Source organism: Psammomys obesus, unplaced genomic scaffold (genome assembly GCF_907164565.1).
Source record: "Psammomys obesus unplaced genomic scaffold, mPsaObe1.curated_primary_1811, whole genome shotgun sequence".
NCBI lineage: Eukaryota > Metazoa > Chordata > Mammalia > Rodentia > Muridae > Psammomys > Psammomys obesus.
Genome location: NW_026593947.1, coordinates 3,794,775 through 3,863,922, shown reverse-complemented (window position 1 = coordinate 3,863,922; position 69,148 = coordinate 3,794,775). Strand labels below are relative to the sequence as shown.

The following is a 69,148-nucleotide window of genomic DNA, read 5'->3' as shown; positions in this document are numbered from 1 at the left end:
ACTCTCTTCCTGCTCTTTGCCAACCCGCACATAGAACTCTCAGCTACCTCTCCAGCACCATGTCTGCCTGTGTCCTGTCATACCATCTGCCACGATAACAAAGGACCAAACCTCCGAACTGGATGCCAGCCCCAATTAAATGCTTTCCTTTATTAGAGTTGCCTGCCGTGGTCACAGAGTCTTTCCACAGCAATGGAACACTACCTAGGACACCCAGCAGCAGCCTGGCCTGTGGCTGAGCCACCTGGTGTGTGTGTGTCGAGGGACTGAAGTCTTCCAGCTGCTCTGGTTTCTAGCTCAGCATGGTCCCCACTGTCTTGTGCGGTCCATTGAATTACCACCCCGCACCTCACAGGCTTGGCTCCCACATCAGGCTCCCAGGGGGTTAAGTTTGAAGCTTAAATTGAAACAGGTGGAACTCATGATGTCAGATATGCCAGAACTGTTGGGCAGTCTCTGACAGAAACTGCAAATAGCCTGGCTCAGTGCAGAGGCAGCATGTGCCACAGGCGGTGGGCCTGGAGAGGCCAGCTGCAGATGATGTCATTAGGAGCTCCTGGTGCCAGGAACAATCTGTGTGGCTTGGGTCTCTCCTGCTGGGCGACAGCCTCACTTTTGGCTGCTCTTGCTGGCCTGTGCTTCCTTCCTGTCAGAACGGGGATGCTTGCTCTGTGCCGTTCGATATTGGAAGGATATGCCTTGTTTGAAAGATTTATTTTTCTAAATGAGTTCTGTATCTATGTTTCTGTCGTGTGTGTATGAACACATGTGAATGCAGGTCCCTCAAACATGCAGAGTGGGGCGTTGAACCCCCTGAAGCTGGAGTTATAGGCAATTGTGGGCTGCTTGCCCTGGGTACTGGCAACTGAGTGTAGGCCCTCTGCAGAGCAGAAAGAATGCTTAGCCACAGCCATCTCTCCCATGTCTGAAAGTGCCTTGGTTTTCCCTAAGTCAGACTTACAGTTAAGAGTTTGCCTTGAGTCACAGAAGAGACTTTGGGATTTTGAACAGGGTGGCCCTATAAAAACCTGAGGAACTTTTAAAGGCTGGCTCAATGCATTTTATGTAATAATGATAATAATAATAATAATAATAATAATAATAATAATAATAATAATAATAATAAAAGACCAGAAGTGGAATGCTATAATTCGGAGACAGTTGATATGGATAAGGGCTGGAGTTTGTGATGGTGGCTTTCCACTGTCAATTTACTTGGATTAAGAAATTCCTAGCAGAGCAACAGAACCAGAAAATTTGAACACAGGGAACTTCCCAGAGACTCATACTCCAACTAAAGACTATTCATGGAGATAACCTAGAACCCCTGCACAGATGTAGCACATGATAGTTCAGTGTCCAAGTGGGTTACACAGTAATGGGAAGAGGGACTGCCTCTGACATAATCTGATTGGCCTGCTCTTTGATCACCTCCCCCTGAGGGGGGAGCAGCCTTACCAGGCCACAGAAGATGACAAAGCAGCCACTCCTGATGTGATCTGATAGACTAAGATCAGAAGGAAGGAGAAGAGGACCTCCCCTATCAGTGGACTTGGAGAGGGGCATGTGTGAAGAAGGGAGAGGGAGGGTGGGACTGGGAGGGGAGGAGGGAGGGGCTTATGGGGGGATACAAAATGAATAAAGTGTAATTAATAGTAAAAAAATAAATAATATATATAATATATAATTATATATAAATTATATATATATTCCAGGGTACCATATTTTCGGGTACTTTCTAAACCCCAATAAATGATCTTAGAAATACAAACAAACAAACAAACAAACAAAAAAAAAAAGAAAAAAAAAAAAGAAATTCCTGGGGCCAGGCAGTGGTGGCACACACCTTTAGTCCCAGCGCACAGGCAGAGGCAGTTGGAGTTCAGGATCTCTGAGTTCAAGGCTAGCCTGGTCTACAAAGTGAGTCCCAGGACAGCCAGAGCTACACAGAGAAAACTGTCTTGAGGGAAGAACACAAACAATGAAAGGGAACAAGAAAAAGAGAGAGGGGGGGCAAGGAAAAAAAGGAAAAAGAAATTCAAAACTGCCAGCCATGAAAGCACTGTTGGGGCTCTGAGTTTGGATCCCCAACATCCACGCAGGTGTGCTAAGACACAGCTGTGAGGGTACAGAAACAAACAGGCGGCTCATTGGCCAGCCAGTCCAGCCAGTCAGTGATCGCCCAGTTCATAGAGAGGTCCCATCACAAAAACAACCTGGAGTGAGGAAACCAGCCATTATCAACCTCAGGCTTCCACATCACACACACACATTCATGCTTACCCAGTCGAATGTCTGCACAAATGCACACACACACACATTTCCACAAATGCACTAAAAGAAGACATGCCTATGACATTAATGAGGCACGTGTTTGGGTGTGTCTATGAGGGCACCTACAGAGCGGAAGTGGTGCTATCCCATACGATTCCGGACTCAATAAAGGGGGAGTGTCCTTCAGCTCTTTCACCCACTCGCATCGTCAAGAACGTTTTCTTTTTCTTAAACTATTCTGAGAGGTGGCATGGTGGGGGTGGGGGCGGGGCACAGAGATGGTGGGGCGGGGACAGGGGCAGGGTGGGGCGCTGAGTAGCCTGGTTGATGGCAGTCTCGGGGTGGGCGAGCATCCTCCCACTTCCCCCACCACAGCTGAGAGCCGCACTGTCTCAGCCAGGACTGACTGTCTCCTCAAACTCTGAGCCAAAATAAACTCTCCCTTCCGTGCTCCTCATCAGGGACTTGGCCACAGCCGCAAGAAAAACAGCCAGTCCTCAGCTACAGCAAGTGCCGACGGTTTTCCTGTTTGTGTTTTTGAAGGTTCTTCCTCGGAGACATGGGCACCTTAGGAGGAGCTGAGTGCCTTTAGGCAGAAGGACAGCGAAGGACATGTATTCTAGGATCGTCTCGTGGAGTCTGCGTGGGGAATGGATTGATGCAGGGAGAGGCAATGGAGGCAGATGGCTGGAGGCGGGAGGCAAATCGCAAGTGCGGAGTCATTTGGCAGAGGTGGTGCTTGCCTGAACAGAAGGGGAGAGTGAAGGGCTAGAAACCATTAGGCTAATGGCTAGGCTTCTCTGTGCACTTATTTTAGAGTTTAACATAAAAAAAAGTGTAAAAACTAAAAACAGTTTCATCTGGGGGCGATGACAGTGCCATGGGGAATGGGGGAGGGGGCTTTGGGGTGGGACTAGTGGGACCTGGCTGGCAAACAGGCAACTGAAGAACAAGAAAAGGACATCAGACTATTCTCACTGTGTAGGCAAGAGCTTCTTTCGTTCCTTTTAAAAGGTCAGTTTGGCTGCTTTGTGAGGATACATGGGGTGGAGGCAGAGCAGGAGCAAGGAGGCTGGCCACTGGGCAGCACTGCTGGGCACCTAACGGGCACCAGCTGTCATGCAGACCACAGAGGAGGACAGGCTGGCGAGGGTCAAGGTGCCATCTGGCAGAGCTTTTATTCTATGGAGGTGTCAGACAATTGGTAAACAAACACCCATCTTTCTGTCTGGCAATCACTTACCTGTCCATCCGTCCATCCATTATCTGTCTATCCCATTCATCTATCTATCCATGCATTTATCTGTCTGTGCATCTGTCTGCCTACTTATTTATCCTCTCTCTATCCATCTGTCCATCCATCTATCTATCCATCCACTCACCTATCAATCATCCCATCTACCTATCATCTGTCTACCATATTTTCTGTTTTGTGTGGCAGTGTTGGAGATTAAACAGAAGGCCTTAAGCAGGTACTTCTGAATGATGCCTCCAGCCCCATCTGACATCTATCTACCTTTTATGTCGCTATCTGTATATCTTTGTCTATGTGTGTATGTACCTGTCTGTCTCTCTGTCTATTTCCTATCTATCCCCTCTTCAGGAGTTGAAAGGAAAGGAAAGCAGAACTCAGAGGCAGCGAGGGTGGAACACAGGGAGCAAATAGAATGGAGTTGGAAGTTTCCTTATGTGCTCCTCAAACAAGGTCCTAGGGTTAAGTCATGATGGCATCTGGAGGAGCACATCCCAGAGCGAGTGGCAGAGACAGGCCCGGGAAAGCCTGCACATTTGATGGAAGCCACAGAGGCCACTGTAGCAGAGACAAGGGAGCCAGAGAGATGGTCTGGGAGCAGGAAAGAGAGGGAAGAAATGCCGTGGAGGACACTGTACTGATTAATCCCCAAGGGTGACAGGTGAATGGGGTGAAGGCTGCCGTAAGGGGTTAGAGCATCCTTCAGGCTTCTGTGGAGTGCTGGCCTCCAGGGCAGGAGCCATTCGGAGTTTACCCATCTGCTATGCTATGGGAATTATGGGTCAGGCATTTTTTTCCTCAGGGGGCCTGAGCCAGGATCCCCGGCCTCTGACCTCCCAGCTGTGCTGATTCTAAACGTCTCCAGTCTTTGCCCAAACTGTGGGGTAGGGTAAGCTCCCTTTCCACTGAACACCACTGATCCGAGCAGCACAGAGCAGGGGCAGGAGCCACAGTGTGTATGTGTGGGGGGAGGGGGGCGTAGATAAACAGGTTGGTGAGACTCTGGCTGTGTGCCGAAGGGACAACACAGAATCTGTGGACCTGTAACTAGAGGAACCTGTGGGTGAACAGGGCTGGGATAGTTTTAAGGTCTCGAGCCCTGAGACACTAGAGAAATGCAGTTTGTTTACCAAGAAGGGAAGGCCTAAGGAAGGAGCAACTACAAGGAGAGGCTGGGGCTCTGTGCTGGTGACAGTTTAAGCTGGTCTTTTAAATATTTTTATTCTTTTTATCTTAAATTGTGAGTCTGTTTGGGTGGGCGTACACAGAAGTGCAGTATCTGGAGAGGGAGTCTGGTCCCTGAGAGCTGGGGTTACAGGCAGTTGTGAGCCACAGGCTAGTTCTGTCTGTTTCTGAGCCATCTCTCCACCCAGTAAGATGAGAGGGCTACAGCTTTAGACGTGAGCTGGACCCTAGGGTTTGCTTCTGGAATGTGCAAGGTGAGGGTGATTTTACCGCCCCGGCTCAGCCTGAGAATGCCAGGATGTAATTCTGATCACCCGAGGGTGTGTGGGGTCACAGTCTTTCTTGGCTGGACCTGCAGATGAGGACATGTCTGCCTCTCAGGAGCTCCTGAGCGGCTCCATTAAGCTGTGTCAAGATTCAGGAGATGCAGAAACTGGGACAAGAGGTGAGTGCCAGTTCAGGCGGTGTACACAGCGGCGCAGGGGGGTCTGGGCACCCCGGGCTGAAGGGGAGTCTCAAGGGCAGCCCACAGGCAGCACCCAGGGTGGAGCCAGAAGCTAAGGAGTGTTGCTAGGAAGACGCAGTTGTTGCCGAGTCGCTGAGCATAACCGGAACGCTGGCATTCATGCCACCCATCATCACAGACATGGGAACTGAATCCTTAAGCTGCATTTCAGAGAGCCAGAGATCCCAGAAGCCAGTGCACCAACACCCTACCAGGTGCCTTTCAGCTCAGCCCCGGCCAGCGGGCTTTGTATGGGCGGGAACAAAGGCTGTCAATCATCTCAAAGTTTAGTCCCGCCCCCTGGTCAGGCGGCCAGCCACGGCTCTGAGGTTCAAGAGCAGGAGCGTCTCTGCTCTGTGTCTTCACTACTGCCTCTCAGTTTGTGTGTAGATGGATTTGCACGGATTTGCACAGTCCTAATTTGCAAAGTCCAACGCCACCTAGCCTTGGACACCACCCCCCACACACGCAGTGCCACCAGGGGTTAATACAGAGGCGTTAACCCAGGACAAACGGAACTGTTTAGGTGGTTCATGTGCTGGTTCCCTCCGATATGAAGAACGAGAGTGTTCTAATAGCACAGAATATGAAATATACCCCTTGTCCCCCATGCTTAAGAAGGGTGATTTAGGTTCTGATACAACCACGCAGAAGGCTGTACACGGCCCTTGCAGTGTACACCAGATTGGTAGCTGCGTGGCCCCAGGAGCATGAGGCAGCCACAGTCAGGAAGCAGACAGAGACGATGCCGGGGCTCAGCTCGCCTTGTCCGTTGTTTTCAGTCAAAGCCTAGCCCATAGGATGGTACCCGCACATTCAGGTTAACCCCACCTCAGTCAGCCTTGTCTAGACGCTCCTCACATGCCAGGGCTTTGTCTCCAAGGTGAGTCTAGATCCTGTCAATCAACGTTGACAATATTGACTAACATAGAGTGAAACTATTATTTTAGCAAGATGATAGGAAAAAAAAATAACTTCATTGGAATAAAATGTTCCTAATATCAACCTGTATTTCAATTATTTCATTTGCTGTACCACACTGACTTTGAAAAATATAAATAGAAATTTATAAGTGAGTTTTTTTTCTACTGTATCTGAAAATACAAAATAACTCAGTAGTCCCTCAAAGCAAACAAAACAATTCATTTTCATTTTGAAAGGCCGCTATCTATGACCTGAATCAGAGCTCTGAATTTGCCTCTGAACTTTCAACCTGAACAAATCAGAGATGCAGAATTAGGAGCCACCGGAGCCACTACCACCCTCCAGAGCCATTTACCTCAAATGCACCTCCCTTCATCCTTTGTATCAGCCCAAGGAATGAGTTGGAATGACCATGATTCTGGAAAGAGGGAGGATGATCAAGGCTTGTTCTCTGGCAAATCACTTTGTTGTTTCTGGATTCCTTTTTTCCTTCTTTTTTTGAGACAAGGTCTTTCTCTGCAGTACAGGATGACCTTCAGATTCACCATGTAACTCAGTCTGGAACTCCCCATTTTCCTGCCTCATCCTCCTGAACAACTACAGGTGTGTGCCACACACACACACCACACACACCCAGCCTTGTTGCTGTCAGTTTTCCTGACAACCACACCTAGGCTCTCAAGTGCGGCTCATGAAGTTTGTCTGCACACTGGATCCTTCTGGGAGCTTGTCAAGCCCAGCTTGGCAAGGACAGCCTAGATGCCTGTTTTAACAGTTGCCCTGTGAGGAAAGGGGGCAGAGGGAAATGCAGGAGTTACTGGGAAAACCGGAGGCGGGGCGGGAAGATCACAAGTTCTAGGCGGCCTGTGCTACACAGTGAGTTCAGGCTGGCCTTGGGAACTAGTGCAACTTTGTCTCAAATAGAGAGTCAGAGGAAGTTGTCGGAGTTGGAGAGACAGATCAGTAGTTAAGAATGCAAACTTCTCTTGCGGAGGACCTGTGCTCAGTTCCCAGTGCTCAGTTCCCGGCACCCATGGCAGAGAGCTCTCAACTGCCTGTAACTCCAGCTCCAAGGGGGCCCGATGTCTCTAGCTTCCTTGTACCCTTCCTCTAGCCTCAGTGAGTAACTGTACTCATGTGTACCTACACCACAATTAAAAATAAGTTACTTTAAAAAATAGAGGTAAGACTGACAATATAGATACAGTGTAGTGACAGAACACATAAATTCACCAGGGCCTGATTTAATCCCTAGGGCTGGAATGGGGTGAAGACCTGGAAGGATCAAAGAAAGGCTTTTAAAATATTGATTGGATACATCCTCCTGCTTAGCCAGTCTTTGAAGACCTGGGAGCTGGGAGTGATTCTTCCTCCCCTAACAGCCCCATGTGGTGGTTTGGATAGGAATGGCCTCCATAGATTCACCTGTCTAAATGCTTGGTCAAAGGGACCATCACTATTAGGGGTGTGGCTTTATTAGGAAGTGTGTCACTGTGGAGGCGGGGCTTTGAGGTCTTAAATGCTCAAGCTATGCTCTGGTGAAACGCACCTGGTCGCCTTCCAGTCAAGACTGGAACTCGTGGCTCCTCCAGCACCATGTCCGCCTGGACGCTGCCATGCTTCCCCTCACGATGATAATGGACTAAACCTCTGAAACTGTGAGCCAGCCCCACCAAATGTTTGGCTTGGTCAATGGTGTCTCTTCACAGCAAGAAAACCCTAACTAGGACACTCCATTTTGTCTCCTTTCTTCTAAGGACACTGAGGTCAGGCTACACACTCAGTCTTCAGGGTAGGTGTGTGACCCCTTTAAAACTGGAAAGTCCTTGGTCGTCAGCAATAGGTGGACCTCCCAGTTCTGTGTGGTGGCGACTAAAGAAAACGCTTACACGAGTTTCCTGAGTGTGATATTTCTCTTTGCAATTCCTGAGAGTTCTGTGGCACACATGCCAAAAAAACGGGAAACCTATAAATAGGGCAGAGTGGGAAGAAAGAAACGGGACTTGTCACGATGCCACTGGAAGTAGGGAACAAGGAATTTTCCAGAGACGGCAAGTGGAAGCAGGGTGACTGTTTACTTAGAAATGAAGTAGCAGGTGCATGTTCCATAAGAAAGGAGGACAGAGCAGAAGAGACTTCATAAGACAGGAAAATGTGCCATCACAAAGTCTTCCGAGAAAAATGTGGATCAGAGAGGGACAGGAAACAAGGCATGTCGACCACCCGCCCAGTCTGGCACTATTTGGTTTCCTTCGTGGTCGTGTCACATTTACTCTCTCTTCAGGTTCCATGAGGGGGGCATCATTACTGGACATAGTCCCTGCAGCCATTAATTTTCTCATTGCTGTGACCAAGTATGTAATAACAAGTAACTAAAGAAGGAAGTCTGAGTGTTCGCTCCATCTTGGCAGGGAAGGTGTGGTGGCTGGACCACAAGGCCCCGGTCACGCCCCATCCACAGGCAGAAGGCAGAGACGAATGCCGGCACTCAGCTTGCCTTCTCTTTAGTCGGTTTGGGAGCCTCACCTGTGGAATGCTGAACTAGACTTCAGGGTGGGTCTTCCCTCCTCAGCCAACCCTCTGTGGAAAGACCGTGACAGACATGCCTGGGGTGTATCTTGTAGGTGACTGCAGATCCAGTCAGGTTGACAATGAAGAATTAACTTAAATATGAAGCAGGAGATGAATACCTAAAGCACCAGATAGTGGGAGGCGGGCTTGACCCCCAAGCAGCTGCTCACAACAGGAAGAAGGACAGACAGCAGGTACGCAGCCAGCTCGGAGAGAGGCTGTTCCCTGACCTCTGAGGAGGGGCCATACGCACTGTGTGACAGGGCAGAGAATGGTCAGCTCTGAGTGGATGCCAACACCCCACTCTCTGGACAGGTCTTGTCTCCACCCTCTCCCACTGTCACACGGGCTCCATCAGCACCAAAGTTGATCTGCTGCTCTGGCTGGGGTGTGTTGAGATGGAATGGCAGTCCGTATGACCAGCTCCAGGATACTCCCTACCAAATCCTGGGTGGAGAACACACACCAGGACCCTTGTCCATTCTCCGGTGCCGCTTGTCTTAGTCAGGATTCTCTCTTGCTGCAGCAGAACACCATGACTGAAGAGCAAACTGTGAAGAAAAGGGCTTATTTGATTTACAATTCCAGACCATAGTCCATTATTGGAGGAAGTCAGGACAGGACCTCAAGCAGGGCAGGAACCTGGAGGCAGGAGCTGCTGCAGAGGCATGGGGGGATGTTGCTTACTGGCTTGCTCCCCAGGGATTGCTCAGCCTGCTTATAGCATCCAGGACCACCTGACCAGGATGGCACCACCCACCATGGGCTGGGCCCTCCCCCATGGATCACTAATTGAGAAAACACCTTACAGCTGGAGCTCATGGAGGCATTTCCTCACCTGAGGCTCCCTCCTTTCTGATGACCGTAGCTTGTGTCAAGTTGACACACAGAACCAGCCAGTCACCACCGAATCCCTTGAGCAATCCCAGGCTTATCGCACCAGGCTGCACCTTTCCAGGTTACTTTCTTTGGTAAAGCGTGGGGAACAATGTCAGAAGGGAATACAAGTTCCAGCTTCAGGCTTCTAAGGATCAGGCAGTTTTCCCAGGAGTCTTTGTTTCTTCCTCTGCCAGCATCTGGGGCCCTCACTTGGTGCTTCCAGTTTGGCACTCGGGAATTACAGCAGCCAGGGCCTGAAGGCCGCACCGCTCAGTCCAGCAGCAGCAGAGAGCTCTTCATTTTGTTAGGTGTGAGGATGGTACTTTGGGTTGGCAAGAATGGTTTTGTTCTTTTACATGAGCACTCCCCCATATCTCCAGAGTGTTCCAGCAATATCTCCCAATGACAGCTAAGATGGTGGTGGCACCCAGGGTAAAGAGGACCTGGAGATAGGCCGGGGTTACTGGAGCCTGGTGGGTGCATGGAGAGTTCACGGTGCCTGACATGTGTGGGCAAAAGACTTCGTGATAAGAATAAAATATTAAAAAGAAAACGAGGATTACCCCCCCCCCAAACATGTTAGGGACACAGGCTGCAGCCCACTCAAGTCTTCTCTAGGCAATTGGAGTCCCTTTTGTAAGGCCTGCCTGTCACTGCAGGCTCTGGCGATGGGTTCTCTGAAATTCCCCCCCACATTCAGTTAGAGGGATGGTTTCAAGTTTGGGGTAACCTGAAACGCAGAGGGATTACCTTTGATTATCTTCACTGCCCATCTTTAAGGGCGGTGACGTTTTCTCCTCGGAGGAGGCGGCTCTGGGACTCTACCTAGCAGAAAGAAGGCTGTTGTGGTTCTTGACCTTGCTGCAGGGCGAGCAGCCTCGGAGCGTGCGTGAGGCTGCAGTACCGCCTTCGGCCACCGGAGGCAGTGGCGCCGGGCCGCGAGTGTCTGGCCTGGTGCTCGCCGCTCTTGCCGCCAGCTGTGCGCAGCCGCCCGCAGCGCTCGCCTATTGGCTGCCGCTCGTGTCCGCCATCTTGGCGGAAGTGGGGTGGACGCGGCGCAGGGGCTGGGCTGCCGCGTCCCTCGGTGCAGCCTGCGTCCTCTCCTGCCCCTGGCGGAGTAGCGGCTTGGGGCTGAGGGCCGGCGGCCGGCGTGATGGAGAGCCGCAGAATGAACCTGCCCACCGGGCCGGACACGCTGTGCTTCGACAAGGACGAGTTCATGAAGGTGAGGGGCACCCGGCAGGTCGGAGGCTCGGACGGGTCGCGGGTGGAAGGTGGCGCGGGGTATCCACGCTGAACCTCACTCTGACAGCCTCGCCGCCCTGCAGTAACCCGGCTTACAAATCCAAACCGAAAACGCTTCGCTGATAGCATTTCACCAAGCTGCACAGCCTCGGAGAGGCGCAGGCTTTGCGCCGGACCCGGAGGAGCTTGGCCTGTTAGTGGTGTTCCCTCCGCTGTTGTCACTTACAGCATCCCCGAACATGTTTGCACACAGTTCTTTTCTCTTTTGAGATCTCGATCCTCCCGTCTCAAGCCTCCCAAGGGCCGAGATTACAAATGTGAGCCAAGAGGTTGTGCCATTTAATCTCTTAAAGTTAAGCTTTGCGGGACCACTTCAAAGCTGGCTTCAAGGTTCGGAAGTTAGAAATTTTGTCTCTTCGGCACGTAAAATATTGAGCAAATGAATGGAAGGCTTACGGGATAGTGTGTGTGTTCGCGTGTTTGCGTGCACGCACTTGGGCTCCAGACTCTCCTTTCACGTGGTAATTTTTTCCCCATGACTTAATTGGCGTATCTCTGTTTTGGTGTTTGCATTCAGATTATATGGCCAAAGCTCCGGGTTTGGTGTCTGGTTTTAATGTACCTGTGTCTTCTTTATGGTGCCCACATACTTTTCCATGCATGGAAGGCTCCCCTACAGCAGGGATGAAGCACTCTTAGTAGTGGCATTGCTAAGACACTGCTGACGTGTAATTTGAAGATTTATTATTTTATGTGTCTGTCTTTGCCTTCCTGAGTTTCTGTGCACAGCGCATGCAGAAGCCCTCAGAGGCCAGAAGGCTGTCAGATCCCCAGGAACCAGGATTACAAGTGCTTGTGAGCTGTCATGTGGGTGCTGGGAGCAAACTCTGGTCCTCACAAGAGTAGCAAGTGAGTTCAAATGCGATGATGCCTGAAAGAGGGTAGAAAGAGCCAAAGGTACAGGTGACTGGAGGAAGAAAGTTCTCCCAGGGGTCATGGCCTGTTTTGACTTGAGGTGAGAAAACTTAATGTGGTCACCTTTTAACTCGGGCCTCCTGCAGGCCCAGTGCCAGCAGCCTTCCTGCCTTATTACCTCCTATGGCTTTCTCACTCACCCTGACAGGGTGCCTCTGCTAAACGCAGTGGCAGAAAGTAGATGGCACAAAAATGTGAGTAGTGAGACAGCATACAGCAAGCTGGGGGAGTGAAACAGCATGGAGTGGCTGCTGGCACTTCCATGCTGTTTCATGCAGTCAGATCTGAGAACGCCAAGCAGTTCATACTTCTGCTCATGTGGCCGGTTCAATAGTAGAGGAAAGCACACAATACAGCCGTTGTGTGTGCAACGTTGGTTTTTCTAGGTGGAGTCGGTAGTTAAGGTTCTTTGTTTTGTGTGCTTCCTGTAAAGAAACATGAGTTAGTTTGGTAGCAGAAAGGGCAGGAGGAGTGCCTGCTATCCAGACTGCTGTATGTATACATTCGTATCTTGTTCAACATGTTTTTCAGTGGCATAGATTTTTTTTTTTTTTTACAGGGTTAGGATATCAGACACGTGTTAGGAGAGTTGAGGCTACATGAATTAGTCATTTGGGTCAAGACTGTTGTTATTTGGCCAGGATGGCGACACCCCCTGATACAACGGTTCCAAATGTTCACTCACCTGTAGGCATTGACTGGCCACTGGACCACACGTCTGCAAATCTAGACTTGAAGAGATAAGGACGGAAAGGTGTGGTTTGGCCGCTGAGCATGGCCAGAGGAAGAACGTGCCCAATTCAGACACTGCTTGGTTAGCGGTGGTTGGAGTGTGGAGGAATGTCATGTCAGGATCCAGACTGGAAAGATAGATGGGGTGGGGTGGGAGTTGAAATGTGCCCCGGGTGTCGTCTGAGGGGTTTGTGTTCCATGCAGTGTTCATCGTGAATTTGAGGTCAGCTTTAAACAGGCTATTACAGGATTGTGTCACTATATTAGAACTGCTGGTGGAGGAAATGGGTGAACTGTGATAGAAGATGTGGGCGGTAGTGCTCTGACAGATAAGTCAGAGCACACACTTGGGCATGTTGAGATCACATCCTTCCCTTCTGTCCAGCATGTGACTTCATTCCTGTTCAGAACATGCTCACCTTGCTAATGACTGCCTCGGTCCTGCATCTGTGCCTTCGCTCCCCTCCTAGCCTGCTGTGGCCTGACCTTCTGTGTGCTGTCAGCTGCCCTCAGACTCCACACCGCTGCATTTGCAGGCTTGATTAGCCCTTCCCATTGGTTTGCAGACTCTCTGACTCCAGTCATCTTTCCACTCACGTCTCTACTTAGTAACCCCATCACACAGCTTTTGGGTATTAGTGCTCTCATTCCTGCGACCACAGACCTGTCAGAAAGCAACTTAGGGAAGGGTTTTTTTCAGCTTACAGCTGGAGAAGATACAGGCAGTCCCTCATGGCAGAAAGGAATGGGGCAGAGCGTGAGGCAGCTGCTTGGTCACTTTGCCCTGTGCTTGAAGACAGGAGTGATGACCCCTCACGGACTGCCCAGAGATTTGTCACAAAGTGAGTCTTGATCCTCAGGGTGACAGTGTCAGCCACTTACTCACTTTCGGTCTTAAAGTCACAGCGCGTGGTCATTGGTCCATCGTCCCCCTGCCCGGCTCCAGTACAGGCAGCGAGATACTTCTTTTTGCAGACCAGATGCTCTCTTTCTCTGCTTTCTTTTTCTTTTCCTTTTTAAACAGTGGTTTGCTGCTTAGCCCAAACTGGCCTGAACTCTTGATCCTGCTGCCTTAGCAAACTAAGTTACTATTGATTTTTTAGCCTTTGGCTAAGATCAAGGGTAGAGCCAAGCTACCTGGAATATCTTTGATTTTCCATCTCATAGCTTTGCTGTGACAACAAGCAACCCTAAGTAAAAGTCACCTAGAATAAGACATGTAATTCACTTATCTTGTCCATGGTCATATTCCTGCTAATACAGCATGGGGTTGTGGGCCGTGTTCTGCCACAAGCATCCAGGCTGGTTGTGACTGCAGAAGGAGAAGCAGATGGCTTTTCCATAGGTGGCTGTGATGCTTTCGTTTGGAGGAAGTCTTCTCTAGATGATCATGGCAGGTATTTGGTTGGTTGACTAGAGTGTTAACTGGTACGTGAAGAAATGCTGGGTGCAGACCTTAGTATTTCGTGTTAAGATAATGCGCACGCATTTGTTCCTCCCTGGCGTGAGTCTGGGTTACTCTGCTGGTTCTATTTCAGGATGGTCTCTTCTGTGTTCACTTTGTGTCTCAGTAGAGTGAGGGCCTGTGGCTTTTTGCAAGGATCTGCTGCAGTCTTCTGGATCTGTGACTTTCCCATCCCCACCCTCCTGGGTTTACATCACCCATGTGTAACTCAATAAAATTTTGTCTTAGCAAATTGCCTATTTCCAGTCTTTCCAAAGCGCCTATTTCACTCCTCATGGAAATGATCTCCTCTTTTCAGTCATAGTTCTCTGATTTATACAGTCTTTAATGGAATTATATGACTATAACAGTGTGTTCTCAACAAGTTTGGGGACCTGTTAGACCTGAATCGTGGAGAAGGAGCAGTTCCGTGAGGGTGAAGCTCAGTCGCCATGAAATAGACGGTACCATGCTGGCTGTGGTGCATCAACCGACCAAGAGCTTCTGGTGCCGGGAGGAGGAACTTAGCCTGGGAGACTGAAAGGGGAAGTGCTGGCCTCCACCTGTTCCATGGAAGCCCACAGTGTAGACGTGTCAGTGAGCACTCAAGTGTGTCATGAAACACAGCAGAGGTGGTGTTGTCTGGGAGAAGTGTTAGGTGCCTGTGTGCAGGAGCAGGTGTGCATTAAAAGCAGCACATGAGACACGCCGTTGAGTACTACACATTTATGAAGAAGGGGTGTTCCATTGTCTTCTTCCCTCTTTGCTGCTTTTCATGGTCTGTTGGCTTGAAGTTTTACCCTGAACATATAACACTTGTAAAGTTAAGGGAATAAAGCTGTTTCTGTTCTTAGAGGAGCCTTCACTGAACTGTGTCCCTGTAGAGTAGGACCACAGGAGACTGCCTGTGCCCTTGTGGGCACCTGTGTGAGTCCACAGGCACCTGTGTCACTGCACATGACCAGGACAGGCTCTGGAGCGCACAGGCTGGGTGAGGGTGAGCGTCCCGTCCTCCTCCTTCCTGTCATAATGGGGCTCCCACCATTGCAGGAGGATTTTGACGTGGACCACTTCGTGTCTGACTGCAGGAAGCGGGTGCAGCTGGAGGAGCTGAGAGCCGACCTAGAGCTGTACTACAAGCTGCTCAAGACAGCCATGGTGGAGCTCATCAACAGGGACTACGCGGACTTCGTCAACCTGTCCACAAACCTGGTGAGCCTCCCAGCCCTGCCTCGATGGGACACGGCCCTCGTGGGGGCTGGTTCTCAGAAGTGCAGTATTGTAGAAACATGGAGTTTCCGGGTTCAGGCCCTCATTGTCAGTCACAGAAGAACTGAACTTGTGCCCTGTTTTTTATTTAATTCTTGCTCACATAAAACTGGTGTGCTCTTATTATTTGCTTTGTATTTTTGGTTTTCCTGAGATGAGAGTTTGTCGTCGTTTTGAGGCAGAGTCTCTCTATGTGGGCCTGGCTGTCCTGGCACTCTATATGTAGACTACACTGGCCAAAAACTCAGAGATGCACCCGCCTCTACCCCTAAGTGTGAATTAAAGGTGTGTGCTACCATGCCTGACTTTTGAAACAGGGTCAACTCTGTCGTCCTGGCTGTCCTGGAACTTACTGAGCGGCCTAGGCTGTCTACAAGCTTGCAGCCGTCCTCTGCCTCTGCCCTGCTGGGCTATAGGTATGCATCACCATGCCCAGGGTGGCCTGGTTATCCCTGTCAGTATTGGCATTAGCTGTGAGTGCGGTGAACGAAGGGGCAGCAGGAGGCTGTCTTTGTTAGGCACTGACAGGTTCACGGAAGTCCCTTTGGTTAGGCTAGTCTACACTAGTGTAGAGCCAGAGCTCATGACGGCCACTCTTGAGGAGAGCCTGCTTGCTGGCATGACACACGTGCACATGTCAGCAGGGAGCAGGGCCAGCACCGATGTGCAAGAGGCTGGTCACCATGAATGCTGAGGAGCTTGCCGCTCCGTGTCAGAGCAGTGTAGGAATGCAGGCTTGGAGAGCTTCTTCCTTCCTTCCTTCCTTCCTTCCTTCCTTCCTTCCTTCCTTCCTTCCTTCCTTCCTTCTTCCTTGCTTCCTTCCCTCCCTCTCTCCTTTCTTTCTTTCTTTCTTTCTTTCCTTGCTTCCTTTCTTCCTTTTCTCCTTCCTTCCTTCCTTCCTTCCTTCCTTCCTTCCTTCCTTCCTTTCTTTCTTTCTTTTTATTTTTAAAATTTTGTTTGTATTTTATTTTGCTTTTAAATATCTGTCCAAAGAAATATAGAAAGTACCACCTCTGGGAACTTTGACGAACGTGAAAAAGAACTGCTTTGTGAATGTGCTGCCGTTACTAAGGTGTGACTGTTCGGTAGACACAGAAACTCAGAAATGGTCATGTCTTTGTGTTTAATTTGTGTTTTCCCGAAGAGTTATCAGATTGAGGTGAGATGGTCTTTCTCAGATTGCCACCAGCCAGCTGTGAAGCATCATTTTCAGATGACAGATTAAAACCTGTGCTCATTAAACTTGCAGGGGGCCAGGCTCAGTGGTGGGCACTTGCCCTCAGTTCACCCCAGCGCCACAAAAACCCAAGTCGTCCAAAGATAATTGTATGTAAGGAGGTTTTCTGGACTGACATCCTTTTTCTCACATGTAGCCACAGACGTTTCTGTACTCTGACAACAGTCATCAAGGACGCTTCCATCATTACACTGGGTTAGGGCTGATGATTTTGAGCTGTCATGGTTTTTCCTCTAGGTCGGCATGGACAGAGCCCTCAATCAGCTTTCTGTGCCTTTGGGACAATTAAGAGAAGAGGTTCTGGTAAGTTCCCCAACTCCTAGTAAGTGGTCTGATGTAAAAGCATGATACGCTTGTCTGCGTAGAAATCCAAGCATTCTAGTCTGTCTGCTGATTTTGAATTGTCAGTCGCTAGAGTTTTCATCTCAAAAGAAGTTGCAGATAAATGCTTCTCTGTTTTTAGTGTGTGCAGTTACAGTCTGTGACGTGACTGATGTGAAGACAGCAGAGTCTTCAAGTAGGTGGCTTTAACATGGCTGGAGGAGGAAAGGCTGAAGAGTTAGCCTGTTGGTGGCCTGAGTGTTGTTTTAGAAGTATTTTTCCAGGTGATAAGTGGTGCATGGTTAGGTTCCCAGCTCACGAAGCTCTTAAAACCCAAGCAGCTGACGGATGACAGCAGTTTGACAGAGCACCCCGCACAGCAGAGTTTCAGTGTTTCATGGCATGCTGTGCAGTGCAAGGAAGCTGATGGGGGTGGACTTCCAGGTGAACATTACAAGGAGATTGGTGTCGTGTCAGTAGCTCACTGTCAGCCCGTCCTTTGCCTGCTGATCATCCCCACAGGCTCAGGTCCCCTGCCTGCCAGGCCTTTTGGTACTGTGGGGCTTTCACATACTTGGTGTTCTGTCCCAGGGTGACTTGTCTGTGTCACCATGTCTGAACATGTGACAGGTGGACATCATCACCTGTGCAGTGTTGGGGAAACAGTGTCAGTGTCAGGTGTCCTCTAGAGGGGAGACAGGAAGGAGGCCTGCTGTGTCACCTTTTGAGCTGGTCATGAGGAGCGCTGGGCGCTGATGTCTTGCTTGAATGTTCTGAAGCTCTTCCAAGTCACTTCCACAGAGCGGAAGGCAGTGACGTGTGGTGCTGGGGAGCTCCACGTCCCTATGACCCTTTCTGCAGCACCCACAGCCCCATCTCTCTGCTCTGTGGGTTCTCTCCTGTGGCCAGCTCTCATGCTGGCTTGTTCATTTGTTCTTTGCCACCTTCAGCCTTCTGTCTGTTTTACTGTCTGGCCACCATATCCTAGTTACTTAGCCAAGCTCTGCTGGTTTTGATCTTCAGCCCTGAAGCTGGCCTTTGAGCTCCTTAGGTCAGGGATTGATGTCTGTGGCTTGCTGGTAGCCCGCAGTATTTTATAACAGTTATTGAGTGAGTGAGTTTCCTTTTCTATGCAAGTCTTTGCGATTTACTGCCCACTTTAGTCTAGTTCCATTGCCTTCATTCTGATTGCTCCTGGTGGCCTAATTCAGTAGCTTTGGCTACGTTTTGGCTCTGTTCTTCTGGCCTCCTGCTCCTGGCTTCTTGGTTCTAATTTTCCTTATTCTTATGATGCTTTATTCATATTTAGATAGACTAGTAGATTCTAGTCTAAAGAAGGCAGCACTCCACTCCAGCTTCTCCTTCTCTGAGGGAAGCCTGCAGATACCAGGATGTGCTCACATGCCCTGACTGGGCTGTCCTCGTCCCGTTGGCCTTCTCAGAATCTCCCTGTGCTGTGTGCAGGTTCTCAGGGTCTCCTCATACCTCCCCTCTTTAAATCCCAGGTGTTCCACACACAGGCTTCAGTTGTCCTTTGTCTGCTGCAGCTATCTCTCTGGCAGTTAGCCTGGCTCTACCAAGTCTTGTGAAATAGAATTGAATGTGTCAGTTTTATAAAGTTACATTTTATTTTTGCAAAACTTTTTCTTTGCTGTTTTCAAGAGTCTTAGGTCATCTGTCAGTGAAGGGATTTTGGCAGTAGATGAGCGGATGTCTAAGCAAGAGGACATCAGGAAGAAAAAGGTATGCTGTGGTGTCTGCCCCCAAACCTAGTGCTTTATCCTGCCACTGTGGGGCCTGTGGTCCGCTCTCCCCGGGTATCTGCTGACAGGAGCACAAGGACATCAACCTCTGTGATGCTGGCAAGCGCAGGGCCTGGGCTTCCCAGGCCTGGTCTGGCAAGACAAAGACGGAACGTTAGTGTTTTAGGGCGGCACGCCACATGCCACAGACACCCTCCCAGGCTGCTCGTGCTCACCAGGCGCCACTTGCTGAAGTAGGACAAGATTGCCTGAGTGGTCGCTAGGTTGATGGAGTAAGCAGTGGTACCCGCCTGAAGCTTGGCTTAGCGTGCCCTTCGTCCCAGCACAGAGGGGTTCTCGTGCAGTTCAGTCTGCCAGCAGCTCAGCATTCTGGGGAGCCTGGGCAACATTGCATTGCACCATGTGTCTCCCTTTGTCCTGCTGCAGACTTTTGCCAGTAACATCTTCCATGAACTGACACTTGGGTATGGAGGGTGTGCCATGCGCGTGCAGTTAAAGAAGATGAGCACATTGGAAACTAAAACATGAAAATGCATTAAGAACGTAAGCGGAAGGGCTGGCAAGACAGCCTGCCGGCATTCAACTGTGAGCTTATGCTAGAGTTGTGAGACTCACTGTAGGAAAGCCCGAATTGAGCTTGCGTTCTTGGGATTTACAGTTACGTTAAGAGTATTTAAAATGTACAATGCTGGTCTCTGTTCTTCTTTATTAAAATGAGGAAATAAAGTAATTAAGAGTCAACAAATGTTTTTCTTTCTTTTGCTTGAATCCTTTTTATAGATGAGTGTGTTGAGGCTTATACAAGTTATTCGATCAGTTGAGAAAATAGAAAAAATCTTAAACTCTCCAAGTTCTGGAGATGCATCTTCACTGGAAGCAAGCAGGTGAGTGTTCTTGCTGAGCACTTCACATCTGGGATACAGCTTTCTTGAGTGAGACTTCTTTCTGGAAAACAGAAAATCTGAGTCTGATTTAGTGTTTTTAAATGTGACTCAGCCAGGTGTGGTGGCACGTGCCTATAATTACATTTCCATTACACTCTACCCTTACACACACCCCGGCCTCATGACCAGGGACACTGAGCTTGAGCCTCACGTGGTGGCATGTGCCAGCATTTGGGAGATGGCTGCCATGCTGAGGGCATGCTATTGACTTTGCTCTGCTGTGCCAGTCCTTCCAGCCTGTCCTCAGTGGGCACCGACACTGCACCAGCTTCTTTCCTGGGCACCTGCTCTATGCCCACCGTCCCAGTCTTGTTCTACTGCAGAGCTCGTTTTTAAACTCTACTTTACTTGGGGTTTCTTAAAGCCGCTCCCTTCCAGCCCCTAGCCCTAGGTAGGAGAGAGACAGTTAGTGGGGAGAGGGGACACAGACCCCTTTACTCCTCCTGCTGTTTAGAGCCAACGGCTTCCCCTGGGGCTGTACCAGTCTGTACCAGCAGCAAACGCAGCGGGAAGTTGTGTTTCTTCATCCATCTCTGGTCACTGTCACGCCAAACTGCTACATGCTACATGCCACATGCCAACACAAAGGGCCACACCGTCTCCTCCTAGGCTCTCATATTTATGTCCCTCAGAGTCCCAGACCATGCCCTTCTCTTCAACGCATGAGACAGGTTATTACAACTGGCAAAGGCCACGTGCCACAGTTATCAGCTGTGGACAGACTAAAGCCCAAACTGAAATCCATACTTGGGCCTAAAACGAGAACATTTACATAGCATCACTGAGCTTACAAAGAAACCAGAACTTCCATTATACTCTTCCCTTAGAACACACGCCAGAGGCCTCATGACCAGGGACCCTGAGCTTGAGCCTCACGTGAGCTCTCCAGCCTCAGACTGGGATCAGTCAGACCCACCAAAGCCTCTTCAGCTGCTCTTCAGACACGCACACTCATCAAGTGAGCAGTTGGCTCTCGTGTTTTTTTCCTCACTCTCTCTAGGGCCCAGAGCCCCACTCTTCCCCTTTCTCACTTCTCTCAGGAAATGAGTACTGGGTTCTGTTCCCTGCTCTGTGGGCTGAAGCGGCTCTTTCCCTTTTCCTTCCCTCTGTCGTCAATAGAACCAGGCCTCCTTTACCCTACAGCCAGCTCGGGGTCTTAGAGGAGTAGTCTCCCCATAGTGCATGAGGCTGGCACTGCAGGCTGCTGCTGCACCTTCTTCCTCACATTCTCCTCTCAGCCAGAGTTAGGCCTGGCCTCCCAGCTGTCAGCACAGGACTCAGCCATGTGGCCCTTCAGTTCTGTGCTTAGTCATTCTGTGCCAGGCCTCCCTTTGTCACTTCTAATTCTGCAGAGCCCAGTGTCCAGTCCCGCCTGTCTTACTACAGGCTTTTCTCTCATCTTCACCTCCTTTTACTGCCCAGTTCACTCAACGTGTTTCTAAATTCACTCAAAACCTGCATGAGGCATGGAGAGGTGGTGAGGGCACCGTGCAGAGTGGAAGTAAAAGTTAAAAATGTGAGGCTTGTGGCATTCACTCCGTTGTCTTGGAGACTGTTGGTCCCTCCTGCTCGTGAAAGTTTCATGCCGTTCTGAATCACAGCACATAGGCGAGACATGCAGAAAGCCTCCCCTGACCTCCACCTCCTGCTGCCCCTCACTGCCAGTGTCAGTTGCTGATAGGCTCCCAGTAAAGGCTGCAGGCCCTGCGGCAGGAAAGAGCAGGCTTCCGCGGGAGAGCCGCACCTGCCGCATTGTACCTGCTCTGCTCTGGACCACCTCTGGGAGCTTTGCTTAGCTCAGACCAGTGCCTGTCTGTGGCAAAGGAAAAGCCAGGGCATGCTAATGAATAGTTAGACAGTGGGCAGAAGCAACCCAGGCTCCAGGAGAAGAGCTGCAGACACTAAGGACAGCCTTTCTCCTCCATTCTGAAATAGCTTTGGTGGGACAGTCCAGGGCCTGGTGTCTAGTGGCCTCACTGTGGGGTTCCCATGTCCTTGTGCTAGGGACATTTTTCCTGGCTCAGCATTCCTAGAGTGAAAGAGTATACTTCTTCTTTGCTGTTTTCCTCCTCTTTGACTGGCTTTGGTACTTCATGGCAGGTTTTAGGGGTAGGTGCTCACTGACTGCCTTCTCTCTGGACCTGCAGCATACAGACAGTGCTCTTCAGCTATTGGTAACATTACTTTTAAGTTGTTATTTAAATGGAAAGGTACTTAAGAGGTTTTATTTATTACTGCTGCAAAGTCAGCTTTATTAAAATGCTCAAAGTACTAAGTGTGTAAGAAGAATTAGAGGTATTTCAGAAGGAGGCGGAAAGAAGGTTCAGGGGTCACAGGAGAGAGATGTATATCAAAGCAGGGACCGTGAGGGTGGTTGGGAGTGGTCCTTCGAGAAGGTGAGGGGATACGCAGCCCGGAGGCAGGAAGCCCACCAGCACCCGTCACACGCACTTTACCAGTGGCCCACTCCCTGGGCACGCCCTTTGGGAGGAGACAGACAGCAAAGATTGATAATGACCTTGTGGCCAAGTGGTCTTGGTCTGAAAGGAGCCCTGGGGCTTGAACCCAGAACCCGTGTTCTGGGAAGTCAGAACCCAACAGTTAAACGCTCTTCTTGTTGTCTCTCCCAGCCCACTCCTGACTGGACAGGTTTTGGAGAGAATTGCCACAGAATTTAACCAGCTGCAGTTCCATGCTGTGCAAAGCAAAGGCATGCCCCTTTTGGACAAAGTGAGACCCGTAAGTGTGGGTTGGTGTCGGGCTGTGGATTGCAGAGAATCTCACTCATTGTTTTTTATTTAGCAGCATGCCTTGCACTGATTATGAATTACAGTGTGTTGACCTTAGGCTTCGGTCTTGGTTTGGGGGCTCTTGTATTCCAAATGTCACTCTGCAGATTTTGTGAAAAGACTAAGTCACATTCTCTAAGTTGTAGGGGTAGCACTCTAAATCTGACTCCAAGTCCTACTCCATATGGCACAGGAAATATTAACTTTTCCCAAATCCCTAAACAGAGCTCCCCCCCCTTCTTAAGTGTGTGTGTGGGCGCGCGCGCGTGCATGTGCATGAGAGAGAGCTTGTGCTTCTTGCATGTCACAGATGTCCATAGGGGCCAGAGAAGGTTTTAAATCTCCTGGAACTAGAGTTAGAGATGGGTGGACATCACTCAGTGTTGGTGGGAATTAAATCTATAATGCCTGTCAGAAACCAATTTAGTTTGTACCTTCAGAGAAAAATGACATTTTTTTCATTCTGCTAGTCTCTCTGTAAATTCTTTTTTGGTGAGACAGTGATCTACTTGAAGAAAACGTCATTGGGAGGAGACGGGCTCTTAACCCATGTGGGTCCCTCCCCGCCTTTTTTCAAAGCTGAGGACCGAACCTAGGGCCTTGCACTTGCTAGGCAAGCACTCTACCACTGAGCTAAATCCCCAGCCCCAGGGTTCCCCTTTTCTGTCCACACCCCGCCCTCTGTGGGGTCAAGCAGCAGTATGTGTCTGGCCCTTCGGAGCTGGGAAAGTACTGAACGTGAGCCTTCTGGTGGCTTTCCCCAGCGCATAGTTGGCATCACAGCCATGTTGCAGCAGTCTCTGGAAGGCCTCCTGCTGGAAGGCTTGCAGACCTCAAATGTGGACATCATCCGGCACTGTTTGCGCACCTACGCCACCATTGACAAGACACGGGATGCGGAAGCGCTAGTTGGCCAAATTCTGGTGAAGCCGTACATCGATGAGGTCTGTGATTCTGGCATGGGGAACTACACAGAGCCACGCTGTGCTGCCTTTGTGTGGTGTTGGGTAGAGACGGATACACCAGAGATGCAAGGAGCTTGTTTCTGTGGGCTGGCTGAGGGACAGGGTCTTGTTGCACGGTTGGCAACTGGAACTGCAGGCATTCTGATGGGTGTTCATGAGGCAGCTTGGATATGTCTTCAGTTCTGGTGCTAACTCCCTGCAGAAGGCGTGAGTCAAACGTTTCAGCTCTGGTAATGTGGTCAGTTATAACCAAATAAGTCACTAGAAAACAGTTTAACCACTGGCTTTGTGGATTAGACTAAGCAGACAGCTGGTACAGAGCAGGGAGGCTTATAAAAGCTCTTCAGAGACTAGAGACATTGGTCAAGGCTTGAGAAATGGGGAGCAGTTGTGGGTGCTATGAAGATGGGAATGTTCAGATATGGAGGACTTTCACATCAAGCTGGCAGAGGGACACTTAGAAGGCCCTTCATCTATTGGATCAGTTCTCAGGTGGGTTGTGTGTTGTGCCAGGAACTGCCTGCATTTGTGATAGGAGATGGCTGGTGGAGGCCTGTCCTCCAGCCTGCCAGTACACCTTTGAGATTAAGTATAGAGATTAATTTTAGGCCTGGGCAACCACAGAACTGCTAAGATAAGTTTTCCATTTCCCACGTTCTTCCCACGTCTTGTAGGGAAGAGAGCAAACTGTGCTGGCATTTATCAGTAATTCAGTTTGGAGTGCTGAAGTAAAGAAGCATTTGAAGTCTGTGGTATATTGATGTATTAGTTTGCTTTTTGTTTCTGTGCTAGAACACTATAACCAAAACAAAAACACCATAACCAAAATCAACATAAGGAAGAAAGAATTTATTGTAGCTCACAGTTCCGGAGGGAGAGAATCATAATGCTAGAGAGATACAGCATGCTGGCAAGAACAGAAAGCTGGCTTTCACCTTTTATCCATACACAGGAAAGAGAGCAGGAACAGGAGGTGTGGGTAAGGCTGTAACCACTAACGGCCATACTTACTGAAGTTCTTCCTCCACAAGGCTCTGCCTCTGAGAACCAAGCATTCAAGCATGAACCTGGGGCAACATTTCTCATTTGTGGATACCGCTGAGTGAGCTGTAGCCCCCGTTTCACTTACAGATTTTTGTTATATAAGAGTTATAATCTTATAACCAAAAATAAAATATTAACATGAAATATATTTTTATTTACCTGTCTCATACCCTATCCTAAGCCCAGTAGTGGTAGAAGAGGCCAGGATCAGGCTGTGAGGACGTGTAATGGGCCCCTGCTCTGACCCACAGCTGTTCTGGGGGAAGCAGGTTCTTTAGCCTCAGGACAGTCTCTTCCACCTCCCAGCCTCCTTCCCTGCATCAAGTCAGAGCTACAGTAAACATGGCAGCTGGTTCTGAATGTGATCGGTGAGGTTTTACTGTTAAGAAAATATACCATTGCCCTGCGTATAATGACACACACCTCTGATCCACCAGCGATGGGGGCAGACAGGCAGGTCTCTGGGTTTATGGCCAGCCTGATTTCCTTTGTAGCTACACAGTGAGACCTTGTCTCAAAAAACAAAAACAAGAAGAGTGGCCCAAGTTTCCCCTCCCACTTTTGTCACATCTCATTCACGGTTTTCCTGTGAATGCCATTTTTAAGTAGTTTTTGTTTTTCATAGGTGATCGTTGAGCAGTTTGTTGAGTCTCATCCCAGTGGCCTTCAGCTCATGTACAACAAGCTCCTGGAATTTGTCCCTCACCACTGCCGCCTTCTCCGGGAAGTCACAGGAGGAGCTGTGTCAAGGTCAGTTAAAGGGCTCAGCTGAGCTCACCCCAGGGCTGCCACGAGCCTCGTGTGTCTGCCCCTCCCCTGCTGCGGGAAAGCAGGTCTGAGTGCAAGTGCAGGGTGGAGCCAGGACCAGGCTGTGGCTCTGAATGGAGCCTCCCTCCCCTTCTCTGAGCAGCCTTCTTCCAAGTCGCGTAAACCAAAGTATGTTCTCTTCATGGTCCACATCTCATATGCATAGCAGTTGTTTCTGGTTTTGTGTGCTGGACTTCAGTTCCGGCCTTGTCCATGTCAGGCATTCAGTTCCTCCTGTGTCCAGCAGTCAGTTCAGCCAGGTTTATGCTGACCCTCACGCTGTCTTTAGTTCCCTTCCTTTTGTTCAGTTTCCTCTCTTCAGTAAATACCAGTTTGCTTTAAGCATTGCCATCTGACCATTCTATGGTCTGGCTCAGTAGGACCCTGAGCAGGCTCAGGCCTCAGGCCTTTTGGCAGCCATAGAAGTTCTCAGACCTCCATGCTGAGCCTTCTCTTGGTTCTCAGGGCTTCACAGCCTCCTTGGCACACTGGAGGAGGTCTTTAATGCCAGCTGACCTCTGCATCCTTCAGAAACCTCTGAATGAGCTGATGTGTGTGCTCTTACCTCAGTGCTAAATTTGCAGATTAGAAGTTCATTGTCAAGTGCCACACACATACACACAAACATAGCATCTTCTTATATCAAAGTTTGTGACCAAGATTTTACATGAAACGTCATAGAGTTTTAGAGCTAATCACTTAGGGTGTGAGAAGCATAGACAAGTTGGTAAGCCTGAGTGTCTTATGGTGAGGTTCTTGAAAGCAAGGGCTATTTCCCTGTGGTATGAGCCTACTGGGTTTCATACCCAGTCTTGTTATGGGTCCTCGGCTGGCCTTGAATTCGTAATTCTTCGACCTGTGCCACTGTGCCTGGCCCGCGGCTGCCATTTCCCAAGCTAAGAGTCTGAGTGGTGGCCTGTGCCTGGGAGACTTGTATCAGCTTTATGCAGCGGCTTCGCCTTTTCCCCGACAGGATGGGGAGTATGTCACTGAGACCCGGAAGTAAAATCGGAATATTCTAGACACAAAATGCGGTTTTTAGAACAGTGGAAATGCAATGTGGCTGAGGTCTTCTGGTAAACACGTGTAGTAAGCGGAAGGGAGGGTGAGCTGACTCTCTCGGCTCTTGTCGCACAGTGAGAAAGGCACTGTCGTCCCTGGCTATGATTTCCTGGTGAATTCAGTGTGGCCAGAAATAGTCCGAGGACTCGAAGAGAAGCTGCCGTCGCTCTTCAACCCTGGGGACCCCGATGCCTTTCACCAGGTAATGCCTTGTTATCGGTTCTTGAAAAACATCCTATAGCACCAGGCGCAGCGATGCACGCCTGCAATCCCAGCGCTCTGAAGGCAGAGGCAGGCACACCTGTGTGAGTTCAAGGCTGGCCTGGTCTACAAAGTGAGTCCAGGACAGCCAAGGCTACACAGAGAAACCCTGTCTAAAAAAAAAAAAAACAAAGCAAGCAAAATAGGAAAAATAAAGGAAAGAAAGAAAAGAAAAATGTTCTCTAGTGTGGGAAGTCACATTTTCACTGACGTTTTGGTCTTCGGGGTAATGAAAAACAAATCTGTGATTGTTGAACACATACTGCTTCTTTCAAGTATGGATTTGATACTTGGAGTGATGAGAATGCTCTCAGCTTATTTTACGATTTTATATCTTTTTATGCGTGTGCGAGCAGATGGGTACGCACACGAGTGCAGTGTCTGGAAGAGGCATCAGATCCCCAGAGCTGGAGTTATAGTTGGTTGTAAGCCTCATGACGTGGGAGCTGGGAACCAAACCCGGGTCCTCTATGAGAACCTTATGCAGAGGGCTGGAGAGATGGCTCAGTGGGTAAGAGCATGGGCTGCTCTTCCAGAGGACAGGGATTCGAATCCCAGCACCCACATGGTGGCTCACAACTGCCTCACAGCTCCAGGGATCTGAAGCCTCTTCTGACCTCCACAGCAGCAGGCGTATAAGTGGTCAGAAAAACTCACAGGCAAAACATTTATACCTGTTAAAAAGAGAGAGAGAAGAGCAGTATGCAGTTAATTGCTCCTGTCTTTCCAATCCCCGTTCTCTCCTTTGATTGTGACCATAGTTCAGTCCAGAGGCAGTTATATACAGATATAAGCAACAATCCCTCCATTCCTTCACAACCCCCTAAGACTATAAAGCCAGTATCCATGCAGGTGGTTTTTGTGAAAATTCAGCTGTGGGCCAGGTAGGAGCTCTTGGTGTGGGAAAGCGCGAGAAGTTGGGTTCTGGTTCCCAGCACCCCCCCGCACGTGTGCCACTCGGGTGCTGGCTGCCCACTGTCATCCCGGATAGCGCTGCACACACGGCAAGTATGAGCGGAAGCTGGCTGCTGAGTCCCGCCCTGGTGCTGCTGCTGCGCTCGCTCTGCTCTCCCCTGACAAGCAGTGTTGGTGTTCACTGTGTGGCCCTAAAGGTGTAGCGGGTCTATGCTCTTCTCTGCCCTGCTTGCTTGCTTGCTTGCTTTTTCTTCCCTCTCCCCTGGCCTTCTCCCTTTTCTTGCCCTTTTGTAATTCTGGCTTTGGGGGATTCTCTCCTTTATGCTGTGCTTTTCTTTCCACTCTTCTCATTGTTTCCGTGCAGGTGAAGTCACAGAGGCAGGTGTGCCCTCCCTCATCCGTGATAAAATTATAGGTGAAGTCATGCTCTGTGCCCTCTTCCCCAACAGGACCGGAGCTCCCAATGCTGTTCCCGGCACTTCCTGTTTGATACGATTAAAATTAGGGGTTTCCTGGCTTCAGTAGCCATCACTCTGCAGGTGACTCTCGGGTTTATCTTTTCTGCTGTTTGTTTGCTGTTGCTTCCAGCAGGATGTCAGCACATTCTACTTCCTCATCTCATTCCTTGGAAGGCGTCATAACAGCGGTTCTCAATCTGGGGGTCTCAGCCGCTGTGGAGGTTGAACAACCCTTTTACAGAGTCACATCAGAAATCCTGCATGTCAGATATCTTCGTGACGATCTGTAACAGTTCCAAAACTGCAGGTGTAAAGTAGCAACACAATACTTTTGTGGTTGGGGTCACCACATGAGGAGCTGTATTAAAGGGTCACGGTGATAGGAAGGTTGAGAACCACTGCTTTACAGTAAGGCTCAATAGCCAGTGTGTCTGCCAGCGCTGGCGCTGCTTTTCTTCTCCGCAGGCTGTTCGCCAGAGGCCGCACTCTCTCGGACTCTCCCGGCAGGTGCTAAGCTGCCCTCTGTGCTGCCGCCAGGATCGTGACTCCCTGACTTGTGGCTGCCCAGGGCTCTGCACTGAGGATGAGGACTTTGATTCATTCTGACATTCACACGTTCCGTCAGCTCTTACTTTCTTTCATCCCTCAAGCTTTTATCCTTTTCTACCCCTTTGCTTTTGCCACACCCCAGATGCTGCCGCTCGCTCCCTCTCTGCAGTTGTGTCTGAGCGCTCTCGTGAGTGGTCAGGGCTCACTGTTGACGGCTGGCGTGGTCATTTCTAGGTCTGTTGGTTTCAGGGTCTCCTCTGATGGGCTTTATCTATTTCCCGGTTCCTTGTAAAACACTTCGGCTTTGAGAGGGGTGCGGTGAGTTATTGCGCTTAATCTGTGATCCTGTGCAAAGGTCAGGGCTGCCCTGAACCAGAGAGGTGCCATTTGCACAGTGTGTAGGGCGACTCTGGCTTTTCCCTGAGAGACCTGGGGAGGGGCCCTGAGCCACCGGCATGGCTGAGGCACTAAGGAGCTGGGAGTTGGAATGACGAGGAAGCTGCTGAGGCCAGTCAGCTCCAGCCTGACCCTGCGAGGACCTTCGCTATCTTGGCTGCACTTTTCAGCATATGCTCCCCACTGTCTAGCTCGCTGACGGAGCAAATCCCACCCTTTGTTCTCCTCCTAGAAATACACTGTAAGCATGGATTTTGTGCAGAAGTTTGAGCGGCAGTGTGGATCCCAGGCCAGTGTGAAGCGACTGCGAGCACACCCGGCCTACCGCAGCTTCAGCCATAAGTGGAACTTGCCTGTTTATTTTCAGATCAGGTCAGTCGTGCACCCCATCCTGCCCAAGGCAGGTATACCTCCTGGCTTGAGCCTTGATGAGTCGTGTTTCTTGGCTCACCAGCAGACAAACAGGACAGTGTGGACTGCTAGCTGTCAGGGCTCCATTTCCGTTCTTCCTGTGAATTGTCAGGAATATTCACATGACTTGGGGTCCCATGCCTTTACCTAGTCTGCTGAACTAAACCTGTTTCCTTTCCATTATCATGCCCTGTGCTTGGTCCCATGTTCTAGTCTACTAACTACAACTGTGACACGTGCTCGCCTTAGGCCTTAAATGCTCCATCTTTCCATTGTGGACAGCAGAACCAGGCCCTAGGCCTCTGCATCGGTCTCCTTTCCTGTGTTTTGTGTAGATTTTGCAAGATGCTGTGGGCTGAGGCAGCTCTAGAGGCTGGCGTGTAGCTCCGCCACCCCCAGCCCCTTCTCCAGTCCTCGCGCTTGGGTGCTGCTCCCTGGCAGGCTGCTCCCTGAGGCTCTTGCCACTTGTCTGTCTGCTTCATGTTCCTCCTGTGCACTTCATTCCCAAGGAGTGACTCGAAAAGTGTCCCTGGGAGGAACTCTTTGAGAGTTAGTCAGGGCTCCTGTTAGCGACGGAGTTAGCCAGTGGCTGCTGCCTGGAAACGGCGTCACGCAGCAGCCAGTTGTCAGGCCCTGGAACGGCGTCACGCTGCAGTTATGGAAACATGCTGCCTGTGTTAGTGAAACCCAGGCGTGATGGGCAGCTGGATGCTGGGGCTGGCCGTCATCAGGATGTAGGCAGCACAGGGGATCCGCAGAGGCTGAAGGCCTGCGCAGCAAGCCCAGGGTTGACTGGAGCTTTGGGGGTCCTCGTCAAGTGGCAAACACAGGTGCAGAGCCAGCTTTCTCGTGTCTTAGTTTGGGGGGTTTCCTCACTGTGGTGTTGCTGGCATGTGGGTTGGAGATGGCACTGTGTATGTGGCCTTGACTGTTAATACAGAGTGGAACTTAAGACATCCTCTCAGTAGGGCTTGGAAGACGTGTACGCGAGACTAGCTGCAAATAGCAGAGAACCCTGCAGAACAGCGATTTCACCGAGGAGGTGATGTCTTACACAGTAAAAAGAAAAAGGGCGTCTTGGACATTCTTGAGAACCCCAGGTGTGAGCAGACAGGAGAGGAGGCCAGGCAGGAGAAGCATCTTGCTGGCCGGCCAGCACTGATCCATGTTCTTCCTCCCCAGGTTTAGAGAAGTGGCCGGATCCCTAGAAGCATCACTCGCAGCCGGGCTAGAAGACGCCCCAGGTAACCATAGAATGGAGACAGCAGGTGTCCTAACGGGGCCACCTGAGCTCAGCAGTCAGCCCTGGGCCTGATGGTGCTCCTGCCTTTTCTCCCCATCCAGTGAGTTGTGCTGGGAGGACAGTGTCTTAACACCTTTAAAAGACTCCTTTTTGTACCGCTGAACGCAGGACCCCATAACATGCTGAGCAGGCACTCCCTAGAAAGCTAGCTTCTCAGATAATTTACCATTTTTTATGCAGCAAATAGAAAGCAGTGTTTTGGTTGAATTTCTTGCTTTAGAGAGATGATGACAAGGGACGCTTTACAAAGTTCAAAACAGACCTTTTCTGTCCTGAATGTAGCCTGTCTAGGCCGTGCCCCTGTGTGCAGTCACTGCACTCCAGTTTCTGTGACCAGCTCCGTTGAGGTTGGCCGTATTCGGTGGAACGGCTGTAGCTTCATCAGCTATCTGTAGACTTCAGCAGTTCACCCTCCTCCTGTCCCAGCCCAGCTGCGTGCAGGCTGCCTATGGTCCACGTGCTCCTGCCCTCCCGAGAACGGCTCAGTTGGAGCCCAAATGCGGCCTCCTGGGACAGTTTTGAGATTCATAACATGGCATTCTTGATAGCCATTGGGGTGCACCGTACTTCTGTTCACGCAGCTCAGGGTCTCCTGCCTGAGTACCTGCTCCAGCACAGCCAGGGCATTCCTAGGGGAAGCTCTTATCGAGTTGTGGAGTTGCTTCTTTGCCCATCTCTGCAAAAGCATCGTAAGGATTGACCTTCTCTGTGTGGATAGTACCAGGCTGAGGTAGGAAAGGAGAAACTGAAATCGAAGCCTGGTAAGGGCTACACACCATTGCGCGTGTTGCCGTGGTGTGAAGGACCTGCTCACAGACAGTCCAACACCGTGTTTGCTGCTGCCTCTCATGCCTAGGAGTGGTGCCAGTGAACTACCAACCCAGCACACTGAACACACGTGGTCTTGGGCTGTTCTGGCATCTCCGTTGGCCTCAAGACCCCAGTGTGCCCTGCCTTTACCTGGAGTTTATGCCAATGCTAGAGTCAGACGGCAGCTGTAGCCGGGGGGTGTGCCCTGAGTCGGCGCTTTCTCTCCAGCTGGAAGTCCGTATTGCCTTTTGGCTTCTCACACGACATGGAGCAGCCTGGAGAGATGCTGGTCCGCAGAGATGTTCCTGCCTTTGCTGGCACACCGTCTGTGGAGGCTCACGCTGCAGACCCTGGCCCGATTCTCCGTGTTTATCAGCGAGGTGAGTGGCCGCATGCCTCCGTCTCTCAGCAGGCAGTGCTGGCAGGGCCTGGAGAGGCGCGTGGCTGAGACCCATGGGACATTCCAAGTGTCCCCTGCTGTCAGACCAGCTGGCCGCTTGCTCAGGGTTAGTTACTGAGAAGGCCCAACCCTGAGAGTGTGCTTCTCTTCTCAAAATCAGAGTCCTGAGGCACCTGAAAGTAGAGTGTTCGCTTTGATGGAAATTAGTGGAAATAAAAGTAAGGAAGTTGAAGTTCAAACAGTCACCTGATCATCAAAATAAAAGCAGTCACCTCCAGTTTAGGCTCTGCAAATCTTCAGCAGTCAAATGCGTTAGCTCTCCACCCACTCTGCTTGGTTATTGGTGCACAGTGACGCTGTGGCTCTTGTCCCCAGGGCATTAATACTGCCAAGAGCTGAGCACCAGCTTTAGGTCCTTCAGACAACAGTCTTCAGAGCCACCTCAGGGACACCATCATCCTCAGTGACAAACACACAAGCCAGGCCTCGTGGCGCAGGAATCCAGGACAGTGCAACGCCGGGCACACCCTGCTCTGGAGCAGAGCGGCTTAGAGCAGCGAGGTCCGGTCACAGCTCTGCCACCTTTCCCTGTGGGCTTGGAGCAGTAAGCCCCAGAGTCTCTTTTTCTTTTGCGACTTGGCCAAATGGCTCTGTGTGTGGCTGTGATGAAGATTTACCGTGAGCTGAGGTGCCAGGAGGAATGGGAGCGCTGTGAAGTCGGGGCGCCTCTCTCCTTCCTCTCCTCTGCTCACTGGCTTCTCACACTTTCCTGCACCACTGGCTGTCTCAGAAGACACAATTCCAAGACACCAGGGCCGGAACCTGCCTGGGGTAGACGTGCTGACTTTCCCTGGTGTGCTGTACACCTTTCAGCTAAGTTGTGCACAGAGCTCCTGAGCACACAAACGCCCTGTGCCGCAGAGTGAGTGTTTGATCCTTGACATCCTTTTCAGCTTTCTGGCAGGCCCATCTCTAATGAAAGCATGAAGGAGACTAAAAAACCTTTGGCTGGCAGCAAAGAGCCTTCCGAAGACCCAGGCAGCCATCCTCCAGCACTGGTGGCGGCGGCGGCAGCAGCGGCAGCAGCAACATCCATTTCCAGTACTCAGCTGGTGTGTGTGGTCTCAGACCTGGACAGGCTTCAGGAATGGGTGAGCTCCCTGCAATGCCGGGCACAGGGGTCTGTGAACGGCAGGGTCATAGGCCCTGGGAGGACCCCTGCCCTCCGTGTCAACCTCGGAGCGTGCCGCCTTTGCGTCCGGGTCCCTGCTGGGCAGCACTCTGCCCACAGCTCCTTGCTCTCAGGAGACACCTAACCTCAGTGCAGGGTCAGGCTCCGCTTGTCTCCTCACCAGTTAACTCTGTGCAGGCAGGCCTGTGGAGGGCTGGACCGCAGTTAGTTTTAGGTCACGGCCCCAGATGTTTGAGAGTGTTGATGATGGTGAAATTTCCCCATCTGCGTTCTCTGTCGGGCCCTTGTTCTCAGCATTCAGAGAACTTCAGGGGACACTGGGGTTTAACGCCTTCGGTTTCTGTTTTGTGTGGTTAAATACGTGTGTATTCTGAGAAAGTGTGGTCTGCTTACGGTAAGCAGTTTCGGTGTCATGAGGAGCTGTCGAGATTCTGCTTTTCTTCCGCCTGCAGTGGCCGCGGAGCCAGCAGTCCCATGCTGTTGGCTTCTGTAGTGAGGGCGCGGCCCCTTGATGGGACTGTCACCTGCCAGCTTGGGCTTAGCTTTCAGTACTGGGTAGTCACATCTGAGTTTATGGGTGCAGGGCTGCTGGTTCTGACTGAAAGGAGGCGCTAGTGTACAAAATGTGTGTTTCAGCTTCCAGAACTCCTGGAGACAGTCAAGCCCAAACTGGAAATGATCGGCTTTAAGAACTTTTCATCTATCTCAGGTAAAAAATGAACTCAGACTGAGAATCTTTGAGTAAGAAATGACGTAAAGTGCACAGACTGCAGAGAATGTTTGACCTGGCACCTCAGCTCCAGTCGTGAACTCTTAGCTGTTTCTGTGTTTTGCGCTTTGATTGCACGTCTGTAAATGAGGTGGCTGGTTTGTACTAATGACCTGATTCACTGAGTGCACTCTAAATGCCACGGTTACCCTAGCTGGCCCAGTGACCCCTTCCACTGTCCTGTGTCCACAGCGGCCCTGGAGGACTCCCAAAGTGCCTTGTCTGCCCATGTGCCGGCTCTGAGCAGCAGGATTGTCCAGGACCTGAGTGAGTCTTGCTTCAGTTATCTGAAGAGTGCCCTGGAGATCCCCAGGCTTTACCGCAGGACCAATAAGGTCAGTGTCACTTGTGGGAGAGCTCTGTGGGGTGTGGGCCATAGGCAGGCCTCAGGGTGTGCTGAGGTTAGGGAGCCGGCTGCCAGCACAGTGTGCAGTTCGGCCCATGGGCTTTGGATTTTAAGAAAAAGTACTTTCTGTATGTGTGTGTGAGTCCTGACTGGCCTGGAACTGACTGTATAAACCAGGGTGGCCACAGGTGCCGCCTCTGCTCTGGAGTGCTGGCCCAAATGGTGTGCAGTGTCAGGCCTGGCTGGGAAAGTGCTTTCCCGAGAAAAGAAAGCAATTCAAAATGCTCATTTACTCGCTGCCTTGTCGTCATGTCGCCCTCTACTTTTCATTGATCTCACTCTGCACGCTGTTATTGGAGATGCCTGCTTTTCTGTGTTCTTTTAGTTAGACAGTAGAAAGAATGGTATAAGAATCTGTTGCCAGCCAGTGGGGCAGCTCAGCGGGCAAGGGCGAGCAGCCACGAGCACGTGCTGGCTGGTGCCAGGGAGACTGTCTCTCTCTTGGTAGTGGAAGCTTGTCTGCGTGCATCTCTTCCTGTTCTTGCTCTGGCACGGTTGGGTCTCCCTCTGGTTGTCTTTCACAGTCATGGTTAAGTTTTAGACTTACTTTAGCGCATCTCAGTTTACTCACTGTTCCAAATGCTCAGGAACTATACAAATGATCTGTGGCCTTCCATCTCCTCTTAGCATTACTCTTCCCATTGTTTGCAAGAACTTGGGGAACAGGAAGTGATTCCTTGTTGCTGAGCTTGCATTGACCACAGTTTGACTGGATTCTTTCCTCTTGTTTATAGTTTTCATCGTTATCATTATAGCTATTGTCATCATCACCATCACCTTTTGAAAGCAGTACCTTTACTCTGTAGTTCAGGCTAGCTTGGAATCCATTATGTTGCTGAGGCTACCCTCTGACTCATTGCAGTCTTGTGCCTCAGCCTCTCCTAAGTGCTGGGATTACAGGTGTGAGCCCCCATTTTCGGCTGCCCCTTCTCATGTTAAAGTTTGACTGGCAAAGCCCTGTGTGGTAGTCACACCTGTAATCCTGGCACTTAGCAGGCTGAGAGCAGGATCATGGTTGTCATCATCTGGAGCTACAAAGTCAGACTGACTCAAGTAGACAAACAGGGCAGATTTCAATGTTAGGTGCAGGGGAATTACCCCTTGTGTCAAGGTTTCCTGCTGTGCTATTTGTTGTTGGACCCGAAGCCCACACTTGGGTGGGAGGGGCTTGTGCACATTGCCAGGTGACTTCCTTTTCTTTTTGTTCTGTGGGCATCGTAGAGGGGTGTGTATGTGTGTGTGTAAGAGAGAGAGAATGCACAGTACATCAGCCCCTGCTGAGCACTGGGCCAGTCTTCACCTAAAAAGCAAGGAACCGTGTGCCTTGAGCGTCTCCTAGTGGGAGGAGTCAGGACTCAGCCCTTTGCATCCTGCCTCAGCCTCAAGCCTGACTTGGAGCAGAGGGAGGGTCTTGTTTGTGGTACACTGCTGCCCCAGGTACTCTCTGGCCCTCTGCTTGCTTTCTGGGAGGGTAGAACTGTTTGCTGAACGTTGATGGTATGATGACTCAGTTTTTGTTTCCTGTGTCCTTAATCCCTTTTAACAATGGCTTTCTAGGAGGTCCCCAGCACGGCCTCTTCTTATGTGGACAGTGCACTGAAGCCATTTTACCAGCTTCAGCAGGGTCATGGGGACAAGGTGAAGCCAGCTATGATGCAGTGCTGGCTGCAGGAAGCTCTGTCTGAGAGCACACACAGGTGAGCTGTGACTTCTGGAGAGCTGCCTGTCTCCACCTGGGGACGGCGTGGTAGAGATCACAGTGGGCAAGCTGGGGGCCCTCAGCCCCATCCCTCCCTCACCTACCCTTCCTCCACCTGCTTCACTGTCAGGCTGACCACGGTCCTGTGAGCGCCAGCCCTGAACCCCAAGGGCACCTTTACTGCCTCCCTGCTTGGCCCTACCCAGTCCTTCCTCTCCTTGCTGTCGCTCCAGCTAGTCCCCCTAGATGCTGGGAGGGCTTCTGCAGGGAGAAAAGGAAGCACACGTTACAGCGCAATCACCAGGAGGCCCCAGGCAGAGCAGCTAATCTACTTTTCCTAGCTGACTCATGGCCACTTCTTGACTCTTTGGTGGAGTGTTTGCCTGGCATTCTTGCCGTCCTGGGTTCTATCCCTGGCTTCACAAAAGAGGGAGGAGGCGTATTTTGTTTTACTGTTGACTTAATGGTTAATCACTGTTTTGCAGTAGAGTTTTTTTCGTTTGAGTTCTGTCCCTTACCCCCACTTGTGGGTCAGGCCTACTCCTGTGGTTTTGTGAACAGATAAGTTCCAAGTGCCAACCACCCAGCCTGTCACCTAGGTGAGGAAGTGACTGTAATGTTACGGTGAGAGTTTGGGTTAAGTGAGATGTTTGTATTTTAGGAGACAGAGTGCTCAGCTGCTGTGGGCGTGCTGTGGAAGCCCTGCACCTGGAAAGGACTCTGGCCCTTCGTTGTTTGGTTTAGGACTGGGGGTTTTACTTGTATGGATACAGGGAGGCCAAAGCCCTGTCAGTGTCTCCACCTTGTTGAGGCAGGGTCTCGCTGAGCCTGCAGCTCACCAATTCGGCTGTGCTGGCTGGCCAGGAAAACCCCAGTGACCCTCCTGTCTCTGCATTCCAGCGCTAGAATTACAGACACATATCACTGGAACTGGGGGTCTGAGCCCAGGTCCTCATGCTTGCACGGCAAACTGTTTGCCTGTTGTGCCGTCCCCACACCCCAGGACCAACAAACCCTGTACCCCTGTTCCTTGAGCTTTCGGGAGCATCGCCCTTGGAGACTTAGGAAACATGGCAGCACATTTCCCAGTCAGGCTGTTGTGGTGTCGCTGTTGCCATCTTAAGACGCTCTTGCGTACAAAGCAAATTCCTACCTGGTGTCACCACTGTTTCTCTAGTCACCAACCCTGCATTACCTCTCATGCCCAAGGTACTTTGAAACTGTGTCAGATGTGCTGAACTCAGTGAAGAAGATGGAGGAAAGCCTGAAGCGCCTCAAACAAGCCAGGAGATCCCCTGCCAACAACCCTGTCAGCTCCAGCGGTGGCATGAGTGATGACGACAAGATCCGACTACAGCTGGCCCTGGATGTGGAGTACTTGGGAGAGCAGGTACCAGCGGCCTGAGCCTGGCTACAAGGGCCTGGTTGTACTCAGGGCTGTGTGTTCACCCCGCTAGGTTAATGACAGAAGAGTCAGGCCCACCCTGCTGTGAAAGGGTTCGTGTCAGGAAGTGGGCGATAGACAGGGTCGAGGGTTACAGGGCACCCACCCAACAGCGGGGCATCCTGCTGCTTCAGCACTGGCTCAGGCACACCTGCCCTTGCTGCCCACTGTCCCGAGGGCCTGCAGCCTCCTGCCGGGCCTATAAAACACTGTTTTTCAAGCCATGGTGAATACCTGATGGCAGCTGATGCCTGATGAGGGGCTGCAGTGACATCCTCAGTACCCCCAAATCTCCAGATGTAGGGCACTGCCTTTCTTGATAGGCTGGGTCTATACGTAAGCATTCAGAATGTCTAGGCAGGAGGATTGCCACAAGTTGGAATGTAAGATCCTGTCTCACAAAAGAGTAAGACAGACAGCCTGCAAACATCAGCTGCCATGTTTATTTCATGAGAAATCTGAAGTCTCCCCAAGCAAACAGTAAGCGCTGATACACTGTCCCTGCTGCTGCTTGGTGGGGTAGCCACAGAGCGTGCTTCAGAGAGTATCAGCACTCTCTGAGAAGGGAAAGGGGAACTCAGCGGGTGCCTGTGGAAAGCTCCACAACTAAAGAATAAGTCTGCAGATGGGATTTCTCCCCAAGCATTCTCTGAGCCCACAGAAGAGCCTCCTTCCTGGCCAGAGTCTTGTGTGGTGGGCTGGGCATTCAGAGGCCAGCTTCTTAGAATGGGAAGCCTGTGACCCCAACCACAGTTCTGCAATAAGCCAGTCCTGCGCTCGAGCAGGAATGTTTCCTCCTTCCTTTGGGAGCTCTGCTCTGGGGCGGGGCGGTTTGTCCTGGTTGTGATGACGGCGTCTTTGCCCACTCAGACCTCATCACAGTGACGATTGTTCTCATGGCCTTTGCAGATTCAAAAGATGGGCTTGCAGACCAGTGACATCAAGAGCTTCCCGGCCCTGGCAGAGCTCGTCCTTGCTGCCAGGGACCAGGCGACTGCAGAGCAGCCCTAGGCACCCTGGCAGGACCTGGAGAGGGTACACTTGTCCTGAGTCGCCAGCAACAGCCTGTACCTTGCCCAGTGTGTGTGGCCATCTTTCACCCAGGAAGAGCCAAAGCCTTTCCATTGTATGGAAGATAGATTTTATGACACTTGAAGCTTTTTACTATAGTTTACAAAGCAAGTTGTCTCATTTTATTGTAAATCTTAGTGTAGACAAGCCGATTTCTACGAGAGGGTTAAAGTAAAAACACAAGGGTGGCTGTCCGGCTGTCCTGGCCCTGCCAGCGGAAGCGCTGGGCAGCGTGCACAAACAGTGCAGAAACTGTCTCCAACCCTGGAGACACTGTCAGGCCCACGCGCATAAGAACAGCACTTCTGACCCTGCCGTCCACACCTCTGTCAGGAGCCAGAGATGGCAGTCAAGATTCCTTTCCTAAATAAAGGAAGTATCTACTGCAAATGTGTAAGTTATGAATCTAGTCCAGGCGTCCCTCTTCACGCATGACTTCAGAGGCTCACAGTCCCTTGGCACAGATGAAAGGCTCCTGTCTGTGTAGCTCCCCCACTAGCTCTAATGTCTAGCACAAGTAACTGTCCCACAGAGAGGCCAGTCAGCCCCATCTGCCTGGCAGGCTGCTGCAAGAGCATGGAATGGGCCTCTGCCAAGGAACTGTGCTTAGTTCCTGTCTATAGTTACTAGAGGTCAATGCCTTTCAGGCCAGGGAGGCCTGCCTGTCCTTGTCTGTGATGGCTGTGTCATGTGATCCCAGAAAGGAGAGAGCACAGTCCTCAGCTCCACTTTGCTGTTCACGGTCTACACATAGGACTGACAGGTGGGATTAAGGCAGGCAGAATAGCTCTGAACCCAAATTGCCAGCCCGTGTAGTCACACGTACGCACCGGCCTCCGCCCAGAGAGCCTGAGGCCTGATGTCTTACCCTGTTGGCTCTGACTCTGGACCATTGCATTCCGGCCTTCCTGTCATGTTTCTGTGCTCGAGAGCAGGATGTTCAGGCAGAAACTAACAGTTTCAGACTTGTGTCTGGCTCTCCAAACAGCTCCCTTGTTACTTTCCCTTAGTTTCCCTCCTGATTCAGTTTTATTCAGTTAAGTTTAAAGTTTTAGTGGTATGTTTTTCCAGCTTCAACACATACACTAAAAATCAGACTCCATTGTAGTTGCTGCTTTCTGGTATGGAAGAGACCTGTGAAGAGAAGGTCCCTGTCATTCAGGGACCTGCAGCGCACCATCTCCTTCCTGAACAACCAAGGGCACACATTCATTCGTTCCTCAAGCTGCTATCAGTGGTCACAAATATGGTGGCTGAGGGTGAAGAAACGATTCTGTTCTGCAGGCAGAAGCTCAGAATCAGTGTGTTGCTACCTCCCTCTGAGGCCTGTGGCTCCTCACTACCACCTTCGGCTCAGGCTGTGCTCTGTCGGGAGGACCCTGTGCTTTATACCGTGCTCCCACCCCTGGAGCACTGAGGGTGGAGCTGGAGTGAGCTGCCTAAGCTGGAAGAGCTGCGCATCCTGGGGGCTGCAGGGCTGTGTGGCCAGCAGGACTTCTGCTGCCCTCCAGTTCAGCTTGCAGCCTGTCAGTCACAGGGCAGCGCTCCCACCAGGGCACTGACACAAGATCAGTTAGAGGATGTAGCTGTGGAGTGTCACCTGCTGTGCCAGCCCAGGGTCCCGGCGTGGTGGGCTGTGGAGGAGAGGAAGCAGCATGCTGGGACCTGAGCCTGAACCTCAGGCAGCCTGAGCGGGCCCTGGCACCTCTGAGCCTTATGCCGGCCCCATGATCGCTCCTGTGGCAGGGAGTGGGGAACAACTGAACCTGAAGAGCCTGGGCCGCTATGGGGGAGGAGCCCTTCAAGGAACCCACAGAGTGCAGATTCTTGCTCCGTAAGGGACCAGTGTTGGCCTGGACACGAGTTCACCTTTCTTGTCTCTCTTCCTGTGATGTTCCATCTTGGCAGCCTGGTGGGGTTTGGAACTGTCCAAGTAACAAACAGGGCACACCTGTGAGAGGGTCCCCAGCTTGGGGTAGGTGATCCGGGAATACCCACAGTGAAAGCGGGCAGCAGCAGCAGCCCATGGGCGAAGAAAAGGAGCCGAGCACCAGCCTCTGCGTGCATGTGTGTTTGCCTCGGACACGAGGCAAAATAGACCCTTAAGCTCCCTGTGCCTGGTATTTTGTGACAGCGATGAGAAACTCACTCCACCTCCCTCTGGGAATAGGGCCTTTTAGGATGAGAGGAAATTTACACCTTAGCAGTTCCTGTTTGTGCTTAGGCCAGGGGCAGTGAGGAGCTGGCTTCTAGTTAAGCATGCTCATAGGTCCCTCACCGTGTTGCCTGGCACATGCAGGGGGTGGGTAGTTAGCTCGGCCACACCACAGGATAAAGGGCCATCAAGGTATTGGAAGCCAGAGAGGAGCTTTCGGGGCGGGGAAGGGGTGGAGGACAGGACTAGGCTGAGAAAAGCTGAGCCTCGGGACACAGTAGCTCTGTCAGGATGCACCTCGGTCACAGGAGCACATTCCACAGTCCACCTGCCCTTGCAGGACTCCTGGCTCAGGAGCAGCTAGCTCTGCCAGAGGCCAGTCTGCTAACGCAGGATTCCCGCCGTCTGTGCCCTGTGGGCTGCACTGCCGCTCTCTGCCCCTTTCCTGCGGCTGACATGCTACATCGTTCACTGCTTCCACTGCCGCAGCCCGCCTGGCTCCTTCCTCAGCATAGCCGGGGGTCTGATCTCACGGGGACAGGTAGAGAAGTGAGGAGCGACCCGGCGCCTCCCGTGTAAAGGAGGTACCCTCTGCCCAGGTCCTCTCTCTGCCGCTTGGGGACAGACTTCCTTTACACACTGTCAGGAGCTTTGGGAACACTGCGCAGCCGCACTAGCGCAGCCACACTGAGCACGCCTGCTCTGTGGCTGATACCGTGTTTAGCTCAGCACTGAGAGTCTGTTCTTGGCAAAGTGAGGAAAGCGCTGTTGCAATAGCATAAACTCAGTTTTCCAAAATGGGAAAACATGGTGCCATGGGTGAGAAAACTAAGGAAGTGTAGGGGCCTGTGAAGGTCATGGTCCCACACTCAGTGAGCTAAGTACAAACCCAAAGTGAGGGGACAATGTGTATTTTAATGTGAAAACCCAATTTCTGTTCTTGAGTAAAAGGGGAGGCTTTTTGGTTTCACAAACAGTTGTTTGATCCAGATTCTTCGCACAGTGGCAGTCCTGTGCGGCGTGCCAGCTGCTGGCTCTCACCCCAGCTTCTAAACAAACCCACAGCCCAGGAGGCCAGCTCTGGTGCTCACTGTTTATTATCGGTGCAGTCTCCAAGGAGACAGCCTCGGCCTCGATGGAGGGGTGACAGCACTGGTTCTTGTCCAGGATGGCCCTCTGACGCTGGCCTTGCCTCGGCTGCACCCAAGGGCCCCTCTGGCATCGGGCCTCACACACTCTGAGGGCTGTCCACTCTACCCAGGAAGTGGAGGGCGCCCGAGTGCCGATCGTGGATGGCGAACAGGAACGGGCTGCTCAGGGCTACATCCAGCGCCTCAGGTGAGCCAGGCTGCTGGGCGGGCACTGTTGGCTGCTCTTCCTCTCCTGCTTTGAGCTCAAGGAAGACGCTGTTGAGAACCTGCACAGCAGAGACACATCAGGAGGGCTGGCAGGCCAGGGGCTGTGCTCAGCTGCCCTGAGGGAGGACGCTGCCCAGCCTGCCAGGTGTGCACACACTTGTCCTCTGGGTGGGCATTGAGCACAGCACCCAGCTCCCAAAGCGGCTCCTGTCCAGCATGCCCCGCGTCCCCATCTCCACCCGCCATCTGGATGTAGCCCTCCATTATTTGGCCAAGTGGCACAGCCGGGCCATGTCTTTCACAGTGAGTCCCCCTTGTTTACCTTGGCAATGCCAATAGTACCCAGGAAATCCTCAGTTCACATAGTTCTCTACCACTGAGCTGTTCCCCAAAGAAGCTACATTGGGGCATCCCACACTCTAACCTGCTACAGCTTCTTGGAAGATGTGAGGCAAACGGATAGAGGTGGGCCTGGAGCAAGGATTAGCAAGAGAGCTGAAAGGGGACTGCCCTTCCACGTCCCTGGGAAGCAAGGGCACCGGCAATGCCTGCCGGCCTCGCACACAGCTTTCCCCACATGACCACCCGCCCTCCGTCCCCTGGGACACAACCAGGGCAGTGCTCACCTCTCCCACTCTGGGGTTGCTGTCACCAATCTTGCCCAGATTTGCCTCAGCCCCCAAAAGGGTGGGCAGCTTGGCCTGGGCCAGCAGGTCCTGCAGGTTGTAGGATCCCCGGATTTCCAGCTGGGGCAGGGTCAGGCGGATGGCCCTGTGGAGAGCCTGTCTTAGGGGCCTGGGGGAGTTCTCACTCCCTCTCCCCCAAGGAGGGAGGCTAAGCGCTCCATCAGCCAGTGTTGGGGAGCTTTGTCCTGAGCTCAAACACACCCTCCTGGAAGGAGGGCCGGAAGACTCAGAAAGCTGGAGAAAGATGCTCTGGAAGCTGCAGGCTCGCAGCTCCTCCGCAGCGCTGGGCACAGGCAGCCCCAGTGGTGCAGCTTTTGGGGTGGTCACCCATGCTGGGCTGGGCCCCTTGGTTGTGCTCACACACTCAGGAAGATAACCACAATGAATGCACTGCAGGACCAAATTCCACTTGCAAGGGATTCTTTCTTTGACCTGAAATTGGTGCCCTACCTGAGGTGAATAGTGTTTGCTTGTGTTTCCCCAGGAAGGGTCACACAGTAGAGGACATTCTCACCCCAAGGAAATTCTCAGAAACAAACACAACAAAAACCTCCTGAGGCAGGGGGAAGACCATCTACTGTGGAGAGCTGGCCGCCCTTTGTTCTCAGGCTGTATAAGGAGAACCTTCCAAAAATGTGTGCAAGCAACAGGCTATTAGCCAGACAGTCTGCCTCATTCCTGTGCTTACACTTGAGAAGCTGAGGTGGAGATTTACCACAAATTCTAGACCCTCTCTGAAAACCAAAATACAGATAAGATAATGGACCCTGAGCTCAATAGTTTTATGTCAACTTGACACAAACGAGGCATCTGAGAGGAGGAAATCTTAACTAAGAAAACACCTCTCTAAGATCAGGCTGTAGGCAAGCCTGTATGTCATTTTCTTAGTGATTGATGGGGAGGGCCCAGCTCACTGTAGGTGGTGCCACCAGAGCTGGCGGTCCTGGGCTCTATAAGAAAGCAGCTGAACAACCCATGAGGAGCAAGCTAGTGAGCAGCACCCTCCGTGGCCTCTGCATCAGCTCCTGCCTCCAGGTTCCCGCCCTGCTTGAGCTCCTGTCCTGACTTCCTTCAGTGATGGACTATGATCTGGAAGTGTAAGCCGAATAAACCCTCCCCACCCACAACTTGCTTTTTGGTCATGGTGCTTCAAGCAGCTATACAGCCCCGGCTGGTTCATCAGCCCCCTGTGGAGGGCGGTGGTCACGGACGGCAGGCTGGAGCCACAGGCTCGCTGCTCACAATGGTGGGATGGGATAGGGGTGGCAACAGGACAGCTGTTTCTGTGGACAGCCCCGGGTACCCTGACGTAAGCGTGCGGTGGGTGCCATTCATGCAGCTCTGCCTCCCAGGGCCCCACACACTTCCTACCGAGGAGGCGGGTTCTTTATCCGAGTCAGGAAGTCATGCTGGAAGACCAGGGCTTCTACCCTGTCTAGATCTGAGGTGCAGTGCGGCTGGATCAGCAACAGGGCGGCGCTCTCCCCCAGGGGCACGCGAGTCATGGAGAAGTTGTTCTGTGAGTCACTCCAGTGCTGGAAGTTGCCGGTGCCCGAGAGCATGGGGACAGACACAGAGGTGCTGTTGTCCACCCAGAACTCGTGGAGTCCGGCCAGCTGGGAGAAGCCCTTCATCTTCCCTGGAGGCAGCAGAGACAGGAGGAGGGCTCAGGAGGGCCAATGGGGAAGCTGGGAGGGGCCCTTCCACCCTGGCTCCTGGCTCAGCTTCCTCTTCTGTCACCAGCTGTGCAGGCCTGCAAAGTTCACCTTCAGGTGCCCTCTGACACCCTTTTGCAAATTCCAGCCACCTGAGCTTCCCGCAGAGACCCTAACAGCAGAAGATGCTGTGCCACTGTGGAGACAGAGGTCTCACATCTGTCACCTGCGGGGACTCAGTCCACTCCTGCCCGACTCAGGAAGCTTAACCCATATCAGTTCTGCTTTGCAAACTCACTTCTTAAAAAAGCTTCGACTTTGTGGTCTGGGGGGATGGCTCCGTGGATAAAGTACTTGCTCTATAAACATGATGAGCTCTGCCTACATGCCCAAGCCCTTGTAACAGTCTAGCATGGCCGTACAGTCCAGGAGACCAACACTGGGGATGGGAGATGTAGGGACCCCTGGGGCTCACTGGGGTCTATCAGAAATGGAAAGCCCCAAGTTGGTAAGAAACCCTGTCTCAAAAAAACAAAAAACAAAACAAAACAAACAAACAAAAAAAAAAAACGGCGAAAAACAACTGAAGACACCCAACTTCATCCTTATGCATATACATACACCACACACATACAAAAAAAAAAAAAAAAAAAAAAAAAAAAGGTATTTTAGAGCAGTGTCAGCTTCCAGCGAAACTGAGAGGAAGTGCAGCTTCCAGAGACACTCTCTCAGCGTCTCACCTTGGAGTCCTTTGCAGCCACCCGTGAGCCTGCAGGACACCCAGGGCCCCTGGTTCTCATGGCCCCTGCTCTTGTTGGATACTCAGCAGGGCTGCACAAACCAGAGTGACGAGTCCCACCCCTGTGGCCCCTCCAGAGCAGCATGACCGCCTGCTAGGAGACCTTGGCCCCCACCTCTCGGAATACGCTGATGCCGCTGCCCAGGCTCCTGGACCAAGACTAAACTGTTCAGCATCTGTCGCCACAAAGACAGGTCCAAGACCCTGTGATGACCGCAGAGCCTTGGGGCGGGGGGGGGGGGGAGTCTCTTTTCACACCGCCCCCACCTCCCCCCCACGGCTGAGGTCAGGAGTGAACTGGGGAAGGATGAGGAAGGGACACATTGCAAGCTGAGCCACCCCACCTGGACGCCATGGGCTGAGCCAGGCACACTCAGGCACTTTTGGATTCTCCTTATACCTGCCTTCCTCACACGTGCCCGGCTGTATGATGGCACGGCTCCCCAAGTGTCGCTCCGGAAGGGGTTGAGCATGGTTTAGCTCCACCTGGGCCCAGGTTGTGTAAAAGTATGGTCTTGAACTCAGAGCCCTCTATGGAGAGCGACAAGAGCGCTGGTCCCAAAAGGCCCTGAGAGTGGCTCACACCCGGAATCCCAGCACTTAGAATGCTGAGAGTTCAAAGCCGTGCTACGGAGCAAGACCCTATCACATATGTGTAGCTCACATGCATGAGCAGCTGATACCTCACCCCAGGGACCTCAGCAGGGCATAACAGTTTAGAGGAAAAAGCACTGAAGTTTTATCTTGAGCAGAAAGATAAAAGGGAAACAGGACATGGCTCTAGAGAGATGCTGGCACCTGAGGCTGTCCTTTCCCCATTCTTCCCCATGCTCCCTGGACCCCAGTCATGGAGCCCTACTCTGGGCTGAGTAAACTTCCCCTGGTCATGTTCCCTGGTGTCATGGAACCTGCAGGGCCATTCAAGCGCCGGGGATATCAAGTACTGGGCAAAGAGCCCTGGAGACCATGAGCCTAAGGCCTCAAGACCTCCCTAGATACAAACACCCAACTGTCCCAAGGCCACTGCAGAGGGGACCTGGAGTTTCTGAGAGTCTGCAAACTCACGAGCATGAGGAATAGGGTCAGCCTTGGGCAGATGCGCAGGGAAGGTCAGGACAGAGTACAGGTGAGTGCTGGCACCGATTCATTTTCTTCTTCTTTCCCTTCCTTTCTCCCTCTCCCTCTCCTCCTCTTCCTCTTTCTCCTCCTCTTCTTCTGCCTTCTCTTTCTCCTCCCATTTCCTCCTTCTCCCTTTCACTCTTCCCTTCCTCTCTTCTCTTCTTCCTCCTCTTTCTTCTTCTCCTCCCCTTTCCTCCTCCCACCACTCTTCCTTTTCCTTCTCTCCTCCTTCCCTTTATCTTCCCTTTATCTCTGTGCCCTCCTTGGCTCTGCAGTCTGAGTTGTGAAAACAGCTGTTCCTCCAAGGCAAACCATGACTGACACTTTCGTCCTTTCTCAATGACAGTGTTCCCATGCTCCTCAGGGAAGGTGGCAGCTCAGTTCCAGGTTCCTTTCCAACCTACCCAGGGTGTAGCATCCCTTCGCCAGCCTCAGGGCTGCCCCTTTCCCAGCCTCAAAGGCAGGCCGAGGTCTTTCCCATCTGAATTCATAGACTGCAAAGACGTTGTCACAGTGACCAAGTCACCGCTGACTGGCATGCAGGCCTGTCCTCCTGCTGGCCACCACCGTGCCCCCCCTCCAGTTGCCATCAGTTTGGAGATCTGGTGCCCTGGTGTGTGTTCCCAGGGCAGTGTACCTGTACACTGCACACCTCAGGGTGGCTCTCCCAACCTGCTGTGCCCTCCCAGGCCACAGGGCCAACCTCCTAGGAAAATAAGTGTCCTGCTCTGGCCACTGCAGTAAGAGCATCTTCACAGTGTGTGTACTGCCTGAACCCAGCCTGCCCCTCCACCCTCACCCCTACCCTGACCTGGGCCGTCTGTCCTAGTGCCAGCCATCTCAAGACACAGGAGCATGACCCAGCACCGAAGGGCTGTGGGGTAGGAGGGCAAGGCTGTGCCCTTGTGAGCCAGGTTTGCTTTCTCAGCCTCCAGGGCTTCACTGGTTATCCAGAGGCAGAGGCCTGTCATCCTGCCCACCTCACACGTGGACCATGGGCATGCCTTGGGAGCCCAGATGCCATCCGTGGTTCAAACCAGGGCCCGTGCTGACCCACGGGTTTGCCTCACCTTGGAAGTGAACGTAGGTGTTGAAAAGTAGGGTGCTGTCTGTGCTGACCCTGTCCAGCGCCAAGTTCATCTTCCACCCTGTCACAGCCTGCATGAACCTCCTGATTTTCTCAGCAGCAAGACCAGGGTCAGTGGACAAGTCCAGAGAGCGTGGGAGGATGGCAGGGGCAAAGGGAGCCAGGCTCTGAACGAAAGGCTGCTTCAGGCGCAGGCCCGGCGCCGTGAAGAGCCCCACCACCGTGGTCTGAAGCAGCTGTGCCTGGCTGCTGCTCCCGCCCTGGGTGACCAGCAGGCCCTGAATGGCCCGCAGAGCAGCAAGGACCTTGTGCCCATCCATCCGGGAGGTGCATTCTCCTGCTTTCACGGGAACTCCCAGCAGCGCCTGCAGCTGGCTGGCCGTGGGATCCAAGGATCCGAGGTAGAAAGAGACCAGGGTGCCAAAGAGAGCTGGCGGGGAGAGGACGGCCCCGCTGGCCACGCCCCCGGCCTCGCTCAGCAGCTTGTACATGCGGAAGCCCATGAAGTTGGCTATCATCGCGACCTGGGTAGCCCGCTGCCGATCCTCGTCATCCAGCCTCTCAGTGGCCAGCACAAGCTGCTCAAGAAGGGTCCTCTCATCCACAGGGGAGGTCTTGGCCTGAATAGGAACAGGCGAGAAGGTCGGCTCTGGGGGTGTCTCTGCGCTAGGGTTCTCCAGCTGGGCACAGCTGCTCTTGCTGTAGTAGAGGAGATGGAAGGGGTGGATGTACACGCGGTCCGCAGCCGTCAGGCTGACCCAGGTCAGGATGCAGAAGACGGTGGCCTTTGGGCCTATCCCTGTGGGAGTCATCATCGACCTGAGCGCTCGCCTCTGTGCCCTGCAATGACATTGTGTGAGGGTGACAGTGGTTATCTGGAGCCTGGAAGCCAGACCTTCAGTTGTCCTGATATCCAGGGGCTGTGTGCCATGTTTATTCTATGGGTAAACTGCCATGTGCTGTCTCTGCTCACTGAGCTTTGGAAGGAGGGCTGACTCCTCATCCTTGTTCCAGGCCCAAGAGTGTTTGCCCAGTTGTCTCTGCTCCGTGCTCTGAGAGCCTGCTCTGGTGATGTTTTACCATCTGTCTTTTGCTTCCACCCATCGCTTGCTATTTGTTTTTGCTTTTGTTTGCTATATGCTTAGTAAATCACTGGAAACCAAAAGCATGGCTGTCACAGACGGCCCAGAAGAATCCAGCCACAGCTGGGGTAGCTGAGAAGGAATGTAGTCAGAGCTCCCTGGGAAACTCAGGCTGACCCACGAGGAATTGCTCCCCAGGTTTACGTGTTAACATTCCCACCTCCAGGGCCCTGGAAAGGGACTGCTTGGGGGTGGAATCCAGGGCCTCTAGTGTGCTAGGTAGGCGCATTCCCTCCCCAGGCACTGTTTTACTTAAAACTAGGGTTTCATATGGTCCCGGCTGGTTGTGCTCACGGAGTGTAGATTAGGCTGATTTTGAAGTCCTGATCCTCCTGCCTCTGTCTCCTGGGTGCTTGTGTTGCAAGTATACCCTACCCCTGCTAGCTTATAAGTGGGCTAGGGTTCAGCCCAGGCTGTCACACATGCAGGCAAACGTTCTGAACGAGCTACGACTCTAAGACAATGTCTCCAGAAGTCATCCTGGCTAACCTTGAAATCGCTCTGTATTCTAGGCAGCCTGGAGTGTGAGGCCCTCCCACATCAGCGCCCTAAGTAGCTGGGATTGCAGGCCTCTCCACACTTGGCAAAAGGTCACTGTTTTCGGAGACTGAGGTGAAACGAGGCCCTCCCAGCGGGCCTCATGCAAACTGCTGGTGTTCTTACACAGAGGCCAGCTGGGGACAGGGTTACAAGTCAGTTGGTACTTCTATTGGGAGCGTGAGGCCCTGAGCAGGCGCTCCAGAACCATGTAAAGACACCAGCTGTGGTGGCCCACGCATGCTCATCTCTGTGCTCAGGCTGTGGGGACGGGTAGATTCCTGGAGTTTGGTGGACCTGGCTAATCAATCCAGCCACATAGGTGAGATCTAAGCCAGTGACAGACTGTCTCAGAGGAGATGGACACCAGTTCGAGATAATACCAAAGGTTTTCACCCAGCCTCTATACACGTGAGCACGCTTGCACATGTACACACACACACACACACACACACACACACATACACACACTCTCGCATGCATGTACACATGAAGATATCAGGAGACAGAAACACAGACAACCATAGGAGACACAGGAAGAGGGTGGAATCTGCAAACCAAAGGCAGGGAGGACCCAGGAGGACTCAACCCTGACCACACCTTGACCTTGGGTTTCTGGAGGTCCCCTTGTTATCATATGAGGCTGTGGCACAGGCCTGGGAGAGCCAGGCATGCGGGTAACAATGGCTATGAGTTCGTCCCTGGAGTAAGTGTGAACTTAGTGATTTGGAGGAGCCTTTACACCCACATGGGTGTGCCCTAGGATTGATTTTGGTGAGCTCGAGGCCTTAGCCTGCGGCCAGAACTGGGTGCCAAATGCCTCGCCCAAGCCTGGGTCCTCCATAGCCGTCCTGCTCCAGGCAGGCCTGCCTCTACACAGTGGCTGGCCTGCCCACCCAGCCTGCTCACCCAGGATTGGCTTCGGCAGTCTGTGGGATTGATTTGTCAACTGCCCCAATGGCTGTGAGGGCCAGTGAGGGCCACTCAGGGCTTGGGGCCCTGCTCAGCCGTGAACTAGGAGATGGAGTGGCCCATGGAGCTGGGCACTCTTCTTCCTTGGCCCTAAGCCCTGGTCCAGCCTCAGCTATCACAGAGAGTACATGGAGTTAGCCTGGGGGTCTCCAAGGAAGGTTCCTGTGCTGACTCTGCCAAACCTCCTCTGATCCTGGTGGGGAGAGGCGGAGTCTGCCATTCAGTTCTGACCACATGGACCACCTGCACTTGCTTTTATAGAAGGCACCATCTGCCAAGTGGCTTACCTCACCATGGCCATCATTACTCATGGCCACCACTGCTGGGCCTCGGTGCCTCGGGCCTGACTGGAGGTCACCTTGAGCCTTTGTTTCCCTTGCTTCACCCTCACACACGCAAACCTTCTGCCTTCCATCTTCCATGGCGCTCAACAAACCATGCTGATGTGAAAATCTTAACGCACAGGATTGTTCTGGTGAGGGTAGTGTTGAGGGGGCAGGGCCCAGGGGGAGGACTAGGTCACTGGGGTGCATTGCAGGGCCTCTGACTTCCCGTCTTTGTTGGTTCTGCTTTCTACCTCCATGGGGAGCAGCTTATTTGGCCAAATGCCTCTGCCCATTGCTACCTGACACCCCAGCAGGTCCAGAGAGACAGGCCTGAGTCTGGCCTGTAACTCCAGCACTAGGAGCCAAAACAAACTTTTCTTTTTCTAAGTTAATGATCTCAGAATGCCCCTTGGTTTTGCAAAACTAAGAGGTCATGCCAGCCTCCCACACCTAGGTCGTGGCACCTCCTGGGGCTGCACATGCAGTCTCTTCCACAGGCAGGCAGGGTGCTCTTTGCCCTGGTCTGGTCATCCCCCTGGTCAGATGACCTTTGGCTTCTGACTCCCAGACCTCACCCTCCCTGCACCCACACCCGGCTCCACCCACCCCTCTCAAAGAAAGTCTCGAAGTTTTGAAAAGCAGAGTAGGAAATTCTGCCTGTGCCCGCTGGACCTTTCTGTGCAGAGCAGGGATTGAGCCTGCCCACTCTGCTATTATAAACCCAGGCACAGGAGGGTCGGGGCCTCCTTAGGTGCCCACGTGGGAGGGTGGGCCATGTGGGTGGATGCTGCCTGCCTTCCCACATTGCTGTGCCTGTGGATGGGCACTGTCCCAGGAAACACGTCACCACTGTCCTCAGGCAGAACTGGCTGTTCGCGCTCAGCAGTAACCCGCTGCCATTCAAGTTCATCCTAAATCAGGTTGCATCAGGTCCTGGAGAGAACGAAGGCGTTCTAGGCCCCTTCTGGTCCCTCCCAGCCGGCGGCTTCTCTGTGTCCTGTGGCTTCTCGGGGATCGGTTGCCTGTCCTGTCACTAACGGGGTACATCTTCAGTGCTGTCTTATGTCACCAGCTCATCTTCTCCGCTCAGCACCTGCCCCAGGCTTACTAGCCTCCTCCCTCACCTCCTCCACCCCGGTGGCCACCAGAAGCACCCTGTGTCCTGCAGTTGCCTGTTTACCATGTTCTCCACTGGCCACCTCCCTCAGGAACCTCAGGGCCATGGTCCTGCTTTGGTTCACAGGTTAGCCCACCTCCCCAAGGTCATCCTGGGACAGGCAGGTCCCCCACACCACACGTATGCACACTCACATATACACATACATACATAGAAACACACATACATACATGGAGATAGGCACACATGCCCTACATACATACACACACACTCACATACGCACAGACAGACAGACAGACACACCCCACACATACATACATACACACCACGTTCACACAAATATACGCATACATTGGGCTTGGCATGGTGACACAATTTTGTGATTTCCAGGATAGCCAGAGATACATACTGGGTCCCTATCTCCAATAATAATGATAATGATAATGATAATGATAATGATAATGATAATGATAATGATATCCCAGCTTTGGTGGTGCACGCTTTTAACTTCAGCACTCAGGAGGCAGAGGCAGATGGATCTCTGAGTTCCGGGCCAGCCTGGTCTACATAGTGAGTTCCAGGACAGCCAGGACTACACAGAGGAACAATGTCTCAAAAAACTAAAATAAATAAATAATAATATACACATACACTACGCACACACAGACACCACACACAGGCACATAAATCCACACACATGCACATACCACATATACCTGCACATAAATATTCACACATTCACACACACCTCACACTAAAAATAAAGCAGCACCTTTTTGCTTAGCCTGACATCAAGCACTCCATGTTACTGAGCACTCCTAAGCCAGTCCTAACCCCAGAGAAGCTTTGAGCCGTGAGGAGGCTTGTCTGGAGAGGGTTTGGTTAAGGTTCTATAGACGTGGTGAGGGGCCACAGGACACAGACCCCAACATTGAGCCTGGAGGCGCTGCTTGAGCTGACCTCCAGACTTGCCCCTCCTTGCTGCTTGCTGCTTGCAGCCTGGACAACGAAGCCTTGTTCTCCCTTCGAGCTGGAGTAGCCGGTGGACTTAGCCACTCCAGCACTGATCCCACAAGTCCCGGCTGGGCTCACAGGAAGCTGGAGGCCTGGGTGTCCTGCTTGACTGCAGAGAAGCAATTCCCCGTGAGCCCAGAGCCGTGACCGACAGAGGACAGCCTACCTGGACATCTAGCCTTTCTGGAGAGGAGAAGCAGTCAGTGGTCGTGTCTCCTGAAGCACCTGCCACCACAGACTTCCAGCTCCTCAATTCAGGGCCAGCCAGCCCTTTTCAGTGTCTGCCCAACCTTGCCTCCCCCTCCTCCCACCCACAGCTCAGCTACTGCCCAGCAGGACCCCATGAAGGACCAGAAAGAGCTGAGAGGGCTCCGCTTACCTTCAGCCTCAGCGCAGACAAGCACAGCTATCCCCTGGTGAGCCCAACAGGCCTATTTATGCCCGAGGGGTGGAGATGGCTCTACTCCCAGGCTACTCTGTACAGAGGCTGGGGGAGGACCCAGGTCAGGGGCCATGGGAATCCAGGCTTGGCCAAGATGGACCAAGGCCAGGGCGATGTTCCTCTGGGCCCCTTCCAGGAAGCCCTGGTGAAAGATGAGCTCCATGCAAAATGGGCTGACGTTGAGTCCAGTTACACATTTACCTCAGTTCCCTGGAGCCGGGGCCACAGTCACAGGGCTGGCCGGGTTGTGACAGCCTGGGCAGGCCATCTAGGCCTTGGGATGAAAAACCCCATGGTGCACTTGTAGGCCTCTCAGGATATGCCAGGAAAGGGCCCTCCTACAGGAAGATGTCCAGCAAGTGGTAGGTGATGTCACCAGTAGGTAGAACCTTCTAGGAACTTCTAGCTCATCTGGGTGGGCTGGTGAATGCCAACAGTGGTGCAGCCATATGTGAAATGAAATGGGCTGGCCTTGTGGACAGGGGTGTCGCCCTGGAAGAGTGTGGAGGATGGTTGTGGAGGCTGAGAGGACAAGGCTGAGGGTGGAAGTGTGGGGGAGCAGCTGAGAACACAAGGGCAGAAGGCCCTGCAGAGGCTCCCCGTGCAGTCCACCATGGACGGCCTGTGACAGCAGCCCAGAACCTCAAGCAGTCTCTTGGCCCTGGCACAATCTGCCCCCACCCAGATGAGGCACTGGAAGTGAAGGCAGAAAGGGAGGACGACTAGAGCAGTTCCTGGCTGGGAAGAAAACAGAGGCACAGTATGGGGCTCACTGGTGCCTGAGCGGAGGGCTGACCTCCAACTGGGCCTTCAGTAACTGCAAGAATGTCGCAGCTGGGGGCCACTGCAGGAGGGCATCAGGACCGCAGCCATGAAGGTCTGCACTCTGAGGACTAAAGGAGAGAATGCAGCACCCGGGGGAGGGGGTGCAGGGAGCAAGGACTCAGGAAAGGCCGGCTGTGGGCAGATGTCCCTGAGGAGTGGATAATGCAGCCTTTGGAGCTTTGGGGCTATGCAGGGAGCCCTGGGCTGGGGACACAGCATTGAGTTCCTGAATGCAGTGATGGAAAGATCTTTCCTCTCCATTCCTGACCCCAGAGGACTGGATTCTTCCTATCATTGAACATCTTTCTGTCCTCCATGAGATGTCCAGTAGTTGGACCCTTCAGTATTGCTTTGGAAGAGTCTGGTCGTGCAAGCGAAGGGAACTTTCAGCCTCAGCTCTCTGCCAAGAGAGAAGGGCAGAGGCGGAGGTGACTGGTGATGGCAAGGATGTCGCCAGCCCTGTGAGCAGGGGCACCTCCATAGACCCTGTGCCCTGCCAGGGTCTGCAGAACTCTGAGCTGAAGAGCACAGTCACAAAGGAAGACACGTTCCCCACCATGATGGCGTCCTGTACTATCAACCGTTTTGCCTCTTGCCCCGTGTAACTCATCACCTGCCTGTTTCTGTGTGTCTCCGGAAACCAGCCAACAGAGGCAGCATGAGCTTCTGGAGCAGTCTAGCCAACTGTCAAGCGTGGGGAGGCCATGGACAAGCCAGAGCCAAGCTGTACTGAGAGTGGTGGCCCTTGCTAAAGATGCTTTCTGAGCAGGAGCCAGCCCTCACTGAGTCATGCCAGCCATCACTGCCTCTTCTTTGCCTCCATCCCAATAAATGCAGATAACAGGCCCATTTCACTCCAGCTGGAGCAGCCTGTGCTGGCAAGCCAGACAGCAGGGCTCCTGAGCCAGGCTTGCTGAGCAGACTCTACCTGCTCTGAGGGTTCCTGAGGGGCCTGCAGTCGCCATGGCCCCCTGGCCCTACACTCTCCAGGAAAGAGTGTAACAGAGGTGCTGGGCTCCCTCCATGGCTGGTTTCACTTGGCTTCACCTCACCCCACAAGCACGAGCCCACTCAATTCCAAATGTCTCGCCCATTCCTCCATGGTGTGTTCCCAGACCTTTGTCAACCAGAAATGTCTCTAAGCCTTACATCCAGGGTAGTATCAGCCCCTGGCTTGTGTTCTCCAATACTCACCTCTCGGCTGCCAGCCACCTGCTCCACGCCATGCCTGCCAGGTACTGCAGCTCTCCTAGCTCAGGGTCTCACTATGAAGCTGGCTCTCAGAGCACACAGACACACATGCATCCTGCCCTCAACTGTGGGAGCTTCCTGCCTCCCAAGCTCAGCAGCTGAGAGACTTGCACTAGAAGGGAATTAAATGGGCTTTTTTTTGTCTTCAAATAAAGCTGTGTGTGTATGTATGTGCTTTTGTCTGTGTGTGTGCATGTATGTAGTCTCTACCCACAAGCATGTATACATTACTGGTGCATGCATGTATTTCTGAGATTGTCTGATCTGTGTAGTTTTGCTACTTTGTGGGTTCCTTTCTCTCTTCCACCTTCTCCACCCCTTTACTTCCTCCCTTTCAACTCCCTAACACTTGCTAGGAGAGAAAAGGATAGAGGGGAAAGGGGGAGTCATTGTTGATAACTACTTCCTCCTGATGAGGGATGTCCAGCTCCTTGGGGAAAGTCTGGTCTTCGCTGTCAGGATATTTAATTTCTTCTTGTTGCTTTTTTGTGCATGACTCCTTGCAACAAATTGAAAACAACCACAACCAACCACCAACCTGCCACACCTGTCAGGACTCTAGCATTTATATATGCTCTGAAAAGTCTCCAGAATTCCAAATGTCAAACACTCGCAGAAACCATCCGCAGCTGGCAAAACCACACCCCTGCCAAAGCACGAGGCAAATAATAGTCAGCTGCTGTGAAGCAGCCCCATATCCCACACAAACTGGGATTGAAAAGAAAACATTCCCGTAGTATTTTTGTGTTTTTAAAAGAAACCAAAACTACACAGTTCTCACTAATTGTGGCTTGTGCATACCTGCATGCCTTTCTCAGTTTGTGCGCCTGTGTGGCTTGTGTGTGTTTGTGTGTGTTGTTTATGCATGCATACATGCTTATGTATGACAAGGACAGATGCTGCCAGTGGCTTAGGAGTCAGGCTGTGTTGTACTCTTGCTTCTGTTGCTTGTTCTGGGTTTTTGCTCATTGTTGGCAGACTTGGTAAGTACCGTGTCAACTTCCCAGCTCTCACCACAGACAACATCCTGACAGGAACTGCTCTTGAGAAATAAAAGTAAAGAATGATTTATTAATTTAGAAAAATACCATTAAAATATATAAACTGATAAAGAAATAAAATCTCGTTAGTGGCTTTCTTTTTAAGCCAGCATCTCACGTGGTTCAGGCTGGCCTCGGATTCTCTACGTAGCTGAGAATGACTTGAACTCCTCATCCTCCTGTCTCCGTTTCCCAAGTGCTGGGATTACAGAGATGCGTCACCATGCCTGGTTTATGGGCGACTGGGGACTGAACTCAGGGCTCTGAGCATGCTAAGCAAGTGCTCTTCCCACTGAGCTATTCTCAGGCAGCTTAATGGGGTCTATTGCAGAAACTCTGTCGATGAAAATTCCTCAGCAGTCACCTTCATGTAAACCAAGCCTCAGGTTTAAAGCAGAGTCTGAGAATGTTCTCAGGGTGCCTTGTGGGTCCGTTAGCCCAGGAAGTACCATTTCCACTGCAGCCGAACGAGGCCACTGCAGCAGACAGGAAGTGCCCGTGTGTCTATCTGTATGGTTTGTGTGTGTGTCCTTCACTCTGGCTCATCCGCACTCACACACCCACAGTCACGCTGGCGGTCCGAACGTTTGCCTTGGCACAGGCACTAGAAAAACTCTAAGGGAGGGTGCTTCTGCCCCAGCTGTGACCTTAGATACGGCATGGCTCCTCCTGTGGAAAAATGTCATCACCTTCTTCCCACCAGAGTGCCCAGCGTGGTACAGAGCTGTCCTATGGGTCTGGCCGTCTGTCTCTTGCGAAAACCGAGCTGTGGAAATAGTATTTACTTAATGCTCGGCTCTTATATGGAAAACATAGCAAAGAGGGCTGGAAACACAAATACCAGCGTCTTTCCACCACAGACAAGGAAGGGAGGGGCAAAGTGGAGGGAGGCCAAGCCAGGAGCACCACCTCAATGTTCAAGGCCAGGCTGGGCTACAGAGCAAATCCTGTGAGAAGAAAAAGTGGCCCAAAGGCTACTGCTGGGGGGACTGCCAGGAAGTGCTGGCCACTGGGGCACCTTGATGTCACACTGTGGGCAGTCGTGTGAGGCGTAAGCATGATGACCACTGTGCCCATCAGAGATGAGTCACAGGGGCCTCCCACATGGTCGGGGGCCCGTGGTCCTGCGGTGTGGCTAGGGAGGGGTGCCTGGCCCACACAGTGGTTAAAGCATCAGCTCGGGCCTGGCAAGCTTAAGGACCTCGGTGAGGAGGGGCAGGCGTGTAATCCCAGCACTGGGGAAACCGAGACAGGCGTATCTCTGGGGCTCGCTGAGCAGCCACCCTTGACCTCAGGTGTGTACACACGCCCCTCCACACACATGTACTTCCTCCACACACAAGCACCCCCACTCACACAAAGACTTGGAAGCAAAGGAGAGGAGAGAGAGGAGCGTGTGGAGCAGGGGGTGGGGTGGGCTTTCCCCCTGCTGAGCGATGAACCTGCCATCAGGCGTGTCCACACAGGCTGTGGCTGTTAGGCTCACCCGGTCTAAGACGGCTCAGCACACAAAGCGTTTGCAGCCAAGTCTTACAACCTGACTCAGGCCCTGGGATCCACGTGGTAGAAAGGAAGAACTGAGCCCCACAACTTGTCCTGTGCGTACCCGAGCACCACACACACACACACACACACACACACACACACACACACACACACACACACGGTAAAGGCTTGTTTTGTTTGAAAGAGCAAAGGTGACCCTCTCCTGATGTAATAATCTCCCCTCGCTGTGCCCTTTGCTACCCTATACCTCCGCGTCCATCCGTGCTCAGCGAGTCCGGGGCGTGGGGAGCACAGTCTCCTGTCACCCTCGCCAGCTCCAGACAGCAACGTAACCCTGGTGACTGCTGTCAGGTGCAGACGAGTTTGAGATACCTGTTCGAGATAGAGATGAAGCTGCAGTCCCCGATGATGAGCCTCCTGCTCTGTGAAGGGGGACGGCGTGCAGCCTGTCGCCAGGGGCTTCTCCTGGGCCATGAAACCTCTTCCCGGGCTGGGCAGGCTGAGGCAGCTGTGAGAAGCAGGAAAGTTTGTCAGGGTCCTGGACATCCCTGGAGACACACTTCTGGGTCTCTGTGGGAGGCGTCTGCCCCCAGGCACCAAGCCCCCCAGGCGGGGGGAGGACGTGGAAGCCTGGCCTCCCTCTGGATGAAGCTTCCTGAGCGATGGGCTCCTTTCTGTCTGCGTTCTTAGCAGCCAGGGTGCTGTGCCAATCACCTGGTCACTAGGCCCTTGGTCACCAGGGCCTCACCTGCCGCTGTGGAAGACTGCAGCCCAGAGCAGGGCTTCATTTCAGATGTAGTTCCAACAGCACTCCCTGTTGGGTGTGTGTGTGTGTGTGTGTGTGTGTGTGTGTGTGTGTGTGTGTGTGAAAGGTCAACTTCAGGTGTCCTTCCTTAATGCCATACACTTTGTTGTTATCATTGCTTTGTGTGCGGGCGTTTTGCTTGCATGTATGTGTACCACGTGTGCGGAGCTTATGAAGCCAGGAGAGAGCATTGCGTCCCCTAGAGCTGGAATTATAGGTGGCTGTGAGCTGCAGTGTGGGGGATTGAACTAGGGTCCTCTGGAAGATTAGCCAGTGCTCTTACCTGCTAAGCCATCTCTCCAGCCCTCTTACCTTGTTCTTTTTATTTGTTTGTTTTTGTTTTTGTTTTTTTGGAGACAAGGTTTCTCTGTGTAATAGCCTTGGCTGTCCTGAAGCTCACTTGTAGAACAGGCTGGCCTGGAACTCACAGAGATCTGACTGCCTTTGCCCCCTGAGTGCTGGGATTAAAGGCGTGCACCACCATGCCCGGCTGCCTTGCTTTTTTGAGGCAGCGTCTCTAGTTGGCCTAGAGCTAGCAGCAAGAGATCCACCTGCTCCGCTTTCTCAGTGCTGGGATTCCAGGTGGACGCCACTATGCCTAGCTTTTTCACATCAATCCTGGAGGCTCAAACTCAGGGAAGTGTGGTGAGTGCTTTCTGACAGGTGCCAGTTCCCCGGCCTGGAAGGGAGGGCTTGACAGAGACGTAACCTCATCTTTTCGTCCACACAGCTGCTTGTGCAACTGTCCCAGTCAAGTGAGTGGCTGGAACGCAGACGGTGAGGCCCATGGACCTAAAGGTCTGTCAGAAGAGAGTGCTGAGCGCTGAGGGGAAGCTCTGCCTGCAGCGGCGCACTGCGGCTCACCCTGCTCCCTCCAGCCACAAGGCTCGGCCTCCCTCTGCTCTGACTCCAGAGCCCACAACCACCTCCTTGCTCTCTCTCCGTCCCTCTGAAGCCACCCTGCCTGTCGTTCAGGGACCCCCCAGGGTGTCAGACAGAGCCACCTCCTTGCTCTGCTCAGACTTAGTCACTCTATAGAGATGCCTATGGTCCCCAGAGCCCTGGATGGGCAGAGGTCTCACTCAGTGTTTGCCATTCGGGAGGGCCCTCTCTCTCTCTCACAAGGACGTGCCCGCGAGCGGGTGTGGGCCAGGGCCAGGGCTGCTCTCGCCCTGCCTCTCACATCACTCTAGCGGGCCGAGGAGAAGCAGCCATGCCTTACCTGCATCGCTCCCTGAGGCCCCAGCCGCACCCGGTCCCCAGGGATGCCAGGGCCATCCACTCCTCGGGCCAGAGCTTTGAGCAGCTGCGGCAAGGCTGCCTGCAGTCTGGCACCTTGTTCGAGGATCCCGACTTCCCAGCCACCAGTGCCTCCCTCTTCTACAGTGAGAGGCCCCAGGTCCCTTTTGTGTGGAAACGGCCAGGGGTGAGTAGGGTGAGGAGTAGGAAGAGAAACAGAGAGAGGAGAGGGAGGGACAGAGATGGGAGGAGGGAGAGAGAGAGAGAGAGAGAGCTCTGAAGGGGGTGAAGGGGAAGGGCCATCACATGTAAGCCTATTTTCTGTCTTTTGTGGGAGGCTCCCTGGTAACGTGCTGGCTAGAGACACCTTCAGCTGGTCCCCAGGGCATCTGGCCTCCAGCTCTGAGTCCCACTGAGTTTGGGGACATAGAGAGACAGGGCCTCATCCATGACTTGTGAGCAGGAGAGGTGTCACTCAAGGACAAACCTCTGGCCACTTGCTCCATCAGAGCACAAAGGCAAACTAACCAGGATGGCAGGGAGGGTCCATGAGAGCTGCGTGGTATACCGGGAGGCGCCAGCCCTGCCTGTTCTGAGGACTTCGGCCCAGAGCTGATGGGCCACTGTGAGATACGTGGACGTTGGCGCAATTCCTCAGCCAGCGTGTGCTGCCCAGGCCCTGGGTGAAGCAGGGCCACTTTTCCCAAGCAGAGCACCCAGAGAGGTAAAGTCAGTGGGTGGGTGCCACCCCGCCTCCGATGTCTCTGAGAGGCGCCAGCTGGGGCTCGGGGTGAAGGTCAATATTTGCAGCACCTGGTTAGTCAGGGCCCGCCCTGGGCGCTGAGGTGCTGCACCTCAGGGTGGGAGGAGGGTGTGTGCAGGGAGGGCAGGGCCGGCTGCTGCTCCTGAGGCATGGCCCTTCATTTGGGATGGCTGAGGTGGGGCCGGGCCAGCACACTGGTGTCCTCCGTATCTGACATTTCCTCACTGTTAGTGTTGCTGTGTGCGTCTCCTTCACTGGTAGCTCAGAATCTCGTCTCTAAAGTGCATTTGCCTGTTGACTTTTTATTACATGTGTTCATGTATGTGTGCGCACACTTGAGAGCTGTGGTGGTCATGTGATGGTCAGAAGACACCTTGCAGGAACAGGTCTTCTCCTTCCACTGTCTGGGTCCCAGGCATCAAACTCGGGCCATCAGCCTTGGCTGCAAGCGCCTCTCCCTGCTGAGCCTTCTCTTCGTCCCTCATTTCCTGTACGAGCACGTGTGTGGGCTGGAACACGCCGTAGCACGGCCGTGGGAGTCAGAGGGTAACTCTGCAGTCTCTTTTCTCTTGCTGCCTCGTGGCATCTGGGGGCAAGCCCAGGTCCTGTGCCGGTGATTTTAACTTCTGTGCCGTCTCACCGGCCTTCAGATCTGCTTACCATAGCTGCCTCCTCCCGTCACCCATCTTTAAAGTCATACAAGTATGCAAAGTATACGTCCCGTCTAACTTAGAAAACACCCACACAAGACACCAAGGCTCCTCGGGGCATCCGTGAAGCCGTGAGGTTTTCCTGGCGTGCCTTTCTTTATAAAGGCCATGACCAGAAGCAACTGGGAGGAAAGGGTCATTTTGCCTGGCAGCTCCTTACAGTCCATCCTAAAAGGACGCCAGAGCAGGGCCTCGAGGCAGGAGCCTGGAGACGGGAACTGAAGCAGGACCATGGGGAAGTGCTGAGCGGCCTGCTGCCTGTGGCTAGACCTGTTGCCTTCCTTACACAAGCCAAGACAGCGTGCCACGAGAGACCCTGCCACACTGGGCCGGGCCCTTTCGTGTCAGTCGGCAATCATGAACATGCCCCACAGCCTCGCCCGCAGGCCGGTCGGATGGAGGCAGCTCCTCCGCTGAGGGTCCCCGCCACCGTGACCCTAGGTTGTGCCAAGTTGACAAAAACTAACCAGCACTTACTGCTACTTCCAGCCCTGAACACTGCACAGTTTTTACGTGTGTGTGTGCATACATACATGTTTGTTTCAGATTGTGTGGATGTGTTTGTGCCCACATGGATGTCTGTGCCCACATGGATGTCTGTGCCCACATGGATGTCTGTGCCCACATCCGCATGTGCATGTGTGTTCATGTGCATACACATGTGTCATGTACACACACGGTTCCGGCCTCCGTCGGTGAGGCCGAGGTTCCCTCGGGAGGGGGCGTGTTCAGTCCCATTTTGGTGTCTTAGGTGGGGGCAGGAAGAGCATTCTGCGCTCCTGGGAGAGCACGGTGATGGTTTCCAGGCTCTCTCTCTCTGGCACTTGAAGCTAGTTTGACTCTCAGCATGTGGCCGATGGCAGTGACGGAGTAACGGCAGGACGCGAGGGTGGAAGAGTAGAACGTTCTCTGCTGTGTAAGAAAACGGATATCTCCAATGTGGAAAAGCACAAGTCTCAAGGCATTGGAGTGGCCTCTGGTGGTGCTTTGGTCGCCCGTGGGTCTCCCTGGGCTGGTTTCCAGCCCTCAGGACAAGGACGAATGGATACGTGGCAGCTGCCCAGGCTGCATGCGTGTGTGTGTGTGTGTGTGTGTGTGTGTGTGCGTGTGTGTGTGTGTGTACCCCGTGGCCAGCAGCTGCCCAGGCTGGGGCTGCGTTTCACCCAGGGGAGCGCTACTTCGCCTGCAAGCTCAGTCCACCAGTCCTGGGCACTGCTGGTCATCAAGATCGTGGGAAATTTGTCGCCTGTGTTGAGCCACAGGCCTCAATAGCACACTCTCAGCACGTGTGTGTGTGTGTGTGTGTGTGTGTGTGTGTATCTTGTACACACAAGCGTGTATTCGCATGCCCATGTGCATGCAGTACATGTGTATTTGTGTGTTGTGTGCATATGTAGCTCTCTGTGTGTGTGCATGCACAAGTGTCTGTGCACACACATGCATATTTGTGTGTGTCCTGTGCATGTGAATTTCTCTGTGTGTACGTGCATGCACAAATGTGCTGTAGCCTAGACACTCTCGTGTCTGCTCTGTGTGGGAGTCAGGATCCCGGGGTGTAGCAGAAGGCTTGCTGTGTGGGCTGAGCGGGCACCAGGACGCTGGGTGTTCCCAGACGCTGGCCCCGCTGCTCCTCCACCCTCAGCCCTGGCTCTTGCTCCTCTTCACAGTCTGTCCTCTCTCCTCCCTGCCAAGGCCATCCCCCTCCTCTAGGAGTAGCTCATGACTTCAGGCCAGCCAAGTCCTCTACATCCCGCTGCAGCAATGCTCAGCTCCAGCAGTCCTCAGCCTGTGGGTTGAGACCCCACAGCTGGGGCCGAAAAACCCTTTCCCAGGGCTCGCCTAAGACCATCGGAAAACACAGATATCTACATCACAATTCCTAACAGTAGAAAAGTGCAGTTATGAAGCAGCAATGAAAATAACTTTATGGTTGGGGGTCACCACAGCATGAGGAACTGCATTAAAGGGCTGCACATAGGAAGATTGAGAAGCAGGGCTGGAGAGATGGCTTGGAGGCTAAGGTCATTGTCTGCTCTTCCAGAGGTCCTGAGTTCAAGTTCCAGCAACCACACGGTGGCTCATAACCATCTATAGTGAGATTTGGTGCCCTCTTCTGGTGTGCAGGTACAGACACAGGCAGAACACTGTATACATAATAAATAAATCTTAAAAAAGAAAGAAAGAAAAGAAAAAAGAAAGACAGAAAGCTTGAGAACCACTGCTCTGTCTACTCAGGAGGCCCCGCCTACACTAACATCCAAGTGTGTGTGAATCCCAGCCTTGCACCCCCACTAAACACTGCTCCTTTAGAGCCTGCGGGCCTCTGCCTTCTCCTTCTGAAGAGGAGACACTGCCAAGATCCAGAGACACTGAGCCCAGCCCGCAGCCCTACCTGTCATGTGTACCCACACAGGGCTGCCCAGCACCAGGAAATCCTGATCTACAGCCCTTGGGGCCTGTCACATGCACCTTGAGAAGGTGCCCTGAATTTGGGTCCCTCTGCCTTCCCTGGCTGAGGCAGGGTTGAGCCTCTGTTCATGGCTCTCCGGTCTCCTGGCCACAGCTTCTCTGATGGCTGCTGTTGGAACTGGATCTGCCTCTCCTGTGTGTGTGGCCAGGATGGCCCCTTAGCTGCAGGTTGTTTCCCAAACATCTGCTTCCTAGTTGGGGAGCTTGTCCTTTGCATCCGGCCCTATAGGTGTGGTGAGCCCTGACTTGTGTCTTGTCAGGCTGATGCGGAAGTATACGGCCAGATGGGGGGCAGGGGGATGGAGAGGCCCTGAGCTGCCTCCGCCTCCAGAGCAGCCTGTGGCTTAGTACGGATCTCATACAGCACACGTCTCAGTAGCAAACGCCGGGCCACTTTATGGGTGTGGGCAGAGTGACTCTCCTTCTTGTCAAACACACCTGTGTTTGAGGAAAGGGACACAAAGCCAAGGTGACACCAGAGGTGGTGGCACACCCTCAGGTGGCCCAGGCTAGAAACCCTGAGCGAAGGAGAGTGGGGGAAGGGCAGGAGAATCATACCCAGCATGGGCTGCTGCCAGGCTGGTGAGAAGCCGACCTCTGCTTGGGAAAGGGCTGCAGCTGCGCCTTGCTGCCCAGAGAGCCAGCCACACAGCCACCCTGAGGCACACCGTCGGCCCCGGGCATGGCGGACAGGTCAGGAAGTGGACAGACCCTGAGGCCGAGGACTTAGGACGGGATAAAAGGTTGTGCAGGGTCTCTGGGAGAAGCTGGCCGTCCTGGCCTTCTTCTGCCAGGACTGGGCTTCTGGCACAGCCAAGAGCACAGCCTGTCCCTGAAACCCTCCCCCTAAGGTCACATGGGCGCTTCAGAGACAAACAAAGGCGCACAGCCTGGGAGGCTGCACCCCCAGACCGTCACATCCTTGGGGCCCCATGGGACGCTGCCAGCTCTTCATCCCTGCCCATGACACTCTTAGCCCCACTCCCATCATCTCGCTGTGACGGAGCCCAGAGATGAAGAAAACAGCTCAGACTGCTAGGAGGAGCCACAGCTGGAGTCACCCCAAATATCCAGTTAGAGACTCCTGACGCTTTCTGTCCCAGCCCTGGCCCCGCCTCAGTTCTAGCTTCACCAATCCTGCTTCCTCTCTGTGTCCTGAGCATCCTTCTAAGCCCAAGGCTATGCTCATCCCTCTTCTGTGCCTCCTTGGGAATCCCTCCCACACGAACTCTCCGTGTGGGTCTCTGCTCACCCTAACCTCCCCAAGGCATAAGGTGAGGCTTCTGGTCCTGCCCTGCCCTGAGAGACTGATGATCTCTTGGAGATTACACAAACTTTCTCTCTCTCACTTGTGCTGGGCTGAAATGCCGGGGACAAAGCCTGATGCTCAGAAGAGCAGAAGAGAACGAAAGTAGGAGAATTCAAGGCCAGGCTAGGCTATGCAGTGAAGCATTGTCTCAAAGAAAGAGAGAGACAGAGAGACAGAGACACACAGAGAGATACAGACTCACAGGGCCTGGGGTTCATAAGAAGGAAAGAACAAGCAGGATGGTCAGGAAGTCGCAGTGACGTGGCCCTGCCCGATGACAGCAGCCTACAAGGTAGGTGACACCAATGATTGAAGAAGTGAGGTGATCCCAGCTCTAAGCAGACTCAGACAGAAGGGTCCCAAGTTCAGTCTGGCTTGGGCTGTAAGCGAGTGTGAGGCGAGCTTGGGCAACCTAGTGAAACCGATCTCAAAATAAAACATGAAATAAAATGGGTATAGATTTGGACTCTTTCTTAGCATGCGTTCCAACCTCAGCGCAGGCGCAGGGAGCAGAAAAGGCTCATGGGGGAACTCTTTCTTACCTCTGCTGAGTCGGGGCCCCTCAGTACACTGTTACACTGTTGCAAAGTAACCAAGTGACCCCACCCTCATGCTTCATGTCATATGACGTCATTCCTATGGGACTGTAAACCCGTTCTCATAAGTACAGGTTTTAGATGGACGTGGTGGTTCATGCCTTTAATTCTAGCATTTGGGAGGCAGAGGCAGGAGGATCTCTATGAGTTTAAGGCCTGATCTACACACCAAGTTCCAGGACAGCTAAAGCTACATAGTGAGACCTTGTCTCAAAAAACCCACAGATTTTATACAATTGCTTTTACTTTTTAATCTTTTATATAGAACCTTCAATATTAAGTTTCTACATGTTAGTGTTTATAGTAATACAGCACACAATTACATAAATGCCTAATAACGGGGTAAAACATAATAAAATGTACATAGTGCAGATAAAATTATGGGTGACGTGTAAACCCTTGTGGATGCAATATGGACATAGAAAATCTATTAGGGAAAAGAAGCAGCTGGGTGGGACCAGGGGACGCTGGCCTGAGATGCTGGACCCCATGCTCATTGCATGCTGCAGAGTTCGAAGCCCGAGGCCTGCAGGTCTCACAGTAAGGGCTACATAGAAGCAATCTGTGTCAGGTCAAGGACTGAAACGGGAGGCTTGGCGCATGGCTGACCACCCCACCCCCCACCGGCCATCCCCAGTCGATATGGTGTGAGTTTCTATAGAGGAAGGTGCTGTGCTGAGCTGTGGGTGGACCAAGCTGAGGCCAGGACATCAGCGAATATAGCCCGGGCAGCTGTAGCCTCCTCCTGGCCTTCCGCAGTGAGACTCTTCCTCCCTGAGGGGCGGGGCTGCCGTGTCTCTGGTGGACATCCTGCTTTGGGCCCTCCCTAAGATGCTCTTGTTCCTCCAGGAAATTGTGGAAAACCCAGAATTCATTCTTGGAGGGGCCACCAGGACTGACATCTGCCAGGGGGAGCTGGGTAAGTAGGGAGGAGAGGGGGTGCCAGGCTCCCACCCTCAATGCCATACAGGCATGTGAGGATCAGGGCACAGGGCTGGGCAGAGCAAGGCCACCACCCCGTCTGCTCCTCTCCAGGTGGCTGGTGCTTCCCTGCATGGAGTCCAGATGCTTCCCTGGCCCTGCATGCCCACTTTTCTTGTAACATCGTGTTTGGGCTCTGTGCCTGTCCAGAAGTTCCCCGAGAGCTAACCCCCCACCCCCAGAAGCAGCACCTGACTCAGAGGCTCCCCAGTGGTGGCTCATGGTTCTATAGCTCACTAATGCCTGCACCGTGAGCAGTTCACCTGCTGCGTACTTCCCTAAGACTGCACGCTTCTGTTCTTTGTCCCAGCCACCTTCCCAACGCTTCCTGTGAGGAACTGAGGCAAGGGAGCAAGCAGTACGTCCAAGGTCACGAGAGACAAATGGGCAGCCAGACTGAGAAATCACTGGTTACAGAGACCATGCGTCTAGCCAGCACCCACAGCAGCTTTCATGCTCACACCGCCTTCCTCCTACAAGGGACCCAGTGGACGGCACAGCAGGGGCAGGAGTTAGGGTAAAACTGGGCAAGGCTTGCTCTCATCGAATCTGTGAAAAACAGTGCATTGTAGAGTCTGCTGACGAAGGAAGCACATTGTGAGGACTGAGCCAGAGCCCAGGAAGACACTGTGGTCCTGGTGCTAGAACAGATTACCTGAACCTCAGCGAGAACTTGACCTGTCTCCACACAGATCCTCAAGCCAGCTGCCCACAGTGGTGACAGTTAGCTAGACTGAGAAAGAGATAGATGAGAGATAGACAGATTGATGGATGATAGATAGATGATAGGTAGACAGATGATAAATATATGATAGACAGATAAGAGATAGATGATAGAATATAGATATGCAGATGATAGATTAAAGCAAATAATATATAAATAGACTATCAAAGTCATATGTAATAGATGATGAATGCTAGATAGCAAATAGGTGATAAATAGATAGATAGTAGCTAATAGATATATTATTTAAACTACAGATAGATGATAGAAAGATAGATAGACCATACAAAAGTCAACAGATCATACTAAACAGATGGACAGAGATGATATATGATTGACAGATAGATAGTAGAATTGATAGATAGATGACACATAGATGGTCAATGAATGGATGAAAAGAAGAATGGTGTGTGGGTAGATTAGGGATGGATAGATGGATGGATAGGTAGATGAATGATGGATGGATGAGTGATAGATGCATAGATGATGTACAAAGATGCATGCATGGATGGATGATAGACAGATGGATAAATGGAAGATGGACAGATGTATTGGTACAAACTGAGGTCCATGTCAGCCTGGCCTATTGGATGAGACCCTGTTATAAAAGACCAGGGAGGATAAAAAAGAATGAAAGAAGGAAGGGAGGGAGGAAGGAAGGAGGGAAATGGAGCTACTTGGAGCTGTTGCTGCTTACAGCCTAATCTCGGAGAGGCAGTAGCCCGGGTCTGAACAGTACCAGTGGGTAGCTTCCAAGAGCTTTTCCCAGCCAGTGCCACAGAGCTACTGTCAACATGTCACATAGCCCTGGTCCTCTGACTTATGAAGAGGAGAATCCACTGTGTCTCAAACCACACAGCAATACTGCCAACTGCCAGTGTCCAGGAGCCAACCACAGAGGAGGGCAGGAGAGCAGGCTGCAGGCAAGGACACAGAGGTGTTTGCTGGCCCTCCGCTGCTTTCAGCAAAGCAGAGAAGTGTCTCCACAGCCCTCTGGAATTGCTTTTCCTTGACTGCTGGGAACCAGCGGCTGAGAAAGCGTGATGCTTATGTGACTTTCACTCTGCAGGAGACTGCTGGCTCCTGGCAGCCATTGCCTCCCTAACCCTCAATCAGAAAGCGCTGGCCAGGGTGGTCCCACAGGACCAAGGATTCCGCTCTGGCTATGCTGGGATATTTCACTTCCAGGTGAGGGAGGCCTGGGCCCTTGGGTTTGCTTGTGGGGGGGAGGAGGCCCCGGAGATGCTGTGTACTGTGAGCAGCCCAGGAAGCTGTGTGGCAGTGCGCGTGAGCCATCGTGCCAAGCCCCCGGGAGTCTCCTGAGGGCTTCCAGAGGCAGCAGGAGAGGGGTGTCTGGGAGCCTCAGGGAACCATGCTGGCTTCCCAGGGGAGCCACAGCCCTTCTCATGAGCAAAGCGGCTCCCTGACCGAGGACGCGCAGGTGGGAATTCAAACACAAACATGAGAAACAGCCATGAGACTGTAGCCTGAGCTGTGCTGAAGCTTGTCTCGGGTCTGTTTCCTGTTGTCCTCTGCTTCCCCTGCCTATCTCCTCACCTAGGCAAACACACGCTTAACACACGGATCAGCGCAATGTCAAACACATGTTCATATGTGTGTATACTCACACACATGTGCCCACATACCTGTACTCATAAACACACATGCACCCACATGCCTGTGCAAGCTCACACATTCTTCTAAGCACATAGGCAATGCACAATTCATCACTGAGGGAAAATGAGGGCAGGAATGCAAGCAGAAACCATAGTTTGCTCCCCAGCTCATACTAACTTTCTCCTTTTCTCTCTCTTCTCTTCTCTTCTCTTCTCTTCTCTTCTCTTCTCTCCTCTCCTCTTCTCTTCTCTCCTCTCCTCTCCTCTCCTCTCCTCTCCTCTCCTCTCTTCTCTCTCCTCTCCTCTTTTCTCTCTCCTCTCCTCTCTTCTCTCTCCTCTCCTCTCTTCTCTCTCCTCTCCTCTCTTCTCTCTCCTCTCCTCCCCTCTTCTTTTTTTTCCTTTGCTTCTCTCTCTCTCTCTCTCTCTCTCTCTCTCTCTCTTTGTTGTTATTTTTGTTTTTCAAGGCAGGGTTTTTCTGTGTAGGCTTGGCTGTCCTGGACTCACTCTGTAGACCAGACTGTCCTTGAACTCGCAGAGATCCGCCTGCCTCTGCCTCCCGAGCGCTGGGATTAAAGTGTGCACCACCACGCCCGCCTCATACCATTTTACATAGTCCAGCACTATCTGCTGCAGA

General features: G+C 52.5%; 3 protein-coding genes across 5 annotated transcripts in view; 2 read left to right on the top strand and 1 right to left on the bottom strand.

The window, feature by feature from the left end:
* Positions 1-10,632: 10,632 nt before the first annotated feature.
* On the top strand, positions 10,633-38,661 carry Cog2 (component of oligomeric golgi complex 2). Of its 3 annotated transcripts, none has more exons than XM_055617550.1 (18): positions 10,633-10,815; positions 15,037-15,198; positions 16,730-16,795; positions 18,476-18,556; positions 19,357-19,460; positions 22,151-22,259; positions 23,074-23,253; positions 24,944-25,068; positions 26,263-26,389; positions 28,999-29,138; positions 30,360-30,421; positions 31,519-31,670; positions 32,644-32,841; positions 33,519-33,591; positions 33,844-33,986; positions 35,615-35,754; positions 36,966-37,146; positions 38,110-38,661. In XM_055617550.1, exons 1-18 carry the CDS (start codon positions 10,744-10,746, stop codon positions 38,209-38,211), a joined length of 2,217 nt encoding a protein of 738 aa, XP_055473525.1. In that variant the 5' UTR covers positions 10,633-10,743; the 3' UTR covers positions 38,212-38,661. The 3 variants fall into 3 exon arrangements, with proteins under 3 accessions (XP_055473525.1, XP_055473526.1, XP_055473527.1); XM_055617551.1 differs by having other exon boundaries at positions 10,740-10,815; positions 15,075-15,198; XM_055617552.1 differs by lacking the exons at positions 10,633-10,815; positions 15,037-15,198 and having other exon boundaries at positions 18,484-18,556.
* Positions 38,662-41,321: 2,660 nt separating this feature from the next.
* On the bottom strand, positions 41,322-52,690 carry Agt (angiotensinogen). Its single transcript, XM_055617554.1, has 5 exons — positions 52,618-52,690; positions 47,114-47,970; positions 43,842-44,109; positions 42,411-42,555; positions 41,322-41,843 (listed from the first exon to the last, which is right to left on the bottom strand). The coding sequence occupies exons 2-5, from the start codon at positions 47,943-47,945 to the stop codon at positions 41,655-41,657; spliced, it is 1,434 nt and encodes a 477-aa protein (XP_055473529.1). The 5' UTR covers positions 47,946-47,970; positions 52,618-52,690; the 3' UTR covers positions 41,322-41,654.
* Positions 52,691-59,309: 6,619 nt separating this feature from the next.
* The window catches only part of Capn9 (calpain 9), a 22,728-nt gene continuing 12,889 nt past the window's right edge, over positions 59,310-69,148 (top strand). Inside the window, exons 1-3 of the mRNA XM_055617569.1 lie at positions 59,310-59,533; positions 66,043-66,112; positions 67,968-68,086. Of these exons, the coding sequence (XP_055473544.1) occupies positions 59,321-59,533; positions 66,043-66,112; positions 67,968-68,086 (402 nt within the window). The 5' untranslated portion in view covers positions 59,310-59,320. The remainder of the gene's footprint in view (positions 59,534-66,042; positions 66,113-67,967; positions 68,087-69,148) is intronic.

Coding starts and splice junctions, on each gene's coding strand:
- Agt (XM_055617554.1), bottom strand. CDS start 47,945: ATGATGACTCCCACAGGGATAGGCCCAAAGGCCACCGTCTTCTGCATC. Junction 44,110..47,113: donor CACCTACGTTCACTTCCAAG/GTGAGGCAAACC, acceptor TGCTGCCTCCAG/GGAAGATGAAGGGCTTCTCC. Junction 42,556..43,841: donor ATAAAGAACCCGCCTCCTCG/GTAGGAAGTGTG, acceptor GGCTCTCCACAG/GGCCATCCGCCTGACCCTGC.
- Cog2 (XM_055617550.1), top strand. CDS start 10,744: ATGGAGAGCCGCAGAATGAACCTGCCCACCGGGCCGGACACGCTGTGC. Junction 15,199..16,729: donor TCAACCTGTCCACAAACCTG/GTGAGCCTCCCA, acceptor TTTTTCCTCTAG/GTCGGCATGGACAGAGCCCT. Junction 26,390..28,998: donor ACCCCGATGCCTTTCACCAG/GTAATGCCTTGT, acceptor TTCTCCTCCTAG/AAATACACTGTAAGCATGGA.